At 40.5% G+C, this 72,089-nt stretch overlaps 4 protein-coding genes and 1 long non-coding RNA gene across 5 annotated transcripts; 4 read left to right on the top strand and 1 right to left on the bottom strand.

Annotated features, from left to right (window-relative positions):
• Positions 1-18,615: 18,615 nt before the first annotated feature.
• On the bottom strand, positions 18,616-20,791 carry LOC105054042 (pectinesterase-like). The gene is made up of 2 exons (XM_010935421.4): positions 19,846-20,791; positions 18,616-19,764 (listed from the first exon to the last, which is right to left on the bottom strand). Exons 1-2 carry the CDS (start codon positions 20,723-20,725, stop codon positions 19,076-19,078), a joined length of 1,569 nt encoding a protein of 522 aa, XP_010933723.1. The 5' UTR covers positions 20,726-20,791; the 3' UTR covers positions 18,616-19,075.
• Positions 20,792-30,057: 9,266 nt separating this feature from the next.
• LOC105054043 (hsp70-Hsp90 organizing protein 1) lies at positions 30,058-36,894 on the top strand. The gene is made up of 7 exons (XM_010935422.4): positions 30,058-31,104; positions 33,341-33,629; positions 35,754-35,839; positions 35,955-36,178; positions 36,267-36,333; positions 36,409-36,468; positions 36,641-36,894. Exons 1-7 carry the CDS (start codon positions 30,220-30,222, stop codon positions 36,752-36,754), a joined length of 1,725 nt encoding a protein of 574 aa, XP_010933724.1. The 5' UTR covers positions 30,058-30,219; the 3' UTR covers positions 36,755-36,894.
• A 669-nt stretch (positions 36,895-37,563) lies between these two features.
• On the top strand, positions 37,564-40,447 carry LOC140852344 (uncharacterized). The gene is made up of 2 exons (XR_012135248.1): positions 37,564-38,264; positions 39,446-40,447. It is a non-coding gene; the product is annotated as an uncharacterized lncRNA (long non-coding RNA).
• An 11,847-nt stretch (positions 40,448-52,294) lies between these two features.
• Positions 52,295-56,692, top strand: LOC105054347 (endoglucanase 8-like). Its single transcript, XM_029267420.2, has 7 exons — positions 52,295-52,468; positions 53,962-54,369; positions 54,478-54,576; positions 54,867-55,016; positions 55,486-55,597; positions 55,917-56,080; positions 56,369-56,692. The coding sequence occupies exons 1-7, from the start codon at positions 52,421-52,423 to the stop codon at positions 56,690-56,692; spliced, it is 1,305 nt and encodes a 434-aa protein (XP_029123253.1). The 5' UTR covers positions 52,295-52,420.
• An 8,377-nt stretch (positions 56,693-65,069) lies between these two features.
• On the top strand, positions 65,070-70,520 carry LOC105054348 (endoglucanase 4-like). The gene is made up of 8 exons (XM_010935844.3): positions 65,070-65,273; positions 67,197-67,604; positions 67,716-67,814; positions 68,108-68,257; positions 68,876-68,987; positions 69,426-69,589; positions 70,027-70,346; positions 70,457-70,520. Exons 1-8 carry the CDS (start codon positions 65,070-65,072, stop codon positions 70,518-70,520), a joined length of 1,521 nt encoding a protein of 506 aa, XP_010934146.3.
• The last annotated feature ends 1,569 nt before the right edge of the window (positions 70,521-72,089 follow it).

Genomic DNA, 72,089 nt, shown 5'->3' with positions numbered 1-72,089 from the left:
TTGAGGTTGAAATCAGATATTGATCCAAGATCAAATGCAGATAAGCTTCCGATTAATTGAGCCACAATTTTTTTATGCTCATGAGTCACCAAATAATTCATTTGTAATTGTGATAACCAATACATCAGATGAGTGGTTGTGCTATGATCCTCAGAGTACGTTGGCTGCTGCCCAGAGAAGTCTCAACTTCAGAACGTATAATCTTGTAAAAATATAAATGTTATCAAACATTTCTTGAGCAGTGCCTTTTTTATTTTTTTTTGGATAAAGGGACAAAATATATTAAGCTAAGATGAAATCAAGTACAAATGTGAAATATAACCAAAAGATAACACAGAACATGAAAAGAAAAATAAACAACCAAAGAGAACAAAAGACCGTAGACCAAAAGAGTTCCACTGCAGCTATTGAAATTTATTAACCATCCGGACAGAGAAGCAACCACAATCATGATAAAGAGCATAAAAAGTGAAAATCTAAATGAAGTTGTATATAATGAAAATGGCAATAGCCACAAGATTTTATGGAGATCCGAAGCAAAACAACAAATTACAAGAACCTGTTATATATTTGTGAAATCCTACTGTATATTTCTAAAACTTGAAAAAACTGAATAGGCAACTAAACAGAAATGATGGAACCAAGTGGAAGTGGAAAGCAGATAATAGATAATAGATAATTACTTCTCCCAATGAAATCCCATGATGATGAAAACATATAAAATCATGTAGCCTGAAAATAGTATTAAACTTGATAAAGTAGTAGATGAAGCATGAGTGTAGGAACTGATTTAAATAAGATATCATCATTGACACAGGTACATTGTAAAATAAGCATTGGCTCCCTTTGTGAAGCAGTTGATAGATCATGAATTCCAGTAGAAAAAGCATAGGCCTGTTAAGATGAACTATAGTCAGTAATGTGCTCGATGTATCAGATATACATAAATTTCCATCAGTAATATTATTCATTATAGCATCATTTGGGAACTGATAGGATCAGCAGTATTGAATAAGCAAATAAGTTAATCCATGCCAGATGTGCACCATATATAACTCATGCCCACCATTCCCATTAGTAAGTTTGATCCTTGAGACATCAGTTGGGACCCCATAATACCCACAGCTCAGAGACGTCAAGTAGAGCTGTCAAAATGGGCCAGGACCGATGGGCCAGCCTATTTGTCCCTACAAATGGATCGGGTCAAGCTAAAAAATTATGGTCCATTTATGAAAGTGGATTTTTTGGCTCGACCTCCTGTAGCCCATGGACTGAACAGGGTTAGGGCCGGGTCAGCCCGTGGGCCGATCTCCCTCCCTCTCCCTCTTGGTTCTCAGTGCAAGAATTTTTCTCCCTCTCCCTCTCGGTCCTCAGTGGCCCTCCCTCCTCTCGGCCCGTCCCCCTCCTCCTCCCCAATGTACCGCCGTCCCTCCCTCCTCCTCTCAACGGTCCCTGCATCCCTCCCTGCGCGCCCCCCCAACTCCCCTCCCTCCTCCTCTCGATTGTCTCCACACACCTCCCCATGCCCCCCCAACTTCCCTTCATGCCGTAGCACCTCACGCATGCGAACCTCGATGCCAGCACCAGCGACACCGTCACGTCCCCGATTGCCACGAGCACCGAAACGGATGAAACGAGAAGCAAAGCCACCATCGTCAACATGAAGAAGGCCGTCCTAAGGCCTCTTCAGATCCTCTCGAGATTCCTCTTCCTCCGGTGGCCATGGCCGGAGTTCCCGTTGAAACGCCACCCGAAACCAGACCCCCTCTCTCGAAATCCAATCGATCACTCCCTCTTCATCGAGCTTGCGAGAATCAGCAGCAGCAGTGTAGGAGAGTACAGTGAGCGAGGAGGAGACCAATCTGGCAAAACCCTAGCCAACGATGGGAAGAGATCTGCAATTCCAGCTTTCGGCGATGATCTGATTATTTTCAGGTGGGCTCTACTCTGGTGGCGGAACGATCGGAGGGTTCTCTTAAAGGGGAAGGAAGACAAGAGTCCAATAAGAATCAGCGAAGAAAAAAAATAAAAAAATAAAAAAAATGGACTAGGGTCGGACTAGATTTTTACGGCCTCTTTTAACAAATGGGCCGAACCCGGCCCGGCCCACATAATCACAGCCCATGTGGGCTAGGACCGAGTCGGACCGGCCCATTTTGATAGCTCTAACGTCAAGTAGGAAAATCATGGCAAATGTGCCAGCAATGTAGTGTATGCCCACTAATTAGAATCCAGCAAAGGGATAAAAATAAGATGGCCCATATATTGAGGGTTACAAAAAAAGTATGAACTAAGGGCCAAACCCCATCATCATCCAACAATTGGAAGATATTATTTGGGAGATAGATGAAGTAGCAATAAATATCTCCTGACAAGTGAAGAGAGTTAAATGAGATGTTAAGCCCATCAGTAGAAACATCATCTGGGAGAAAGAAACCATATGTGTTGGGTGGATGTCTGGTCAGGACACCACCTCCCAAGATCCTTTCAGTACCACGCGATGCAGCAGGAAAAAAGAAGAAACAAAACAAAAAAATAATAATAAAAATGCGTGGATCAGCCACAAAAAGACTCGCCTCTACGGGGCATGCAAACTTCACTATGAAAAAGAAATTTTATAAGAGGAGACCTCACCCTCAACCCTTATACACCCAATTCTCTCTCACTAGAAGTTTCCCTCACAAAAGCTCTCTCTCTCTTGAAAGATCCTCTGAACCCCTGAAGTACCTGGCGACCGCTGTCCAGGAGCCCTGCTCCTTCTCTCACAGCAACGTGCGCTTCTTCCTCAGTTCCGTGCGGCGCCCATAGTGCAAAACCAAACCCCACGCCATCTCTGTTGCCTCACAGGGCTTTTAAAGGGCTTAAACATGGTTTAGATTAGGTTTAGGAGTCCTTAATCAACCCAAATCACGTCCCAGACCGTCGGATCAAGACCGGGAGTCACCTGAGCCCTCCGATCATGCTTTGGTCCATGGAATAGTGCCGTGGACCGCGAGAAACGCGTGGGAACCGCCCACGCGGTCTACAGGCCCACCCGTGGACCGCCTGGTCCACGGTGGACCGGAGAACAGGGCCAGGCAGGCCGCCTGGGCCTGGGCCGCGCGCCCAGCTGGGCCACGCGCCCGACTGGGCCGCCCGCCCGCCTGGGTCGCGCGTCCCACGTGCCGCCGCCTGCGGCCACGCCGCTGCTGCCCGCCGCCGGCAGTCCTCCACCACCTCGAATCTCGTGCCGACTTCAAAAGCTCGTATCTCTTCCATCCGAGCTTCGTTTTGGGTGATCTTGGTCTCGTTGGACTCCATTTTTCACCGCGAACTTCGCTGTGGGCTCAATGTGGGCTGAATCTCGAGACATCAAATTCTAACAATATGGATCCTGTACTTCAATAAATGTCAGCATCATTTCCAAGTAGATAAGTTTGAATGTTAAATTAAAACAGAGCTGGCAGCAGACACAGCAATAATTGAGTAAATGAAAGAGATATTCTGAAATAGAGAGGAGGAATTTGAAGCACAGAGAAGTAATGCCATAAAAATAAGCATATAGGCTAAGTGGAATGAGGCAACCCTTCTCCTGCAACAAAGATATGAAGTAAAGATTGCAAGATAATTTCGATTCCCCCAATCATAGCTGTGACAGATTTCAAAAATGAGCAGTGAAAGCCCTCTGAATAGGTGGATTTTTAGAAAATTCCTCCTCCTATTAATATGAGTAATATCTATCTTTAGTGTGACAAAGCTCTGAGTTTGCTCGTAGGCCTATTTCCAAGGTAAAAAGATGAATAACTGATCAAGCATGCACAATATACCATTGCAAGAATAATTGCGAGAAGAGTGACATAATAAATAAAAAAGCCATTTCTAAGAAGCAAGTGTGGTGATATAAGATGTTCAGAAAGAAAGAAGAATATGATGATACAAAACAGTGACATTAGGTTGTTTAACCATGCCTGATATAATTAATTTAGAAAGTATCTGCATTCAAGATTTGAGCCAATTGGAGATGAAAAGTATTCCCAGCACAAAACAAAAAATCTCCAAAGATAGCATGGCCAGCACTCTAATCCGTAGCTTGATTACCTTCACTGCATATGTGGGATATATTAGATATGAATCCAGATTGGATCCATGAATGGAGATCTTTCAACCAAGGGGAAACATGCATTTTATTATTATTAGAATGGGACAGTCAAGAAACAATCACAGAGGAGTCTCCTTGGAGCCAAATTCGAGGATGATTGAAAAAGAATAAGGCAAGTTTAATTTCCAACTATGTTCAAATAAGTTTCACAAACGGCACAAAATAAAAAGAGAGACATTTGCCTCTAATCAAGAGAATGGCATCCACATAATTTCGTAGAACCAAATCAGAAGCTATAGAATTATGTCTCACAGTTCCATCGAAATTTAACAAGAATACTCCAAAAGAAGGGGGCATCCAAGTCATAATTTTAAAAAAGGAAGACAGCTGAGAAATCAGCTGAGAGGTGCACCTAGATCTTTGACTGAGTAGGATGATTAGAGGTAAAGAATGGAATATGATGAGAGCTATCTTGAAAAAAGAGTAAATATTTTCTGAATTAGTCTTGGGGTGATTTATGCTCTTGACGAAAGACTCTAGAGTTACGAGAGTCCCATATTAGAGAGGCCATATAAGCAGTTACAACTCTTGCCTCCATCCTCATCGAGTTATCTATAAGAAAATTCAGCAGATCTAATAAGGATTGAGGTTTAAAGTGGGAGATCCTTGAACAGTATTTTTACAAATACAAGAACTCAAAAAGATAATTTTTAATTAGACGCTAGAAATTCAAGTATGTAATTTATTCTATTATAAGAACTTTTTGAAAAATAGTAATGCTTTTTGGAGTTTGGATTGATGAATATGTTGGGAATAGTGTCCCAAAGTCAATCGTCAGCCTGTTGACGGTTGTGCTCCTTTTGTATTAGTATATGAATTATAAATAAATAAAAATTATTTTGGTATTTTTTTCATCACAAATGTTTCATCTTCTAATGAACTCCTGTGTTGTGGTGAAGTCCTTAGGACTATTTAGACTCGACAAAGGAGGATTTGTCGCTTAGTCCTTAAACATGTTCGCGACCAAATGATACGTTGTTACCAAGGACGGCAACGTTTATCGAGCATAGGTCGTTGTGTGCCATATGGGTTGGTTGTCCTCATAACCAAAGAGTGTGGAGACACTGGTATGGCATACAGGTGAGATGTAATGGTACATCTGCACTGAACGTGACCAACTCCGGAGCTATTTCTGCTGTCAAGATTTGCTCCGATGGGATATGGGTATAAATGTCCCTCCGACCTGAGACCGCCACGGTGACTTGCAAGCAACTCACTGCACTTAGGCACTGGACTACCTGAATTTCTAATTCAGTGACAGAAGGTTGCTGGGTGTAGTCAAGTACTTGACTTGTCGGTGCGTGTGTCAAGATGGGATTGACCACTCCAGTTTAGGAGCTGTGTACAGTCGTGTTTCAATTTAGCAAAACCTTGGCCAGGGTAGTCTTAGTGAGGAGTCACAGGACTAATTGAGTTGAGCACGATTCGAATGATATCATCAGGGTTGACAGTTTAACCCTGAGTCGTCCTAAACACAGAGGTCAAAAGGGATGAATTATACGGTAACCATATTCACGTAGGTTCTGAATGTTGCGATTGCGATTATTCGACCTATCTGGTCGTCGGGTACCATTGCTAGATGGTCACTTCGATTAGTACAGAAATTGGTTCCTGTGCTACCGGCTTAGGTTCGAACCTGCGGGGTCACACACATTAGAGGTTCCTTTCTGATCTGATGGCTGATTATGAGTCTTATCTATTTGAGACTCTATGATTGAAAATTAGGATTCTCTAATCATGAGTTCCACACATTTTGGGTATCGGGGTCAAAATTTTGAATTTCAAATTTTGAATTTGAAATTTGAACTCTTTGATCAGGGTTTCATATCGATGGTCTCTGATGCCTGATTGCCCATCGAATTTAGACTCAATATTTATGAGAGGTTTAATTAGTGATTTAATCACTAATTAACTCAATTTGATTGAGTAATTATTTTTGGATTAAGTCCAATTGAATTGGATTCAGTTTGGATTGACCCGATTAGGTTAAATGTTGACCTAATCGCTAAGGTGGTTTAGTCCCTGATTTGATCAGGAGTTAGGTTTAGTTAATTCCTGATTTGATTAAGATTTTATTGAGCCTAATTAAGCCTAATTATGTTGAGTTTAATCTGGTCTAATTGTGCTTAACCTATTTTAAACTAGGTTGGCTCAATTTGAATCAAACCACCTTGTTTTAAATTCCCTGCGACACCCAACTTCCTTGCACCCATTTGAATTCACGAGAAGAAACTTCTCGTGAAATTTTTCTCACACAAAACCCTTCCCCACGCCCTCATTTGTGCGCCATATGGATGGATAAAATAATTAGTTAGCCATTCAAATTCAAAGCATGTTTGAATTTGAATGGATAACTTATCACTTGCCCTTTCATCCTTATCCATTTTGTGCACCACATTACTTTCACGAGAAAAGGTTTCTCGTGAAATATTTTCCACACACAAAGAACCACGCCCCTTCTCTTCTCACGCCCAAAAGGATAGGGATAAGTTGGTTTTCGTTTGAATTCAAATTTGATTTGAATTCAAATGTGTAACCTCTTGTCTTTATCCTCTCACGCGGATAAGACACGTTCGATGTTGTTTTAAAAAGAGGAGAAAGGTGGGACGTGCATAGAAATTTTTAGGAGAGAAACTTTGGGGCGTGAGGAAGGCTTCTGCGCAAGGTGAAGGTCCAAAACCTTCCGAGAGAAAAAGAAAGAAAAGAGAGAAAATTGGGCACAGGATTTTTGGTGTGTACCCTAGGGTTTCTACCTAGGGTTCGGGAAGTGAGATTGGTGTGCCACGAGTGTCGTGAGTCCACCAAATTTTAGGGAGAGATCCATCAGCCTCTCAAGCAACTGTACAGACGATCCAGAGCATCCGAGAAGTCGGCACACATCGATCGAAGGAGTTCGATCAACATCTGCCATCAAAAGGGTGAAATCACGAACTAGCATTCGTGAGGAGCTGATCAGACGGGAGCTTCGTGTGGACGATCCGCAGAGGTCAGATATTTGTGTGGCTGCGACGTGACGATCAGAGTCCCCTGATGGTGATCAGATTACGGTGATCGACTACCCGCAAAAGGTGATGTGTTCTGAACACAGTACTGTAAAACGTTTACTGATTCAAATTTGAATTTCAAATTTAAATGCATGCTATTGTATCATATTTAGATCCTAGTGTAGGGTTAATTAGTATTAATTAATGAGATTAATTAATAATTTCGCTGTAAAATAGTAATTTTGAAAAAGTTTTAAAATTACCATTTTGCCCCTGCACTAAATTTTTGCTTCAAATGGTATCAGAGCATGGTTCTAGAATATGATATACATATGCATGCGTAGATTAAGGTGTAATCTATAAGTTTAAATTTGAAATTCAAAATTCAAAATTCAAAATTCAAAAAGATTTGAAATTTGAAATTTGAAATTTGAAATTTGTTAGAAGTTTCAAATTTGAAATTTGAAATTTGGTTGAAATCTCAAATTTAAAATTTAAAATTTAAAATTTGAAATTTGAAATTTAAAATTCAAAATTCAAAATTTGAAATTTAAAATTTGGTTGAAATCTCAAATTTGAAATTTGAAATTTGAAATTCGAAATTTGAAATTTGAAATTCAAAATTCAAAATTTAAAATTCAAAGATTGAAAATTCGAAATTTGAAATTTGGTTGAAATCTCAAATTTGAAATTTAAAATTTGAAATTTGAAATTTGAAATTCAAAATTTAAATTTTAAAATTGGTATATTTAGATATACTTGATCCAAGTAGCAAGTAATCTAATTGGGTTGGTTGCCATGGCCGTCCGATCATAGGAGAAAAGTAGGGTTTAAAGGCTCTCTCTTTCCATTCGATGGGGTCTCCTATGGCGGTAGGGATGCCGATGCAATTATATCCCATGCCGATGAAGCAGCGAAAGGACTTAATTAAGAAATTTATCATGAATGTGTTAGATTAGATCTAAAAAAAAATTTATGATTTATTTTGAGTTATTTTCTGTTATGAAATGAGCAATAGAATTGCTGTTTATGAAATGTGCTGACCCGTTTGTGAAATGAGTTAACACATTTGGTGAACAGAAAATAAAATCTTTCAAATTTAAAAATTATTTTCAAAATACCAAACCCTGACCCATCAGCCCAAGTACTTAATTAAAAGAATTAAGTGTTGTCTAGTAGGTCTAGAATTGTGAATTAAGACCTAAGACAATTGCATAAACTTGTGGGTTAATGGGTTAGATGAATTAGGTCCATAATTGGGTTAGACCTAAGGTTAGTTTAAAAAATGGACTAAATGGAGTAATTGGTCAAATCTAATCAAAAATTGAATTAGATTAGGTCAAGGATACTCTAGACTCAACTTCAATAGTTGTAGTTGAATGGGTCCATGTCTTTAACTAGACCAAAATGGACTTAATTCATGGCTACGCGGTGGAGCCCTATTTACTAAGTTGATCAAAATTAAAACTAATGAACCGATTGGTGTCTAAGGTAAGTTCGACAGTTTTGACTAGTGGTTCTTAAGCGGGAGCTACTCGCATTGATTCGATCATTGACGAGTTAATGGCAAATCCCCATCACTGATCTCACTTACCTGGCCAATCTGGTAAGTTAGATTTTGATTAGATCACTTGGTGATTAGAGCTCACCCATGTCATTAGGTAAATCAGTGTGACTGATTTAGGTGCTCCTAATGCCAGCTTTAATTAAATCTTTTTTAATCTGACTTGGTGAAGTCAGTGGAAGGATTGAAATTGACTGGATGATTTCTTCTCTACTATTCTTTAATAAAATCCTCAAAATTATTAGGTCCCTAAAATGATTAAGTTATAATGATAACTAAGTCATAGCCTCCCATTAAGTGAGTGATAATGAGTCCATTAGTTCAATGATCATTGGAGGCCCAAAGGCCTGGTGCTCATTGGCTAATGGAATTATTATTCATAATATGATAATTTGATTGAGTCTTTCTGATGGTGGTTAGGTTGGCCGGTCAAAGTCGGGCCTGATCATTTATTGATCCGATTCACTAAATTAAGTCATGTTAATGGTTGGACCTAACCAGATCTTTTCAGTGAAGGCCAAAGCCTGTTCTGGGGCAAAATCAATTACTAGAAGTTGTTTAGAGAAACAACTGGTTAAGAACCTACCCATAGATGCACATGGGTTGACCAACCAAAGTTGGGCTCGTGTGTAGTCTGTGTGGATTCTAGTACCCATTAAGGAATTAAAGTAATTCCTCGAATTGGAGGATGAGGCTACCAGTTCGTAAAAATATTGAAAAAAACTTTAGACTAAAATCCAAGTCTTTAGTATTAATTTATGTACTAATGAGGTCTCGTTTTTCTTTAAGCAGCTATGGCCACTACCCTGTCGCTCCAGTCATTATTAGATAATGACAAGCTCATGGGACCCAATTTCGATAGCTGGTATCGAAAATTGAAAATCGTCCTTGAGCATGAGCGGATCCTTTATGTAGTAACGGATCCAGCACCTGAGGAGCCAGCTCCGAACGCTAGTAAGGCGATCCGAGATACTTACTTGAAGTGGCTCAATGACCGCACCACCGTTCGATGTATTATGCTGGTAGCAATGAATGACGAGTTTAGCCGAAGGTTTGAGAACGCCCAGCCACAGGAGATGCTTCAAATGTTGAACGACTCCTTTGGCACGCCTGACGACATTGAAAGGCACAAAACTAGTTGTGCTATTTTCAATGCTCGAATGAGGGATGGGGCCTCAGTCACTGATCATGTACTGTACATGATCGAGATGATTGAGTGCCTAAGCAAATTGGGCTTTCCTCTGCACGAGCAGCTCGGTAAGGATGCGATCCTTAATTTCTTGCCCAAGTCCTTCCTCCCATTCCTTACTCATTTTCGAATGACAAAGCCTGCAGTAAACTACCACGGATTGTTGGGATTGCTGCAGAACTTTGAGAAGGATCACCAACTCCATAAGGAGTCGGTGAATGTAGTGGGAGGGTCTTCTTCTCGTCGTCAACCCTTTGGGAAGGGGAAGAAAAACAAGAAGAAGAAAAATAAGAAGGTGCAATCTCATGCTGGGACAGTAGCACGGGGTCAGACCAAGAAGCGCAAGCACGACCAGAGCCAGGCGGAGTGCTTCTTTTGCAAGAAGCATGGGCATTGGAAGAGGAACTGTCCTCAATACATTGCCTCCCTGGACCCGAACAGGCCAAAGAAGAAGCAAGGTAATTATATGATAACTCCTTGCAACTTTTCGATTTGTGATACTACTGCCTGGGTATTAGATACCGGAAGCCCTTATCATATTTGTAATTTGATGCAGGGTCTGCAGGTCAGTAGGAGATTTGATGAAGGCGAGAGGTTCCTGAATGTTGGAGATGGAAGCAAAGTTCCAGTTCTAGCTTTAGGAATCATGAGTCTTGTAATCAATTCTCGTAATGTAATTCTGAGTGAATGTCACTATTGTCCAAATTTTTTATTAAATATTATTTCTGTAGGCCTTTTGGCCATGTACGGTTATGATTTTTTAATAAAAGAAAATATTTACAATATCATTTTGAATGGTGTTATAATATTTGTTGGACAATTAAATAATGGAATTTACTTACTATCACAGCCTGTTAATGTGGTTCAAAAATTCGGTAAACGCTCTAGCATAGATAATGTGTCAGAAGTCTACCTTTGGCACTGTAGGCTAGGTCATATCAATAAGAACAGGATAAACAGGTTGGCTCAAGAAAAAATTCTTGAAGTTAGTGATTGTGAATCACTTCCAACCTGTGAGTCCTGTCTTCTTGGGAAGATGACCAAGTCACCTTTTACTGGAAAAGGTGAGCGAGCCAGTGAACTCTTAGGTCTAGTACATTCTGATGTATGTGGACCCATGAGCTCAAGTGCAAGAGGTGGTTTTTTCTACTTCATAACCTTCACAGACGACCTATCTAAGTATGGGTATGTCTATTTAATGAAGCATAAGTCGGAATCATTTGAAATGTTCAAACTATTCCGAAATGAGGTAGAAAAATAAACTGAAAAGTGTATTAAAACTCTTCGATCTGATCGAGGAGGTGAATACCTTTCCAATGAGTTTATGACGTATCTAGGGGAGAATGAGATTCTCTCTCAGTGGACTCTTCTTGGAACACCACAGCATAATGGTGTGTCTGAAAGGAGGAATCGGACCCTGTTAGACATGGTTCGATCCATGATGGGGTTTGCTGGTCTGCCGATCTCCCTCTGGGGATATACGCTCGAATCGGCTTGTTACTTTCTAAATAGAGTTCCGAGTAAGTCTGTAGCCAAAACGCCATATGAGATATGGATAGGACGTAAGCCAGTACTCTCACACCTTAGGGTTTGGGGGTGTCCGGCTTATGTTAAACGTTTAATTACAGACAAGCTTGGACCTAGGTCTGACAAGTGTAATTTTATAGGGTACCCAAAAGAGACTAAAGTGTATTATTTCTACCTTGCTGATGAGCAAAAGGTGTTTGTCAGCCTTAAGGCAATCTTTTTAGAAAAAGAGTTCCTTAGTGAAGGAACTGTTGCCTCTAAAGCCGAACTTGACGAAGTTCGACAGGTGAAAAAACCGACACATGTTACTGAACCTGAACCGGATTTGATTAGATCAGATCTGGAGCCCATTGATTATGCACCCTTAAGGCGGTCTGATAGAATACCACATCAATCGGACAGATACTATGGTTTTTTGGTCCGGAATGGTGATCCTGTCGAACTTGATGAAAACGATGAGGATCCGATCACCTACATAGATGCAATGCAGAGACCTGACTCTGAGAAATGGCTAGAGGCCATGAAATCCAAAATGGAGTCCATGAAGGTCAACGATGTGTGGACATTGGTTGACCCACCCGAAGGAGTAAAACCCATAGGGTGTAAGTGGGTCTTCAAAAGGAAGAGGGGCGCAGACGGAAAGGTGGAGACCTATAAAGCCCGTCTGGTTGCTAAGGGATATCGTCAACGTTATGGTATGGACTATGACGAGACGTTTTCTCCTGTGGCAATGCTCAAATCCATTCGGATTATGCTTGTGATAGCTGCCCATCTGGACTATGAAATCTGGCAGATGGATGTGAAAACAGCTTTCCTAAATGGAGAGCTGGACGAAGAGGTGTATATGATACAACCTGAAGGGTTCACATCCACAGATGAGTCTAAGGTGTGCAAGCTACAGAGGTCCATTTATGGACTTAAGCAGGCATCTCGGAGTTGGAACATATGTTTTGATAGGACGATCAAAACGTATGGCTTTGTTAAGAATGGAGAAGAGCCCTGCATTTATAAGTGGGCTAATGGTCCAGTAGTAGTATTTCTTGTATTGTATGTGGATGATATTCTCTTAATCGGGAATGATGTCCCTGCATTACAGGGAATAAAGATTTGGCTATCGTCACAGTTCTCCATGAAGGATCTGGGAGAAGCTTCCTACATCCTAGGGATGAGGATCTATAGGGATAGATCCAAAAAGTTGCTTGGCTTATCCCAGTCCACGTACATTGATACTATGCTGAAAAGGTTCAGCATGAAAAATTTCAAGAAAGGCTATCTACCGATAGGCCATAGAATTTCTCTCTCAAAGAGGGATTGTCCGACAACACCTCAAGAGAGAGAGCGTATGGGTAGGATTCCATATGCTTCGACAGTGAGATCTATCATGTACGCCATGACATATACACGACCAGATGTGGCATACTCACTAGGGGTAGTGAGTAGATACCAATCTGATCCAGGAGAGAATCACTGGAAGGTTGTTAAAACCATCCTGAAGTATTTAAGAAATACTAAGGACTAGTGGCTTATATATGGTGAATCGGACTTGAGACTTATAGGGTTTACAGACTCTAGTTTCCAGTCTGATCGCGATGATAGCAAGAGTGTGTCAGGATTTATTTTTACCCTTAATGGTGGGGCTATCTGCTGGAAGAGTTTCAAGCAGCACACTGTGGCTGATTCAGTATGCGAGGCGGAGTATATTGCTGCATCAGATGCTGCCAAAGAAGCGGTGTGGCTGAGAAAATTTATCACCGAGCTCAGAGTAGCACCCTCCCTTGTTGGTCCAGTTCTGCTCTACTGCGACAGCTCTGGAGCCATTGCTCAGGCGAAGGAACCAAAGGCACACCAGCGGACGAAGCATATTCTGCACCGCTACCATCTCATCCGGGAGATCGTGGATCGAGGTGACGTCGACCTTCAGAAGATCGACGGGAAGGAGAACCTGGCCGACCCATTCACTAAAGCCATTGCGGTGAAGGAGTTCAACGACTACAAGTCGAAGATGGGTATTAGATACTACACCAATAGGCTTTAGGCCAAGTGGGAGATTGTTGGGAATAGTGTTCCAAAGCCAATCGTCAGCCTATTGACGGTTGTGCTCCTTTTGTATTAGTACATGAATTATAAATAAATAAAAATTATTTTGATATTTTTTTCATCACAAATGTTTCATCTTCTAATGAACTCCTGTGTTGTGGTGAAGTTCTTAGGACTATTTAGACTCGACAAAGGAGGATTTGTCGCTTAGTCCTTAAACATGTTCGCGACCAAATGATACGTTGTTACCAAGGACAACAATGTTTATCGAGCATAGGTCGTTGTGTGCCATATGGGTTGGTTGTCCTCATAACCAAAGAGTGTGGAGACACTGGTATGGCATACAAGTGAGATGTAATGGTACATCTGCACTGAACGTGACCAACTCCGGAGCTATTTCTGCTGTCAAGATTTGCTCCGATGGGATATGGGTATAAATGTCCCTCCGACCTGAGACCGTCACGGTGACTTGCAAGCAACTCACTGCACTTAGGCACTGGACTACCTGAATTTCTAATTCAGTGACGGAAGGTTGCTGGGTGTAGTCAAGTACTTGACTTGTCGGTGCGTGTGTCAAGATGGGATTGACCACTCCAGTTTAGGAGCTGTGTACAGTCGTGTTTCAATTTAGCAAAATCTTGACTAGGGTAGTCCTAGTAAGGAGTCACAGGACTAATTGAGTTGAGCACGATTCGGATGATATCATCAGGGTTGACAGTTTAACCCTGAGTCGTCCTAAACACAGGGGTCAAAAGGGATGAATTATACGGTAACCATATTCACGTAGGTTCTGAATGTTGCGATTGTGATTATTCGACCTATCCGATCGTCGGGTACCATTGCTAGATGGTCACTTCGATTAGTACAGAAATTGGTTCCTGTGCTACCGGCTTAGGTTCGAACCTGCGGGGTCACACACATTAGAGGTTCCTTTCTGATCTGATGGCTGATTATGAGTCTTATCTATCTGAGACTCTATGATTGAGAATTAGGATTCTCTAATCATGAGTTTCACACATTTTGGGTACCGAGGTCAAAATTTTGAATTTCAAATTTTGAATTTGAAATTTGAACTCTTTGATCAGGGTTTCATATCGATGGTCTCTGATGCCTGATTGCCCATCGGATTTGGACTCAATATTTATGAGAGGTTTAATTAATGATTTAATCACTAATTAACTCAATTTGATTGAGTAATTATTTTTGGATCAAGTCCAATTGAATTGGATTCAGTTTGGATTGACCCGATTAGGTTAAATGTTGACCTAATCGCTAAGGTGGTTTAGTCCCTGATTTGATCAGGGGTTAGGTTTAGTTAATTCTTGATTTGATTAAGATTTTATTGAGCCTAATTAAGCCTAATTATGTTGGGTTTAATCTGGTCTAATTGTGCTTAACCTATTTTAAACTAGGTTGGCTCAATTTGAATCAAACCACCTTGTTTTAAATTCCCTGCGACACCCAACTTCCTTGCACCCATTTGAATTCACGAGAAGAAATTTCTCATGAAATTTTTCTCATGCAAAACCCTTCCCCACGCCCTCATTTGTGCGCCATATGGATGGATAAAATAATTAGTTAGCCATTCAAATTCAAAGCATGTTTGAATTTGAATGGATAACTTATCACTTTCCCTTTCATCCTTATCCATTTTGTGCGCCACATTACTTTCACGAGAAAAGGTTTCTCATGAAACATTTTCCACACACAAAGAGCCACGCCCCTTCTCTTCTCACGCCCAAAAGGATAGGGATAAGTTGATTTTCGTTTGAATTCAAATTTGATTTGAATTCAAATGTGTAACCTCTTATCTTTATCCTCTCACGTGGATAAGACACGTTCGACGTTGTTTTAAAAAGAGGAGAAAGGTGGGACGTGCGTAGAAATTTTTAGGAGAGAAACTTTGGGGCGTGAGGAAGGCTTCTGCGCAAGGTGAAGGTCCAAAACCTTTCGAGAGAAAAAGAAAGAAAAGAGAGAAAATTGGGCGCAGGGTTTTTGGTGTGTACCCTAGGGTTTCTACCTAGGGTTCGGGAAGTGAGATTGGTGTGCCACGAGTGTTGTGAGTCCACCAAATTTTAGAGAGAGATCCATCAGCCTCTCAAGCAACTGTGCAGATGATCCGGAGCGTCCGAGAAGTCGGCACACATCGATCGAAGGAGTTCGATCAACATCTGCCATCAAAAGGGTGAAATCATGAACTAGCATTCGTGAGGAGCTGATCAGACGGGAGCTTCGTGTGGACGATCCGCAGAGGTCAGACATTTGTATGGCTGCGACGTGACGATCAGAGCCCCCCGACGGTGATCAGATTGCGGTGATCGACTACCCGCAAAAGGTGATGTGTTCTGAACACAGTACTGTAAAACGTTTACTGATTCAAATTTGAATTTTAAATTTAAATGCATGCTGTTGTATCATCTTTAGATCCTAGTGTAGGGTTAATTAGTATTAATTAATGAGATTAATTAATAATTTTGTTGTAAAATAATAATTTTGAAAAAGTTTTAAAATTATCATTTTGCCTCTGTACTAAATTTTCGCTTCAGAATATTCTATAGGAGGTGCTCATTCTAAAAAAAAAAGACCATCCTTTCCTGCAGCCAAATAAAAAAGAAGTTACAACAAAAGCATGAAGCATGAATCAAACTTTCACACGTATATGAACCATGTGATGCTTCTCCAAAAGAATAGTGCCCATAGCTTTAGCTAAGTTGGAATCCTTGATAGAGCTGATCTTTTTTTCTTATGGGATTCGGATTAGTCTATTCAAAAAATAGTTTTAAGTATCTATAAATATAGATCTAGTCTAATCTATAATTTAATATTTTTGATGATTGTATTAGTACAATCCATGAATCTCATAGAATTTTGAGTCCAACCATCCAGACATATCTAAATCCAAATAATTCTAAAAAAAAAAGATAATGATTACTATTATAGTGGTGATAGTGGTGGTGACTGTAATGGCACTGGCGATATTAGAAATAATGATAGCAAGAATTATAATGATAATAGAAATGATAGCGATAGTGATGATAGTAATAATGATAGTGGAGGTGATGATGTTGCCGTAATGTAATGGTGCTAGTGATGATGGTAGAGATAACAATGATAGTGATGATAGTAGTAATCATAATAGCAAAGACACTGATGGTAGTGACAATAGTAGCAATAGTGGTAGACGTACTATCGACACTGATGGTAAAAAATATGATTTTTTTTTAAATAATAAAAATAAATTTTTTTACTTGTATCTTTAGTTATTAAAATTATATTTCAAAAAAATAGTATCAAATATATATTTTTTATCTTAATTTTTATAATTTTATTTTTAGAATAAAAAATTAAAAAATCAAAATTATATCAAACATGCTATAAAACACCTGTGTGTTGTGCAAAAGGTGATCCTTCCAATATGCGCATTCAAAATAGGATCTCATAAGTGAGGTTATGGGGCTCAGTTGAGTAAATTTTTTTTTATTTTCATAAGATTTTCTTTAAATAGAAGAGCCTCCCATGTTCCAACAGTCTTGTTTATTAATTGGGTATAGGGATATACACTGTCTGATTTAATCTGATTTGAGAATTTTCTTAAATCAAATCAGTAAATTATGACTTATTAATTTTACAAACCAAATCTGATCATTTTGTCGCTCAAATCAAATCAGACTAGATTGATAAATTATGATTTGGTCTGATTTAATTAACAGTTTGACATATTGCAACATAGATGATAGATAATTTAGAAAAAAAAATATTCTAGCCAAATAAAGACTAAAATTATCAGGATAGCTTTCAGATCAATATATAGCTTCGATTTCTGGAACCATTAAAATGAAGATTATGCCTTTAGATCTCATTGCCATTATATACACACATATCACGATTTACGATTTGATCTAGCCTAATATTTTTACAAAATCAGTTCAGATCATTAAACTATTTAATATAAAAATTATAAATCAAATTAAATTATTTAAAATTTTAAATTAAATCATATTGATGAAAACAATTTCGTGTGATTTGATGTAATGGTTTGAATCATTTATTAGCGAACATCCCTAATGGGAACATATTGTAGGGTATCGTCGCTTGAGCAGTTGGCCTGTCACACGACGCTAGCAACGGTAAGCAAGCCTGCACTAGGTCTAATTATTACTTGGCCAGGACCACCCCAAATCCCACGGTGGATAACACGCCACATTAACCTTTGTATGTCACCAATTCCTGATTGCGCCTTATCCACCGTACATATGCTCCGACATTTGCCCCCACTTAGCCCTGGTCTAGGCGATAATTTCTCCTTTACTAGACCCGGCGGGAGAGGATCCGCCGCGCGACGCGCGCCCAACCCTGGGACCGGAAAGCTTATCACTGGAATCCCTTCAAGCCGTGCTTCACGCCGGGGATCTCCGTGAACTGCGACAGCCGACTTTGACGTCCACAGGTTCTAAAATCCACGCTCAGGACTCGGAGTGCCAAATGGAAAAAAAAAAAAAGCACACTGTTTAAAAAAAGGAAGGAAGAAAGAAAATGACATATACTAGAGGCGAGCGAAGGCGAAAATGATAGCTCGTGACACCTGCCACCTGTGATTGATATAATGATTAGGTATCTAATGAAAAATCGGGAGTATGGTTAAAAGAATTATATATCCTGTAAGGACTCTTTATTTCAATATAAAACTACCTGCTTTTGAGAAGCGAGAATTTGAGTTTTTGTTTTTCAGATAGGTTTAAAATAAAATTCCAACAGTATAGTCATGATGTCAAGATGTTTATGAAATTTTATGTTTATTCTTTTTTATTCATATTTCTTTCTTCATGTGATCATACATCAGTTATATGTTAAAATAATATATTAAAATAATCATTTTAAATTTATCATCTATGTATCAATCTAATAGAATCTCTCAAAAAATTTCCAATAGCTAGCCAGTTAAAAGTAAAAGATCATTTATCATATTTATACCCGTAGAAGGTGATTTAAAGCAAAATAAGCTATCTTTTTCCCCACTCCTAGTATATAAACACTTATCGCGCGCGTAATGAAATGAGGGAGATAGGATGATTAAATACGATGCTAGGTAGCGGCATCTCAGCGCGAGTAGGCGATTTCCGCCTCCATGCACAAGCACGCGAATATTGCCCTTGGTTAATTCATCTAAGGTCGAAATGATGCCATATATACCACTTATTACATGACTAAATGATTCTTTTGTTACAATAAAATAGTAGTTGGGGATGCGTGGCACACCCACCCAAATATATTATGAATGATGATAGGAGAGGAGGACTCCCTTCACTAATCTCCAATTAATTCAACCCTGCCAACCTTCCAAATCATTTCGAGTAGAACTCTGAACGACCAAAGGTGGAGGTCTCCTTTCACTAATTAATCTCCAGTTGAACGCTGCCAACTTTTCTTAGCAAAGAAAAAAAAAAAAAAAAAGGTGACCCTGCAAACTTCCCAAATCAACTGGGTAAAACTATAGATGGAGGAAGTCTCCTTTTACGGAAAAAAAAGGAGGACGTCTCCTTCCACTGTTCTCTAATTCAACGCTGCCAATTTCCCTGACTGTAAACTTTAAGACTAATTAGTAACGAGCAATTTGCCGACGATCGAGCTGAAATGAATCAAAGGACTGCATCAAACGGCACGTCGGTCGACCGGATCCACTTCCGGCCGGCTATGAATCGCCCCACACTGAACTGCCGCACCAGCGACGTCCGCTTGATCACATGGTATCCCGGCCACCTCACCCGCCGCGACGTCCTCGACCCTGGCCCCGTGTTCCCGAACTCGGCGTAGTACAGTGTATTCAACGCGAAATTACCGCGAAACGGCAGCCACCCCGCTGGATCGATGATTTTGTCGATGTAGCTCAGGAGGTACACCGTCCTCGAGTACTGCTTCCATGGCCGGCCGAGGTATGAGCGAACCCTCCTGCGCACCGGCAATAGATCGGCCGCCGGGAGGATGGCGGAGGATTGGATGACGATCCCAGTGTTCTGGTTCGGGTCAGTCCGGCCCTGTGCGGTGATCACGTTCACCTCGCCCCGCCGGGGCCTTCTGGCGAAAATGTTGCAGTTCTGGAGCACCACCGCTGCATTGCCGAAGATGAAGTCGATGGTGCCGTAGATATCGCATTCTCGGTAGAACTGCCTCTGAGTGAAGACACAGAGAGTGTCTTGGTATCCTTCGATGCTGCACCGATAGAATGTGGATCGATCGGATCCTGAGAGCAGTGCCACTGCCTGAGATCCTGGGCCGTAGGTGTTCCGAAATGTGATGCCGCTAGCTATGAATCCATCGCCAAACACGCCTGCATACGTTATGCACGCTTAGCAACGCTAGTGAAGCTACTGCTAAAGCTTAAGTGTAGAGCAAAAGTTTTGATTCTTACTGAAAGTTGGGGAGCTAAATGTGGTGGAGCCTGTGGCCACGCTCCGACGGCCGGTAATTATCGTCTTCCCCTTGCCATCGCCGACCATGGTGAGATCAGTCAGACTGTTTACTACCTCTAAGTGCTCATCGTACACCCCGGCTTTCACTCGAATCACGATCCTTCCTCTCTTTCTCCTGGACCGCAACACCAAAGCGGCATCAAGAGCCGCTTGGATGGTCCGGAAGTTCCCCGAGCCGTGTTTCGCCACGACGAAATTGGGCTGCGCTGAAAGCTGTAACAGCTTCCGGTTGCCGACCGATGTGAAGCTCCGGACGTCGACGGCGGCGGAGCTATTGGTCGTTGCATTGGGATGGTTGATGGCGAGGCAGTTGCTGATGAGGTCGGAGACGTTGTAGTGCATGACGGGGTGGATGATCTCGGGGGAGACGCCAAGGTCGTTGAAGCCCCTGCGGCAGGCCTCAAGGTTGGTGAGGCTGGCGCTGAGCCAGGTCTGGTAGTCGAGGGCGGTGCAGTTGGGCTTGGGGGGGTGGAGGGTGCGGTTGAGCTGGAAGTAGGTGTCGCCATAGAGCTTGCGGCAGTCGAGCCAGGCCTTCCTCTCGGGCGCGGTGCTGCACCGACGGCCGAGTTGGGCGAGGTGGCTCTGGGCGCGGCCGATGAGGTCGTAGGTGACCTGGAGGTGGAGCTTGTAGAACTGGTGCTTGCCCATGGGTTGGTGGGGAGATTTTGGGTGGGTGAGATGGTAGCGGCAGGCCTCTGGGTGGGGGGTTTTATTGCACCACCAGTCCATGTGTTTAGAGTTGGAGGAGGAGGAGAGGGAGAGAACTGGGAGAGAGGAAATGAGAGCGAGGAATAGGAGGAATGATGTGATGAGGTGCATTGTTAGTGATGAGAGGGTGGCCTGGATCGTGCGAGGGGGAGGGGGCAGTGGTTAATTCTGGGATTGGGCTTCATCGAAGTGGACTTTGCTTCGCTTTATATTGCGTGGGAGGGAGGCAGATAGTGCTCTGACTCGCGCAAAGGATTATTTAGAAAGAGGAATTTGATTTCGTTATTGTATTGTGGAAGATGGTAATGTCTATTAGGTAGGTGTGCAATAGGGACTGGTCAAACATGTACCTAAATGAGCGGCAGACCAGAAGAAGAGTCTAATGAGTCAGGTCATGATCCACTATCAGATGATCAGGCAGCAGGGGGGGGGTGTGCAGGGTTGCATTGCTAGTGTTGGAAAGAAAGAAAGAGAGGATTTCCGGCTCAATCAATCAGCAAATTTTCCATGAATGGATGTGAAAGCTAAAAGTCTACAAACTTTTCGTTTTTTCTCGGCCAGGTGAGAGTTGTGATTGAGAGATGCAGTGCTTATGTCGTATTTTCAGATTGATATTACTTTGCATTCATGTTCGATAAATAGTCATTTTCGTTTGTGAGCGTCCACAATTTTACTACATAATTTGTCAAATACAATTCTCAAAGTCATCGATCATATATGCGCACTCTTCTTCTTCTTCATTTCTACTATGTAATATACCCTAGCTGCAGTATCCGAGCTAAGGCACCAAAAGCAGGACCTATATATGTCCATGCATGGGCACTCAAAATAGGACCTAAATTTCATACCACAGATGTAATTAGCGTAGGTGTGAAGCTTCTAAGAGCATCAATGATAGAAATTTAGTCTATACCATTAGATACCCGACCTAACCTGGCTCTAATGATGCAAGTGTTATTCAACCTATTTAGAGTCGATGACGAAAATAGATGTCCATTCTAAAACCCACAGCAGGTCCAGACTAGATGCAAATAATGGCAATACTTGTCCTAAACCCAACATGCTTATATATAAATCTCGATGATTATGATATTCATGAAAAAAAAGTACTGTGATCCATCATAAAAAAGATTACTTATGTGAAAAATATTTTTCAGTTGATTATTTTTTTAGTTTAAAAATTGACTTCCTAAAAAATAATATTTATATTTGTTGTTTTTATTATTATTAAAAATTTTGTTTGTTATATTCTATAATTTCGATACTGATTATTTTGTTTAATGTTATATAAAGTATTGAGATTTATTTTTGTATATAATTTCTTATTTATTTAATGTTTAGTTTTTAAAAAATAATTTTATAATTTTACCTATCCTAACCTATCCCAAGATATCTTGTCAAGCTCACTCTACCCCTCCCTCCTTCCCCATCTCGCCTCCATTGCTATCCTTAAACAGAATAATTGAAACAGGATATTGATGCATGGAGGACTTCAAAAGCTAGCTTACTTCCATATAATTCACGTCAATAAGGAAGCAAATTAATTTGGTAGTTGATGTTTTAGCAAAATAAGCTTTGGAAGAGGATGCTTCTATATATGACTGAGATCCCACTTGGTTCTTCCTATATACAGTATTTATTGAACGCTGATGGGATGGGGGTGGGATTCCGTAGTCATTAAGTTATTGTGCACCTAATGCTAGATGGTGTATATTAGCCATGTGCTGTGCTGTTGTGATTGTAAAGATTGGAACACTTATGGTTGGCTCCCAACCCTTCCAATCTTTACACGCCAATCGCTTATACCGTATTTACGGCGCTCGTTAAAGCTGCACTTCTTATAACGTGAAGACGAATCTTGTGGCGGAGGGAGCCTTGTCCGTGCATGCACGGAGGAAGCGAGACAAGGGGCCCGGTGCCGGTCTCAGCTGGCCATCGAACTGCATCGCTATTCGGAAGTATAACAGAAGAAACAAACCCGCTAATGGCGGCTATGTGACCTGTTGGCAGTTTTTCTTTAAATTTTTTATTGGTACGTCCAGAAAGTTTAGAAGAAACGCGAAAAAAAAGAGTTCATTGTGCCTGAGATAACCCACTCCATAGCCATTAGTCAGCAAAATTCGGGTGAGTGGGATCACCATGCTGCAGCGATTGGTCTCCTTGAAGTGCTCATGAGTTTACCTTGGCAGTATGGTAGCTGAGAGATCATCTGTTGGGGCTTTCGATCCCTAAAATGAAATTTTATACGATTTGGATGGAGATTATTTTTATCAGATGAATCTTGGAGGTGGCTCTGATTATCGTAAAAGGAGATTCTGTCACGATGATGATTTAGCTCTATGATGCTTCGAGATTGGTGAGAGAATGCGATGATCAAGCACATCTTTCATAAGACAAACATTGATTGTATTCATATTGAATTTATTTGAATGAATCATCTTATCCAAAAAATAAAAATGAGTTACTATGGAAGAATGCAATTGGTTCTCTATCAAATCATGCCTTGATATCCTGGATCAAAGCAAGGGCACCATCTCCGTGAACAGGCGGCTTGCTAATCCGCTTAATAACCGTGGTGACCTTTGTGGCAGCTTTATCCAGGCCATCTACCACCAGTTTGTAGGGAAGGAAGGCTAAGCGAAGCATGCACGTTTGAGTTTGGATAACCCACACTTTAAAACCAAACCACGATATTAAAAAATAAATAAATAAGTTGCCTCCGCGCAAAGTACCAAAAGCCCACGTGCTTATTTTATACACAGCCCGACACGGGTAGGGGTTGTTTTGCGTGAAAGAAAGGTTCACCTGCCTTCGGCCGAATCAACCATTTCGATGGCACCATGTGACCATGGGTGTTTCAAGAACGATGTAGATGGATGAACAAAATGTTTGGACTGTTTTGAGATCTGTACAGTATTCAATCAAAACGATTGATGTTGTGAAGGAAGAATAATTATTTTTTTGTATAAAAGATGCAATCTAAATTCCCCCAGTAAAATTAATTAAAATTTATTTAGATAATTATGCTTAAAATTTTATTGAATTCGTAAGTTAAGCCGGTATAATTAAAAAAATCAAATTAAAATTTTTTTCTTACCGCTCCAAATATACTTTCGATATTTATGAATATAAGATAGCAAGGCTTAATTTTATTTATTATATCAATTTAATCTATAAATATTATAATATTTTAGATCTAATTATCCAAACAGATACTTAAGCAACGAAGAAAACTATCTTCATTAGTCCTTTATTTTCCTTTGATAGTTAACATCAACAATTTGATCCATTAATTTGCTATTAAAAAAAAAAAAAGAGAGAGAAGTTCTAAAACAGAACTACGGCTAAAAATAGAAAATAAGTTCCTAGCTTGGACAGTACTTTTGATTTTTTTTGATTGGTTAATGTGCAACGGAAAATTCGTTGGTCCAAGATCGTTTGACCCGGCATGCAACACAGTACATTGCATTTAAGGCTGCAAATGGATCGGATTGATCCATGATTCGATCTGACTCGATCTGATTAGATCCGACCCAGACCCATTTAAAAGACCTATGAAATCGGATTAGATTCAAAAATTTGACCCATTCTCTTTTTCGGATTGGATTGAATTTTTTGAATTTAGACCCGATCTGATCTAACCCGATCCATAGAGATTTTCGGGTTAATTTGGATCTTAAGATACATAATCAATTCGACCTGATCCAAATCCAAATATAAGATCCGAACTCAATTAGAGTGACTCACCCAAATAGGAGTTTGGGCTTGGGTCAAAATTTTTCAAACTCTTCGGTCTTTCCCATCCGATTTCCAAACTAAAAATCTCCAAAACTAAAAATTTTTCAAACTCTTCAATTCTTTTATTCTGAATGTTGTAACATCTATAACAATCCAAAAAGGAAAGATTAGATGGATTCCTGATAGTTTAAATGAAGAACATCTCCATTACTTTTTCTGGCTTCTTGCTGGACTCAGTTTTTTAAACCTTCTGATTTATGTTTATTGTGCCATGAGGTACAAAAGCAAGAGAACTTCTTAAATTTCAATTAGTTTTGTTGACTTTAAGAAATTTTAGAGCATGCTCTAATATGCACAGGTGTTGTGTTATTCACAGTATATGCAATCTCATTTTTATTTATGTACAAGTATTCTTTTTGTATAATGTTTTAGATTGAGACAATAATATCACTATATAATTTTTTTTTTAATTTTTTTCTTTTGTGTGGACTTCTAGAATTTTGATTCTTTTCAAAAACCGCTTGTTTTCCTCTACTATTCAATATAATTAATTATTAAAAATTATAGTTGGTGGATTGGAGAAAAAAAGAAAAGAGATCTTTCTTCGTTGTCATCTAGCATTAATATTTGCTGACGATAGATTTCAAATAAATTAAACTCGTGATTCGATCTGATCCGATTCGATCCGAACCAGATTCGAATCGGAACCACATTTTAAGGATTGGAGTCGGGTTATATATGGATTCAATCTGATCTAAATGATCCAATGGGTCAATAAATTTGACTATAAATCTGATCTGATCCATTTTAATTTTTTATCGAAATGAATATAAATTTAATATTAAAATTTGATCAAAAAATTAAATCGAATCAACGTCACTTCGATTCGATTCGATCTATTTACAGGCCTAATTGCACTGAGGAAGCATGCGCCAGTGACGTCCTCTTTTGTTTGCTTCAGGAAAAAAAAAAAAGACATTACCCTATTGGTTTTCACCAGGCTGAAGGCGACAAATTCATATAAAACTACTACTCCACAGCTATGGGCATGCTGTTAGCGTGATTTTTTTTTTGTTTTTTTAAGAACGGGACAAGAAATCCTAGCCAAAATTATGGTGAGAACGGGACATGCGGATGAGAACTACGTGATGATTTTCAACTTGGTGAGGGACAGGCACATTTAGATATTATATGAATGTTTTTCTTGATAATAATACTAAATTATGATTAAAATTTTGCCTCATGGGTTATGAATTTGAATTTTAAATGTCTATAAGATTGAGATGGAGATTTGATTTGTTGTTTTAAATAAAGCTGGTAAAGTATGACCTGTCTTATCAATCTGAATTTGATCTGTCATAAATAGATTTAAATTTAGGCTAAACGAATTTGGATCATAAACGGATCGATCCGTTTAACCTGTTTAATAATTAGTCGGATATAGTTTTTAGATATTTGATCTATTTAACCCGTTTAATCCATTTAATATTCAGATCGAATTTAGTCAGATAATCCATTTAACCTGTTTAACCTATTTCTGATTCATTTAATCTGATCTGTTTAACATGTTTAATTTATTTAAAATCCGTTTAACCTGTTTAAAATCTGTTTAATTTGTTTTTGACTCATTTAATTCGATCCTTTAATTTATTTAATCCATTTAATCGAATTTGATCTATTTAATAAACAGATTAAATTAATCGGATCGGATCGAATTATCTATTTAATAAATAAATCAGATTCAGATTTAAATTTTTAATTTATTTAATAAATAGAATAAATTTGGATTGATAATTTTATAATCCAATTTATTTATGACTTGATTCGGTTCGATTGCCACCTTTTGTTTTAAAGGATGAGGAACGTGGTTCACTGTAGTGGGTGGATGATACTAATGGAGTCAGATGCATATAAATATTGAGAAATTCTGTGAGGTGTGCTCGACTATATTCTTATGTTTACATTATCACGCTGTGCAATACACGCTCCTCAAGCATTTTAAAATCTCAATTATGGATTTAATGTAATTCCTAATTGATGATTCTGCACTTATCCTTGAATGCAACAAAGTTTCAAAACCTACAATTTTCCACTATTAAGATGGAGTTCTTGTCCAATAGGATAGAAAATATGTTTAAGGAGATATTATTAATTTTAGCTACATTATCTATCAATTTGATCTAAAAAGATTATGAGATTAGGAAATGGGTATATGATCCATATGGGGCACAACATTCACTCCCTTGCGCTGGCATGTAGCCAGTTGGATTAGTTGCACAAACAATTAAACTAGGAGGGATCTGAATTCGTAATATTCAACAATGTTTAGCTAAGCACTTGGTTCCAAAAACCAGAGCGATTAGAAAACGGGTTGCTACATATGTTTTCCTTAAAATGTGGTTTGATTTTAAAATATACGGCTTGGGATTGGAAGTTGAGTCTCGGCTAAGGATTGCAAGATTATGGATATTAGAAGAGTTAGTTTCCAAATTAATTTGCAAGTCTTGAGGTCCTCATATATATTACAATAAAAAAAAAATGTGGTTTGATTTTAAATATATGCAACATAGTATTAGAAACTGAGGCTGGGCTAAGGATTGCAAGACTGTGTATTACGACTGCTTCTTTCCAAATTAATTTGCAATCCTTGGCAAGCATTCTCTCAAACAATGATTTTTTGTTTTAAGAGGAATTGTTTAGGAGGGATTGTTAAAGACATTTAAAGCCATTTCTAGAGGATAAACAATTATTTAACTGACCATGAGTTATTTCATTAATATGCAAATTTATTTATATATATTAATAAGATAGTATTACAAACGACACTTGAATCATCCAACAGCTCAAAAACTATTTTGCTTGTTGCAACTAACAAATGTTCCTCATAAGTTTCATTTGATGAACCTAAAATAGTTCCTACAAATCTTTGACTTAGGCTAATAAGTTCTTTTTCCCTCATCTTTTTCAAATTATGAGTTGGACTACAGATTCTACATTAACTACAAATAAATTAGATATCAATATTCATTTATTTTGTAATTTTTAACCTAATCACTAAGTAGGTGTCAATATGGTTCAATTTAAATCCGTCAATGTTCTGAAATATGTGATCATGATCCATAAAGTAGGTTTTTATTTATTTTATCATATAATGTAGTTCATTATATTAGTATACAATTGCTAATTTTTATTTTTGTACCAACTTGATGGATAGGTTAGAAACCATCAAAATACATAAATCCTAGTTTCGGAACATTTTATGTGGTTTTGAACATGTAGGTAGATTGCAATTGATTTTAAAACTGTTAACTCTTCCTACAACGAAAATGTTAAGCATTAGATTCAACTATAAAGTTATTATATAATGAGTAGACTGTTGCATTAGCGTAGGAGTACTCCACTATTTGTTGCCTTTATTGCCTATTGTCTTAGCTCGGGGCCAAGCCAGACTTGTAGGTGCGAATTTAACCTCATAGGAAGGTGAATTTACATTTGGTTTAGAACATTAAAGTTTCAATTGCAGCCGGAGTAGCTCAGCTGGTTAGAGCGTGTTAACCAAAAGGTCGAACGTTCAAACCCTCCCTCTAACGAATTTGTTTTTTTAATTCCCTTAAATCAATGTTATTTTATTGGTAGATTCTCGGAAAGCCTTTTGACAGACACCACCATTAAAACCATCCATCTTGTCTAATTGCAGTCGCCTACTTCTTCCCTGCTCAACGGCAGCTTCCCAGCGTGAATCAGAAAGGACTTCAAGTGCTCTTTCCATTTTATTCCCCAACAAGAGGTTCCCATTTTGCAGCAAAGCAAGGTAAAGCTTTCCCCGTCTGAAGCACAAACAACATGAATTATCAGTATAATTTGTGAGATGGATGCTACAAGGAAAAATAGTTCCCAGCATAAACAAAAAAAAATGCAGCATGTAACATTATGCCTCACTAATCATTCTATAAATGGATCCAAGCATCTCAAGTAACCATAGCCAATAGAATCGAAGGGCGAAAAGTATCTTCATTGAAATCTTGGTAATGCACCATAAAGCCTAGAGTAACTCTGGTTGTGTCAGTTTATATTGGTCAAGGGCAGAGATTTTCCATGAATGGTTGATTTCACAAGGGAGAATCCTAATTTTCATATGTCGACGTCCAGCATTCTTTTGGGCCGGGCCTCAACCCATCTCAAATGAATCCATTAAGAACCTAACCTCGTAATTAGAGATGGCAATTGAATTAGATCGGAACATAAATGCATCCCATCAAATACAAATCGGGTTAGAAAATCTTAAACCTAATCCTGACCTACTTATTAAACAGGTCAAAATTTGAAACACAAATTTGTTATATTTAAAAAATAGATAATTTGATCTAATTTATTTAATCTATTTAATAAATAAATAAACTATTAATCCAAGCTGGCTTGATATGTTTAACTTATTCAAGAAACAATGTCGGACTTGTTAAACCGGCCTGGCTCAACCTATTATCCTTATAATAGACACAAACTTAGCAAGAAAATAAAAATAAAGAAAGAGTATATAATTCCTCCAAACATCTTCAAAATTAAATAGCAATAGCGAAGAGTAGGAGAACACGTTGATCAAGAACCAATCAAGACCTTAATTATTGAAAAAAATAAAAATCAAAATTAAAATATTCTATTTTGCAGAAGCTTCTTCGCGGAGACTTTAACAAAGTGAGCCTAATTTTTCGGTATAATAATCATTATCAAAAAGATAAAAAATAGTTCAAAATTTTCCCAATCCAAACTACCTACAGCTAGAAGAATCAAAGAAGTAAATAAAAAAAAATAAGATTTCCTCAATCCAAATCAGTTGAGCCAAAAATAAAAAAGAGAGGAGGAGGCATCACAGCTACATCCAAAAATCAAGAACCATAACCAAACTTATCTACTTCTTCTTGATGGGGGTGCCACTATGCTAAGGATCTCGAGCTCAATGAGGTTGATGGAGTGTGAACCCGAACATTATATCCTTGAAGAAAAACATGAGGCATGAAATCCGCATATGGGTATATACTAATACAATGGTTTGAATTAGAAAGAATCCACAAGAGAGCCAATTTACTTTGAATTTGTGACTCGAAAAAAATCAAAAAGTACAAGAGATCACTAGCCCATCGCTCAATCTATGAGGAAAGAGGAAATTCAGTCGGTAGTGCTAGCTAAAAGAGACTAAGAGCAAAAGCCAAGAGGTTTAGAAAGCCTAACTAAGAGGTGCCCTAATCTCTAAACATGAACTGAGCGGCATCATTTGGATTCAAGATTCGGGAGAGATCGAGAAATACAAGATTCAAGAGGTGAGAAAGCTATCCGATCGATCCAAATGCCTAACTCCATGGCAATTAAATGGTACATAGGTAGCTAATTAACTCAATTTAATTTAAATATTAAATAAAATTAAATAGATCAAATGTTTGAAATATGAATTCGATCTGAATATCAGTAGATTAGATAATCGATCTATTCACTGTCTGAACCCATTTAATTTAAATCCAAATTCACTTGTAGCAGACCGAATATGGACCGGGTTGAATCACATTTGGCCAGCCCTGCTCGGCGTAACCAGAGTCCAGAGCTGCATGCCCAATCCATGCGTGTGTCCACACGTACGAAATGTAAACGCATATCCGCCTCCATGTACCGCGATCCCTCCGGCCTCCGCCTCACCAGGGCTCCCGAACTTTCCAGAACCACGCAGCCTAAGAGCTCCTAGAACTCTCCCCAACGACTTGAAAAAGGGCTCTTCCTCGCCCTTTCCCTTCCCCAATTCTGCGTTCTCTGATTCCAGTACCCTCTCTCTTTCTCTCTCTCTCCCCGTCCAAGCGTTCGCTTCCTTTTTTCTCGCTCCCATGGCCGACGAGGCGAAAGCCAAGGGCAACGTGGCCTTCTCCGCCGGCCGCTTCGAGGAAGCCATCCGCCACTTCTCGGAGGCGATCGTTCTAGCCCCCACCAACCACGTCCTCTATTCCAACCGCTCCGCCGCCTACGCTTCCCTCCACCGCTACGCCGAGGCACTCGCCGACGCCCGGAAGACTGTCGAACTCAAGCCCGATTGGTCCAAGGGCTACAGCCGCCTTGGAGCCTCCCACCTCGGCCTCGGCTCCGCCGACGAGGCCGTCGCCGCCTACGAGAAGGGCCTCGAGCTTGACCCATCCAACGAGGCCCTCAAGTCTGGCCTCGCCGACGCCCGGGCCGCCTTCGCCCGCGGCCGCGCCCCGCCGCCGGGGGCCTCGCCCTTCGGGAAGATCTTCCAGGGGCCGGATCTGTGGGCCAAGCTCACAGCGGATCCGACCACGAGGGGGTACCTCCAGCAGCCGGATTTCGTCAAAATGATACAAGACGTGCAGAAAAACCCCAACAATCTCAACTTGTACCTCTCGGATCAGAGGATGATGCAGGTGCTCGGAGTCCTTCTCAATGTGAAGATGAGGGCGCCCACTGATGAGATGGAGAGGGACTTCCCGGAACCAGAGCCGGCGAAGCCCCAGCAGGAGCCAGCGAGGAAGGCGGCGGAGCCAGAACCAGAGCCCGAAACGATGGAAGTGTCGGAGGAGGAGAAAGAACCAAGGGAAAGGAAGGCGGAGGCACAGAGGGAGAAGGAGGCGGGCAATGCGGCCTACAAAAAGAAGGACTTTGAGACGGCAATCCAACATTACACTAAAGCGATGGAGCTTGATGATGGGGATATATCGTTCCTCACCAATAGGGCTGCTGTTTACCTGGAGATGGGAAAGGTACTCACTTTGCCCGCATGTTGTCTTAGTAGGCTAAAGTTCTTATTTTCCCTTGCTTAGGTTACCACATAAAAGAGTGCAATTCCTTTGTTCTATGGCTCTTCCAAAAAGTAAAAGGTCTATATTTCCAGACCAGAAATGATTCGCAGATTATAATTTCGCACAAAACGTCTGACTTGAGAACTGAGATAGCCATTTACTTTATCAGATGGGTACTAATGTTATTCTGTTGTGCAATTTGGAGTAAATTTGTTCTTCCATTTGCATTAGGCTACCAATTATGTGCATTCAGTTCTAGGAATTGCCTAGTGTGAATTCATTGAGAAACTGATAGAACATAATGATGCAATTAAGTTATAAGATTTTCTATTATGAGGTTCACAATAGCGGATGTGAATTTTGTTAAGTACAGCAACGAGTCTTGTTAATATATGACAGGCATCTAGATCAACTTAATATAAAGAAAGGAATTAAGAACAATGTAGCAATAAATTTGATGTGTAATCATCCTGTGCAGGGCCTATTTTAAGATGTATTTGCTAAATGCTAGTAAAGTGATTTTAATTAATGCAAAAAGATCTGCCTGGAATATTTCTGATGGAGTGAGAAAGCTCGGTTTATAGAAGTTACTATGTGCAATTTAAGCGTAATTCTAGTAATATGGTTTGAACATATCAGCTAATAGCAACAAGTGAATGACCAAATTGGTTGGACTAAAGAATTCTCTGACATTTTAAACGTTTCCATTTTGAGTAAACTTGTAGAAGGTAGTCCAATTTGAGTTGGTTGGGAAGGTATTCAAGGTATATGGATAGGACGCCTTATACTCAAGGTATGCATCTGTAAGTTGAAATGTTTTGGCTCTTTTTTTTTTTTTTTTTTTTGATGAAATGCTACATGTTGAATGTTATTCAGATGTTCATTGCATCTCTTGAGAATTTCATTTCATGTTCTTACATTTATGTATTCTTGGTGTTGTCCCTGGTAGATTCATATTCAAATCTCATGTTTAGAGTTCTTGATTTGCTTTCTACCATGTTACCAAGAAGGAACATATTTTTATATTCTTCCATATCTCCCTCATTTATACTTTCTATACGTGTATGAATATTGTCTCTGGTTTAGGACGTCACTCAGAAATCATCCTTGATGATTGATATAATACGATACTAGTTTGGGGCATTTGAGATGCAAGTGACTTATTTAAAATGTTCAAGCATTTGATGGATCGGTTGATCTGATCTAATGACTGTTCGGAGCCGCATTCTCATGATTTTCTTCAAGAGAGGAAGTTGACGAACTGTTGCAATCTCATAAATATGTTCCCATTTTGCTTATGAGTTTCTCTACATTTTCCTTCCTAGACATAGTCACTGGTCAGATACTGAATACAGAGAGGTGTTTTTATGAAAGTGAACAGTCTTCCTCATCCCATGGGGAAACATATTGTCTTGCCTAGGAAAAATAAAGGAGTCTGGTCATAGAAGGGATCTCTGCATTCCCATGTGATGCACATGGCTTATACAAGAGATGGATCCCACGAGTCATGGCTTAGTCAAGAGGAAGATCCTCATCCCATCATTCATGATTCTAATCTTTAGGAAGAGCATGGTCATATCAGGGACTCGTCTAGCTCTCTTGTTCTTTTTTCATCCTATTTCTGATCTACAGTGTTCAATTCTTGTAATGAAATACTACAAGATCCTTTTGGGGTTCCTTGTTATGTTGATCATTTTATACAAGTGATTCATTGAATGAGGAAGGTTCCAAGTTGATCTCTTAACTTTCAGTCAAAATTTTGTCAATGTATTTATTTATTTATTTTGATGTGAAGTAAATCAGTAAACTTTGTGCCCAATGATCTAGTTCCCATCATGCAATTTGTAACTTTTAGAATGCTTATGGATATCTTTGTCGGTATCAGCAACTACTGAAAATGATGCGTTCTGTAAAATCTAGGTGATTTGTGATGCTTTATTTTGCTTCATGTTGCACTGCATTGCCAGCAGTTGCACTGAGCTGTACTTTGAAACTGTTGTGTTTTTTTTTTCCAAACCATGGATGAGCATTGCAAACCAACTAAATGTTTTTTAAGGCACAGACATGCAGTTTTTTATTGATGAGAAACCATCATAAGAGCGGAAATTGATATGAGTCCTAATTTTCCATTATCGGATAGGAATTAGGGCTGTTCTCATCATATTTTCTGACAATGAATTTATTTGTTTGTGTTTAGTATGAAGATTGTATAAAGGATTGTGATGAAGCTGTTGAGAGGGGCAGACAACTTCATTCAGACTTCAAAATGATAGCAAAGGCATTGACTAGGAAAGGAACTGCACTGGTGAAGCTTGCTAAATGCTCAAAGGACTATGAACTTGCTATCGAGACCTTCCAGAAAGCTCTAACTGAACATCGTAATCCTGACACATTAAAGAAGCTTAATGATGCTGAGAGGGCAAAGAAAGAACTAGATCAGCAAGAATACTTCGATCCAAAAATAGCTGATGAAGAACGGGAGAAGGGTATGTTAGTCAACTTGCAATTTGTGATATGTTTATTGCCTTCTAGTTTCTCACTGTGGCTTCATTTTTCTATATTTCTGTTTCTCAAATAATAGTGTGCTTTGGCAACAACTATTTGTGTTGTCTAGAGCTTTCTTGGGTAGTTTTTGTGGTGCACTTATGGTAACTTGATGTCCTTTCAGCGATAAGCTTTAGGCTCGTTACAGGATCTTTTTGTTTTTCACTCACTTAGCTGTATCAATATGTTTTCAATCAGTTCCCATTTTTTCAACTATGTTTTGCATTGCTTGCTAATTTAAAGGGGTTTATTCGTGATGACATATCAAATTTTTGATGATTTATGAGTTTGTTTATGAGTTTTTCTTCACATCTTTCCGAGAGTAATGATTAGTGCTCAAGGGTGACATCTTGCTCCCTCCATTATTCATTATTTTTGCTGTTGATGTGTGATTGTTATCTTTGCTGTTTTTCTTTTTTTTCCTTCCTTTATGCTAGTCCTAGGTATGTCTTTGTATAGCTTGGCTGCTGTTTTTGGTGTCTTACCTTTGTTGTCAATTTTTGGTAATTACATTCATGAATCTCATGTTATCTTATCCCAGGAACTCATGTGAAAATGAATCATAGCATGGGTATTGAAATGATGGAAATTGAATATTTTCAATTCTTACTCATTATTTTTAATCGTCATTCTATAAATTTGCCTTCTTATCTATTTAATATTGAAAGATATCTTCCTGCTTTACAAGATGGCTGCCTTGGCTATGGAGTTGAGCCAACGAGGTGCCCATATAACATTTTCCATCATGTTTGAGTACAAAGGATGAGACCGATTTATAAATTTCTTTGGGTGTTGCCAAGTTGATACTTTCCATTGAGTTGCTACATTCTACTTGATATGTTATGTTTCATATGTTCAATTATGAATAATATTTAGTTTTACTCTTTTATTTATTAGCTTTTTATCGTATGCTTTTTGGGCTGCCTTTACTTCTGGTGCCAGCCTAGTGTCTAGGTGATGAGCTACCTGTTCTCTGCCTATCTGCTGCTTATGGCCTTTTAGAACAACAATTGCTTATTCTATTTTTTAAGTATTACTTCAGAAAAAGGTGGTTTTGTGATTTATGTCATTGGCCACTACAGAATTCAGATTTTTGTGGTTAAGGTTTAATTGCTGGTGTGTTTGCACTATTGGATAAGTGAACGTTGCTCTGTCTTCTTTCTTTCTTTTTCTTTTATTTTATATGAGAATTTCTGAGAAAGCTGATGCACCTTTGAGGGAGTTGCTATGCAAGCTCACCAGAGAAGCCATACTCCCTTTCACCTTATTTGCAGTTTATAAGATTTTTGTTACTAATCTGTGGTTATGCCAGTATGTATATATATATATGCATTTATGTTGTAAATAGTATATTTATTAGGTGAATATTTACCAACACATGCTTTATCTTGTATCCATCTGTTTGTTTTGCAAAAAATCATGGTTTCATTCTTAAGATATATATGTTCAGAGTTTGGCCAAGCACAGTTTTATGACATCATACATGGATAATTCGTAAAGTCTTGCTCAATTATTATTTGTCGGTGTTGTGTCTCTCCTTGCATTATCATTTTCAAAGTCTCAAATAGGCATCATCATCAAGGATGCAAGTCTGCCCTATGGGATATCGAGATGGGGTACAGCATCCTGATTGGGACATCTTGGGACATCCTCTGTCCTAAGTGTCGGAATTAGGCGGGATGGCTGCGTGTCCCTTTCCATGGAGAAACCTTTTCATGGGAAAGTTGGGATAGTTTTATCCCACGGTATTTAAAATCTTGATCATCATCCTATGTGATGATGTCAAGCCTGATTGCCTTTCATCCATTACTTGTGGTTGCTGAGCATTTGACCTATAGCTGTTGTTTATCGAGAATCAGAACGTCTGCCATTTTTTATCATCCTCATTTGCTGCAAATTCTGTTATTCTCTGAACTTTGTCAAATTATTGCCTGTTCAGAATGGATTTTTTTTGTGGATATTTTGGCATGTTGTAAGGGCAAATTTTCAATTTCTTCTATAAGCTACTACTTACTTTTTATGGTCCATGATGGGGTTCACTTATTTGATTTAGTATCGATGTTCAGGCAATGAGCTTTTCAAGCAACAAATATACCCAGAAGCGGTGAAACACTACACTGAAGCTTTAAGAAGAAATCCAAAGGATCCCAGGGTAATGCACATCATCTCTCATAGCTGCTGTTATAATTTTATGTTTGAGTTGATTTTAAGGATACAGTTTGTTAGACCATTATCTAAGAATTTAAAAAAATGTGCTTTGTTTACAGGTATACAGCAACAGAGCTGCATGCTACACAAAGTTAGGTGCTTTGCCTGAGGGTCTCAAAGATGCAGAGAAGTGCATTGAGCTGGATCCCTCATTTTCCAAAGGATACACAAGGAAAGGTGCAATTCAGTTCTTTATGAAAGAATATGACAAGGCATTAGAAACATACCAGGAGGGCTTAAAACATGACCCTAACAATCAGGAACTGATGGATGGTGTGAGGAGGTAATACTGTGATATTGCCATTAGGCTTTTATTAAGCTTGACTTACCTAGTCACTTGATGTTACACGTGCTGTGTTGGCCCTTTACAGGTGCATTGAACAGATTAATAAGACTAATAGGGGTGAGATAAGTCCAGAGGAATTGAAAGAGAGACAGGTCAGTTAATCTCTTCCTTCTCTGATTAGTTGCTATGAGCATTTGCTTGAGTGTTTTAAATTTGTCGTCTTGCAGGCAAAGGCTATGCAGGATCCAGAAATACAGAATATCTTGTCTGATCCCATTATGCGACAAGTAAGTGGTCGTACTGAAATATTTGGAAAAAAATAATTATTAGAGAAAATTGATCATTCTATTATGAAATGTATTATAACGTGCTGTTGTGGTTGTCCTTGAGTTCTCACACTAGGTCTCAATTTGCCTGAGACTAACTAGTTGCGTGATGATTTGATTTGAATGAGGGCAGGTATTGATCGACTTCCAGGAGAATCCTAAGGCTGCCCAAGAACATCTTAAGAATCCTCACGTCATGCACAAGATACAGAAGCTTGTTAGTGCTGGAATAGTCCAAATGAGATAGAGGTGAAGTCCAACTGGATGTGTTTAACATATCCTTCCATGTATTGGATACCTCTCAACTGATACTTCTTGATCTGAGGTTTTTATTTGTCTCGCGTGGACTTAATATTTTGTTAACACAGGATTTTTCTGTTTCTGCAATTGTTGTTTGTTAGTTTTGTTATTTTTCAAATTGAGGACCAAAAGAAAATATTTTCTGCAAAAGCTTGTTGGCTTCTTCTATAAGATGACCCTCGGTATCAAAGGAAAATGAGCTGACGTAAGACAATGCGCGGATTCTGTGGGGTTTCAGAGGTGGTGGGTTGCAGGATCTGTGATGTCGCGATCTTCTCGTAATGGTTGGTAGTCGACAAGTGCTGCGCTCTGTTTAGTAGTTTGGATGTTGCTTTTTCTCGATGGGCGGCAGGTATCTGCTTGGTTTCTGGCCTGCGAGGTTTTCTCCAGGATTATTGGTGTTTGCTATTGTAGGTTGGTTGCAGATTGAATCTAATATCAAATGGATGTTTTGAACAGGAGTGGTAAAATATAATCTGATCTATCTTCGATCTGTCATAAATAAATTTAAGTTTAATTTAAATAAATCATTTTATTTAATTTATTTATTAAATAGATTAAATTAATTTATTTAATTTATTTAAAATTTTTATTTAAAATTATTTAGATAAAATTTAAACAGTTTGTCTAAATTTTGGTTCATTCTTGTGGTGATCTATATATATATATATATATATATATATATATATATATATATATATATATATATATATATATATATATATATATATATATATATATATATATATATATATCTCCTGCCTTTCATCTCTTTGTGATGCTTTTCGTCTGATCTTCTCCGTCTGCATCTCTGTCTCATCTGATGGCATCGCTGTCTCTTCCATCGCATCGTCCAATCTGTCGTGGTAGTGCACGGCCTTGAAGCTCTTGGTTGCCTCCATTGCCCCAATGGAGAAGGTCATTAGGCAAGCGACGTCAAGGACCCGAGCAAAGCCGATGAGGATCTAACGACGGTACTTGTGAGGACAAAGACGATGTCCAATGGGTCAGGAATCAATCATGGGATCCTGGAAAATATCCATGCGGCACCATCGAAGAGGGCCAGACACTGATGAGTGTGATGACGGTGATCGTGATGATCGAAGAGAAGACGATTTTCAGGATGATCCAGGGTCAAAAGATCTGTAGCTTCCATGGCCGTCTGGGTGCTACTCTCTTTCCTTAGTCATGCCCTCGCGAGCCATGGCAGATGCTCTCCAACACCGTCGGAACGAGCTCGTGGCTACGGTCGAGACGGAAATTTGAAGTTCTCATCCTCTTCGATCTCTTTGCTGTCCTCTTCGATCATCGTTATTTTTTTTTTTAAACAAATAGATAGAGGGCAGAGCAGAGGGGGGTTGGGCGGAGGGGCAAACGTGCGGCGACGCCGGCGAGAGCGGAGGGGTGGGCGGCGGTCAGACCGAGAGCATGGCGAGCCGCAAAAATCAAAGATAGAGGTGAGAAGCAGATTTTTATTTTTTTATTATTTCAAACGGACCACAAATGGATTTTAAACTGGATTATAAATATAAATAGATTAAACAGTAATCTGTTTATTAAATGGATTAGATTTAGGTTCAATATCTGATTTATTTAATAAATAGATCAGATTCAGATTTGAATATTTTTGATCTGACTCGCATTTGATACGATCATTAATAATCCAAACCGATTTTCACCCTTAGTCTCAAGTTAAATAATAAAAAAAAATATTTTTGTTAAAAATTAGATATTTTAAGCTTCTGATGTGATTCAATTGTCACCCTTAAGCTCAAGTTAAAATAATAAAAAAAATATTTTTGTTAAAAATTAGATATTTTAAGCTTCTAGCTTTCTATGAATTACCAAAACATTATAATTAGTTCTGCTGATTCGAGGTATCCTGCACAATTCACATCTTTGTTGTTGATTGTTTTTGTTCCCTTGTAACCTTTTCCACTAAAGCTGTAACGGGTTTATTTAGTTGGAAGTAATTCGGTATGAAAAAAATTAATTTAAACTATCCTATTTGGCCTGAAAAGTAAATTAAAGGGATGGTAAAATAGATGATCGTTATATATCTATTTTTTTTGGAAGATTATTTTCAATATTTATCTGAAAATATTATTTCTTGATGGAAATATATTCATTTATATTATATTAATTATATTGACATTATTAAGATTTATTGTATTAAATATATTAATTTATAATATTTATAAATAATAATATATTTGATATATTAATATATTTAATAATAAATAACTAATATATTTTTATTAACCATCAATAAATACAGTATAGGATTTATTGATATTTATTTATTTATGTACGAAAACATACCAAATTTATTTATAATAAAAATATATATTTAAATATATGTATAATTAAATTTTTAAAAAAATTATTAACTCGTGTAAATATGTTTAATATTCGAAATAATTAATATTGATAGTAATCATATAAATGGGCTATAAATGGCTAATAAATGAATTGATAAAATAGATGTCACTATCTTAATTATTTATTTAACAGTATTATTAAAAATTTGATAATATTTTCATACAAAATTATTTTTATTAAATATAATGATATTTTTTTAATATTATTTTTTAAAATAAATTTTTATTAATTAAAAATAATAAATTTTATCCGTCAGACGACCTCAAGACAACCCCAACTCCTGAGGGTTGGGAACGATCCTCTACAGTGCCAACTATTGACTCTCAATGTATCTATCGCATCGCCTGTTCCTTCTGGAGAAATATTTTAACTACAGCTCCAACCATGAAATCTACCTCACCGATGACTGGAAATGGCAAAAATATATCTTTTTGGTACGGTACTTGGACGGACCACTCTTCTTTCAGCTCCTTATATCTGTTGGCTAAAAAGAAGAACATTAGTATAGCAGATTTCATGGCCAATTCAGGTTGGACAAACAACTTCAGATGCCCCCACTTCCCTCATCAGGCATCACAGAATATCATCAACTTCAAACCAAGCTCTACGACAGCCATCTTACAGAACATGAAGATCACAGACGTTGGATTTGGAGCTTATCCAACAGGTATTCTGTTTCCAAATGTTATGAGTTTCTAATTCATGGGGGGGTCATCTTCTATTTTGGCAAAGTCATTTGGAAGCTCCCGCTGCCAGAGAAATGCAAAATCTTCAGCTGGCTCTGCTACAACAAGCGGATTCTAATCTGGAATATTCTGAACAAAAATGGAATGCAAGGTCCTAATCAATGTCCGCTCTGTTGTGGTCATAGCGAAATCTCAAACCATCTTTTTACCTCATGTCACTTCACAAAGGAAATTTGGTCCCAATTGTCACAGAATTCTGGCTTCCATAGAGAAAACGACATGCTGATAAATAACTTTAGAGACATTTTGATACAATGGTTGCTATTACTTTATGGTGCATTTGGAAGGAGAGGAATCAGAATTTTTCATTGTAAAGCTCTCAATCAATTCGCCATGATGAAAAAGATCTTATCTCTTCTTGAGGATTGGATAAGAAGTTTAAAGGATAATCTATTGGCCAGTTCCCATACAAGCTCCTCTCACCCATAGGAAATACCCCACTCTTTACTTGATCTTTTGTACATACTCATAACCTTGGAAATAAATTCCAAACTCCACTTTCTTGCTTTCTATTTTTGCTATGGTTGGTTACTTAAAACTAACTATAACAACCATCTTGCTTTCTGCTTTTGTAAACATCCCCCTCCTTTTACCTTCTTCCTGATGTAAACATCGTCCTTTTGTTATTTTGAATTATATATACATGAGGGAAGGATCTCACTTACCTCATTTTATCTGGAAAAAAAAAAGGTAGTTGTTGAGGTCACGCACACCGAATTGGATTGATCTAGGCTTTTGATCTAAAATCTAATCTTTTTGAGATAATTCACCAAATACATTGCAGACATAAATAAACAATGACAAAAAAACCAAGATTTACGTGGTTCGGCACAAGAGGCCTATATCCACGGGGAGGAGGAGCAATCCACTATAAATCCGTCCCGAAAAAATAGGTACAATATGAGGTATAAGATACCTTTAACCGAAACCAACAAGAAGGCAGCAGAGTATCGAATAGAAGGCAACCAAGATCCAATCGGATCTACCAATCTCAGCCTCGGCAATAGATCAAGGTAAGATAATACCTGAGGTGAAGATACCTTTCTCAATCCTCGGTAAAAAATCAAGATGAATACCTCTTTACCAACCGAAGAAACGTTCGATCATCAGCACAGGGTATCCGTGAAACCGAAAAGGAAGAAGACAGGTAGAACACCAACAGAACACCAGCGGGAGAAAGCCAGGGAGCAAACCCACACAAGAGCACCAGCGGGAGAAAGCCAGGGAGCAAACCCGCACAAGAGCACCAGCGGGAGAAAGCCAGGAAGCAAACCCGCACGAGAGCCCCTGGAACCTCCTCTGAGCACTTGCACCCTTTTCCCAAAGAAGGATGCCGCGGCCTTCTTTTAAAGGAAAAACAAACTCCTCGAAATAGAGATTCACCATAATAAGAATTCTAAACTGTCACGGGAGATAAACAAGAAAAGAGTAATTTTGGAGCAATATAACAATCCTCCTTGCGATAAATATTGTACCTTTTATATCAGATGTGGATTTAAAAAAAAAAAATTTATAACCACCTCCTCACCACAAGCCCCGCAGGGCATTACCAAATGCTTATACCAATCAAGTTTAGGAAATTCTTGAACTTAATTGCAGGGATTGGTTTATTGAACATGTCAGCCGGATTATGGGCAGTGTATATTTTCTGAAGCTTGACATCACCTTTCTCTACCAAATCTCTGATGAAGTGATACCTAACATTTACATATTTTGTTCGTTCGTGATACATCTGATCTCTGACAAGGTGCAAAGCACTCTGACTGTCACAATGAATGTCTAAACAATCCTGTTCGAGATCCAAATCCTGTACCAACCCTTTTAGCCAAATAGCTTCCTTTGCTGTCTCTGTCAATGCCATATATTCTGCTTCAGTGGTAGATAAAGCAACTGTAGACTGCAAAGTAGCCTTCCAACTGACTGCACATCCAGAAAGAGTAAACACATATCCGATCAAAGATCTTCTCTTGTCCAAGTCACAAGCATAATCTGAATCACAAAATCCTGTAACTATGCAATTACTCTGTGCAGTGAATATCAATCCCAATTTAGAAGTGCCTTTTAGATATCTAAGTATCCATTTCACAGCTGACCAGTGAGCCTTTCCAGACTTATCCATGTATCTGCTTACAACGCTTACTGCCTGTGAAATATCATGTCGAGTGCAGACCATTGCGTACATGATGCTGCCAACTGCGCTCGCATATGGCACTTTAGACATATATCTCTCCTTATCTTCAGTCTGAGGAGAGTCTCTGACAGAAAGTCTAAAATGACTGGCAAAGGGGGTAGTGACAGGCTTAACTGTAGACATACCAAATTTGTCCAAGACTTTTTCAATATAACTATGCTGAGTAAGAAAAAATCTACCTGACTGCCTGTCACGAATAATCTCCATCCCAAGTATCTTCTTTGCCGGTCCAAGGTCCTTCATATCAAATGCAGTACTAAGCTCGACTTTCAGTTTCTAGATGATTGACATGTCCTTGACTGTAATTAATATATCATCCACATATAATAACAAAAGGATCCATCTGAAAGCTGCTGGTGATACACACAACTGTCATATGGAGATCTACTGTATCCATGGTCGATCATAAATCTGTCAAATTTGCGGTACCACTGTCTTGGAGACTGCTTGAGGCCATATAATGATCTCTTGAGTAAGCATACATGATCTTCTTTGTTTGGAACCTCAAAACCAGATGGTTGTTGCATATAGATCTGTTCCTCTAAATCACCATGAAGAAAAGCTGTCTTAACATTTAGTTGTTCCAGCTCCAAATTTTGAGAAACAACAAAAGCAAGTAACACACGGATAGAAGAATGTTTGACTATAGGAGAAAATACCTCCTTGTAATCAATACCCTCCCGTTGACTGTATCCCTTTGCTACTAACCTGGTCTTATATCTAAAATCTTGAGGAGTGGCTCCTTCTTTCCTTTTGAAGATCCATTTGCAGCCAATTGCCTTCTTACCTTTTGGTAATTTGACTAACTCCCAAGTCTAATTCTTTTCTAGAGACTGAAGTTCTTCAACCATAGCCATGGTCCATTTATCAGCCCGTGAACTACTAATAGCCTCCTGATATGTGGTCGGCTCATCACTAATGATATCTGCAACACTCAGAGCTTAATAGACTAACTCAGCACAAACAGAATCCTCAAAAACATATCTTTGAGGTACTCTGATCTGACGCCTAGGTCTTCGAGTGGCAATACTATCAATCTGATCCTAATCTTGTAATGTCACATCCTCCTGAGTCTGAATCTGTGCATCTGTCTGTTGTTGTTGTTCATTGTAAGTATCTTCACTTGACTGCTACTGTTGTGATTTAACAGTCTGATCAACATCTACAACAGTCCTATCCTGCTGACCCCGATCCTGATCACTTTGAGAAGAATTAGGCTGTAGCTGCCTTGAAGCAGTGGCTGTCTCATGAAATGTCACATCCCTGCTGACTAGAAATCCTTGAGATCCGAGCTCTATGCACCATAATCTATAGCCCTTTACCCCATATGCATATCCAATAAATATGCACTTTTTAGCTCGGGGTTCCAACTTTTCATCTCTTACATGTGCATAAGCTAGACACCTAAAGATTTTGAGTATTGAATAGTCTGCAGGTCTTCCTGTCCACATCTCTTCCGGAGTCTTCATGCTTAATGCTGATGTTGGAGATCGATTTATAATATAGCAGGCTGTGTGAGTGGCCTCTGCCCAAAAATCTCTACTTAATCCAAAACTAGATAGCATAGATCTGACTCTATCTAATAGTGTGCGGTTCATGCATTCTGCCACACCATTCTGTTGAGGTGTACCCACTGTTGTTCTATGTCTAATAATGCCTTCTGACTTGCAAAAGTTATCAAATTATGTAGAACAAAATTTTAAACCATTATCAGTCCGAAAAGTTTTCACCTTCTTTTTAGTTTGCCTCTTGACCATAGACTTCCACCATTTGAATATTTCAAATACATCACTCTTATTTTTAATGGTGTATATCCAAACTTTTCGGGAGTAATCATCAATGAAAGTAAATATATATCTTGATCCACCCTTGGATGTAATTGGGGCAGGTCCCCATAGGTCAGAATGAATATAGTCTAATATACCAGTTGTCCTATGCACGCCTGTAGTGAAGCTGACTCTGTGTTGTTTTTCAAATATGCAGTGCTCACAGAATCCAAGTACACCAATCTTCTGACCACTCAGCAGACCACGTCTGCTCAGCTCCTGTAGACCTCTGTCTGAAATATGTCATAGTCTCTGGTGTCATAAATGTGTCAACTGCTCAAGAGAATATTGTACTGCTGATGCCTGACCAACAACTGTACTGCCATCCAGGTAGTAAAGGGTGCCACTTAATTTACCTCTCAATAAAGTTAATACCCCTTTATTGATAGTTATAGATCCTCTACCCCATCTGCCCTCATATCCTGCTCTGTCAAAGACATGTATTGAGAGAAGGTTCTTTTTTAATTTAGGAACATATCTGACATCATCCAATATCACCATGATATTTGAATTAGATTTAATTTGTATTGTTCCAATACTTTCTATATTACAGATACCATTATCTCCAAGAAGAACAGTACCACCTTCACAAGATCTAAAGGAAGAGAACCATTCCTTGTGAGGTGTCATGTGGAAGGATGCTCCAGAATCCACGATCCAAGTATCAGCATGACTAACACTGCAGGCAGCTGTAAACACTGCATCATCTGGTATACTGCTATGACTTCATGAAGAAACTGTAATTGATGCTGTATCAGAGATTGTTCCTTTATCTTTTTGTTCCTTTTCCCTTTTAGATTGTAGAAGTCTACATTCAGATTTTCAGTGGCCTGGTTTTTTACAATAGTGACAAATACCTGGTCTTTTGGGCCTAGACTTTGATCTATTTTTGGACTTACTTCTACCTTGTCCCTCCTTTTTCTGTTCTTCTCTGCCTCTAACAGTAAGACCTTGAACTGGAGTCTGAGCCTGATGCTGAAGCTGTACTTTTAATCTAAGTTCATTGGATAATAAAGTAGCTTCTACTTCTTCAAGACTTATTGTTTCTCTTTCATAAAGCATGGTAGTGGTAATATGCTCAAAGGACTTAGGCAAAGAGTAAATTAGAATCAAAGCCTTATCTTCTTCATCTACATCGACACCAACATTTACTAGATCAAGCAGGAGCTTATTATACTCATCCAAGTGATCCTTAAGTGAAGTTCCTTCTGTCATACGAAATGTGTGTAATTTTTTCCTCAAATATAATCTATTAGTCAGAGATTTTGCCATATATAAACTGTTTAGTTTTTTCCAAACACTTTTGGCTGTATCTAGTTTCACAACATTGCATAGAACTTTATCACTTAAACCTGAAAATAAAGTTCTTAGGGCTCTCTCGTTAATTTCTTCTTTAGCAGCTTCATTATTTCCCAGGATTGAATCCATACCCTTAAGGGCTTTTGCAACACCTTCTTTAACCAACAAATATTTCATCCTTACCTTCTATAGTGAAAAATCTCCCGTGCCATCAAAGACGGTCACTTCATGCCTGATGGTGGTGGAGTGAGAGACAGACGCCGTATCATTAGCCATTGAAAAACTTTGTTTCTTGTCACCAGCCATCCAAGAGCTCTGATACCAATTGTTGAGGTCATGCGCACTGGATTGGATCGACCTAAGCTTTTGATCTAAAATCTAATCTCTTTAAGACAATTCACCAAACACATTGCAGGCATAAATAAACCATGACAAAGAAACCAAGATTTACGTTGTTCGGCACAAAAGGCCTACATCCACGGAGAGGAGGAGCAATCCACTATAAATCCATCCCGAAAAAATAGGTACAATATGAGGTATAAGATACCTTTAACCGAAACCAACAAGAAGGCAACAGAGTATCGAATAGAAGGCAACCAAGATCCAATCGGATCTACCAATCTCAGCCTCAGCAATAGATCAAGGTAAGATAATACCTGAGGTGAAGATACCTTTCTCAATCCTCGGCAAAAAATCAAGATGAATACCTCCTTACCAACTGAAGAAGCGTTCGGTCATCAACACAGGGCATCCGTGAAATCGAGAAGGAAGAAGACAGGTAGAACACCAACAGAACACCAGCGGGAGAAAGCCAGGGAGCAAACCCGCACAAGAGCACCAGCGGGAGAAAACCAGGAAGCAAACCCTCACAAGAGCACCAGTGGGAGAAAGCCAGGGAGCAAACCCGCACAAGAGCACCAGTAGGAGAAAGCCAGGAAGCAAACCCGCACAAGAGCCCCTGGAACCTCCTCCGAGCACTCGCACCCTTTTCCCAAAGAAGGATGCCGCGGCCTTCTTTTAAAGGGAAAACAAACTCCTCGAAATAGAGATTCACCATAATAAGAATTCTAAACTGTCATGGGAGATAAACAAGGAAAGAGTAATTTTGGAGCAATATAACAGTAGTAAATTTTATTTTCTTCTGTAATCATTTTTTTCAGATAAATGATTCTTAGAGATCATCGAATTATCCCATAATGTGATATTTCTCAACTAAACGAATCATTATTTTTTGTATGTTGCTGAATTTCTCCTTCCATACTTCTTGTTAATACTTTCAAATGAAAGCAATGTAGTTTTAAGTAAAAGTTAACATTTACACTGATGCCGTTTGGTATCTATTTTATTTCCCACTTGCAAAATTTTTTTTAAAAAAAAGAATTAGACCGACCATGTATGATGGAACTTTCTTATTTTATGAAAGTTTGTATATTTTTTACAACAAAGGGAAGTTTGTGTAATTTTATGATATATAGATCTATCCAACTTTAGATAAGCATGTGACAGCTACATTGGAACAAACAGGAAGGTTCAAGAAATTAAATGTGAATATGGGTTGCATCTTGACCAATTCAGAAGCTATTAATTAACATTTTCAATTTTACCCAAAAAAAATATTTTCAATAGTTGATTCTTGCAGTTTTTGTGATTGTCTCCTCAAAGATACCATGTTCGTTTTGAGAAACCAGTATAATGAACACACCTTGCATGGTGAGCATCTAATTTGATATTATTTGCAGTATCTTTCTGAAAGAGCATGCATAGAAATAATGCAAACATTAATCCATACACAATCATTTTAATTAAAAATATCCTGAAAAAATTGATATCAGTGTTGGTATTACAATTTGGTCATCGCTGAATATGAACCTAACCAACTTGAGTTCTTGCCGAGTTGGCCTTGCTTACTAAGGCAGGGACACGAGACTTAAAGGCTTCAACCCAATCTATCATACAAGACTTAAAGGCTTCAATCCAATCTATCATACGAGACTAAACCCATGTTTGTTTTGAGAAACTAGTATGATGAACATACCATGCATGTTTAGTATCTAATTTGATATTATTTGCAGTATCTTTCTAAAAGAGAATCTGTAGAAATAACACAAACATTAATCCATACACAATCATTTTAATAAAGAATATCCTGAAAAAATTGAGATCAGTGGTGGTATTACAACTTGGACACGGTTGAATATGAACCTAACCAACCTGAGTTCTTGTCGAGTTGGCCTTGCTTACAAAGGCAGGGACAGGATATCCGAGCTTCAAACCTAATCTATCGCACAAGACTAAACATGATTAGATCGTCAGGTTCACATGGCCTAATTTTACTGTTGACATGGAGTTAACAGATGTTGGTTGATCTGGAGCTAGATTTGCATTTCTTAGCAAATTTAAAAATCCAAAAAATTATGTTGCAGCATAAATTTTTGCAGTCGGATTAAACAAAAGAAAATGGATCTTTTTGTTGGATCTATATTTGATGGCATGTTTTATCATTGTGTTGGATTGATAGTTCATCTAATAAATTGAAATAGCTTAGTATAGTCACACATTTTGAGCAAAGTGAACAGCTTCGATAATCTAATGAAAACACTTGTGTTTCTTACACAATAAAGAACGAATGTCTAGCTTTTTCAGGAGAGCAATATTCACAAAACGCCATGGGAAAGAATCCCTGAAGCATCCTTCGTCTAAACCAACTATATATAGACGCTAAATTGATTCTAATATTCGCAATGCATGGTTAGAAGGTATCAATTTGAGTAGGTGCTTAATTAATATATTCACGAACATAGACACCGTTTGGGCACTTTTTCTGAGACATTATGGTTGTAATTGTCTAAAATATTGCATTGAAGTAATTGGTTTAGAGTGACATTCATAATTATTCTTAGAAAAAAGGGAAAGTTCTATATCATCATCAACGTAATTTTTTAAAAATAAATCAATATAACTTTTCTTGACAAACCGTGAGGCGTGAGTTGACTAAAATAAATAGATAGTATTTAAAAAGGCTCCATCATCAAACTTTGACTCAAACACCAGAGTGATTAAAAAAATATAAGTTCATACTAGGAATTAATCAAAGCTGGATTACATCCTCGAGAGCTGCTATATACTTTGGAAAAAAAGTAAGAAGGAATTAATGGCATCAAATTCCACTTTAACCAATATGACCACATTTGAATTTTAGGAATAAAAATGTATACTAATTAAAAAATGAATAAAAATGAGATAATGGCCCAATGAAAGTAGATTTCTTTTCGATATGATGGAGTAATGGCATGGCAAAAGTGGGTTAAGAAATATTAGAAGACAGATGCGCAAAGATTTATTTAGGGGCAAGGAACAAGGGAAAAAAATATTTTTTTTTTAAAAAAAGAATATGATCAGATTAACAATAGCCACAAATAAGAGTTGGCATTGACTCGCAGAGAGTCTACGAGCTTAGCATGAGAGGCTTCATTCTGCTGCGATCCAAACTGAACTATTTTACTTGGATCTGACTCATGCAGAGGGACTGAAATAAACTACTCAGCCGGCTCCTTGCATTGCCTCCTTCGTCCATCACAAGTGTCGAGGCTTTTGATCGACAAGATTTCTCTAGGCTTCTTTACTTTAAGAGAAGTGACATAGCAATGCCTGACCAGAGTCTGATCATCTCAGAGTTCTCCTACACTTTGGGCGGTAGGAAATTTGACCAACAAATGATAGGTCGAAATGATAGCTCGGAGGGCACTTAGGCCGGGCTTTCTGAGGATTGCATTATAGGCCGAGGCAACTTTTACAACCAGAAAGTCAAGTATGATCATGGCCTGCCTCGGAGTCTGCCCTATACTTACGGACAGAGCCACAATACCTTCGACAAAGATGGAAACCCCTTGAAAAACCAACTAAGAGAGAATTAATCTTTCTAAATCAATTCATGTATGGATTCATCTTATAAAAAGTATCATAAAATAAGATGTCTGTAGAGCTTTCATCATCCACTAGAATTTTTTTTACATCATAATTTATAATTGTCATGAAACAACTACAGCATCATCATGAGGGGTTTGGATGCTTTCAGTATCGACGTTCGAAAAGGAGATGATGTCGTTTGACTTCTACCTCTTTGATACAGGAGTCCTAGCTTAGGCCAAAAGGCATAGATCTTTCTTGCAGATGAGCTCTCGTCGCCAGCTGCAGGTCTACCTGCAATGGTATGGATGATTCTGGCAATGGGTCTGCCGTTGACCAGAGGTTTGGGCATGGGCTGAGGTTCGCAGCTCGAGGCCTCGGCATCTTTCGGATGGTTGATAAAGTTCTACAAGTAGCCTCGTTGGATGAGGGTTTCTATCTCCCTCTTGTACTGATAGCAATTTTTCATGTCATGACCATAATCTTTATGGAAGTGGCAACACTTCGACCAATCACGTTGGGACTATATCTGCTGGCTTATTTTTTCAGATCATCAGAGGATGTCCTGATTCTTTATTTCAATCAAAATCTACCTCCGGGATGTATTCAAAGACGTAAAATCCTCGAATCACCAAGGGTTTTGAGGACAAAGGGATACTTCCCATCGGGCTTCTACTTGTTCGGCTGGGGAGTTATGGGATCCTCCCTAGCTCTCTTCTGGTTCATTTTCTCCCTTCGCTTCTCTGCCATTATTTTTTCACTGATAATGTACTTATCGGCCCAGGCGAAGAGCTCGGAGAAGTCATGAGGGAGCTTCTTCAAGAGGGATAAATAGAAACTATTTGCCTTCAGCCCTTTCTTGAGGGTCGATATTGTGACTGAATGATATAAATCACGAACTTTCAATATGACTGCTTTAAAGTAACTCATGTAGCTTTGGAGAGATTCTCCATCTTCTTGCTTGATGGACAAGAGGGCATCGATGCCCTTTCTTGACTTCCGACTGCTCTGAAATTAAGTAGCAAATTGGCAGCCAAAGTCTTCGAAGGAATGTATGCAGTTCTGTTAGAGCATGGTGTACCAGACTCAAGCAGCACTTTGAAGAATGGTGGGGAAAGACTTGCACATCAATGCATCCGAGGCCTCTTGTAGCATCATAAGGGCTTTGAAGTTCTCTAGATAGTCGTAAGATTCAATAGTGCCATTGTAGACTCCTATAGATGGTACCTTAAAGTGACAAGAGATTGGCTCCCTCATGATCTACTCTATAAATTAAAGGAGGATAAGTAGTGAATAAAGGCTCTCCACTAGGAGCCAGCTGGTGCCAATGGAGGACTCAAGATAGCGGTCCACCTCTAAGACCTACTGATCCAACTCATCATACCAGCCAATCCTCCTCCTGGGTTAGTGGCTTGCAGATCCGCTCGCAGACGATTCCTGTAAGCAAGAAGAAAGTGAGAGAAAGGGAGGAGTGGGCTCACACTCCTTATCCCGCTTGTCGTCTAAAGGGCGAGGTCGATGATGGAGTGAAACTCACTCAGGACTCTAATGGATAGATCAAATAACTTGAGGCACTCCTTCTGAGCTAGCAAGATAAGACTGGCTGCTTCATTACAGACTCCTCGAGGGAGAAGGGAGCTCTTGGCGCACCGGCATTAGGTGATCGCTTGACATGGGGACAGGTTGATGAGTTGACTACTGCAGTTCTTGTGCCATGATAATGAGCACTTGGACATGTAGCAAGAGCTGCTGAAACCATTTAAAGATGGCAGTTAGGTAGTCGACACCTCCAAGATGCTGAGATCTTGATGACTATGATCGAGATCAGTAGATTCCACTGATACCTTCGGGAGAGAGGCGAAAGATGTCATCATAGTTTTCTTGCTCCTCATACTCGACTAATGGGAAGAAGAAAGCTCAAAACCTCAAATGCGGATCAAGCCTTCCTCCAGCACCAATCTATTGCTGCCTGTGAGTTGATCTAGCTTAGGCTGCCAAGCTAAAGTCAAGAAAAGAGAACACGACAATTGCTGGATGGCTGGATGAGATCTCTAGAAGGCATGCTGGCATTTGATCCTCGATCGATCCCACGAGCTTGGATTCTATAGAATACTAAAGACAAGCAAATCTTCATGTTAGGGGATTCCTTGATGGTAGGCCCTCCAATGCCTAATTTAATTTTCTGCAGAAGTAAACAAAAGATGTCTGAGCTTTCAAAAAGAATCTAGTAGTAATATGGAGTCAAGTATGAGGTGAGACATAGTTGGGATAGAGAGATAGTGTGTGGAGATCTGACAAGTGCCATATAGAGCATGGTGTGTTCCAATAGAGTCAAAACTGCTCAGAGCTTAGTGAAAGAGACGGATCCAGTTTGTATAAAATTAGTGTCTGAAAGAAGGCATGCGAAGTAAATCTTCACTTATCTGGAAGGTCCCAGAGAATTTTAATTTTATAAGCGAAGATGAATACCTGTCGCTTGAGAGGGCATGCATCATGCACCTTCAAGGGTCACGAAAGCGTGTTCGAGTTGTTAGAAAATAAAGACTTATACATTTTAGAGTTTTTTTGAGATTCTAAATTTTACTAAATGAAAAAATAGAGTGATGGTGGCCGATCATTTGCGTCTGACGAGTAGAAGACTTTAAAACACCTTCAATACAGTCGCAGAAGTCCAAATGGCAGTGACTCATTGATTGCCCTGATACTCTTCTATAGAGACACATGAAGAATTATTATCGGATCGACAATACCATGATGGGTGGGATATTTTGGATATATCACTAATTATTAGCCATATCCGAATAATAGCCTCGTGATTGAATGAACGCACGGATCATGCACGCTTGCACTACAATGCGTGCACCGCCGAACGCAAATCTTTTCCGGCTATAATTAAAGGGATTCATTTCCATGAAAAGCTATAATTAAAGGATTGCATTCTTTATATCATTATACAATCCAGGCAAGTATAGCAAACCGCCACTCAGGCCCCCCTCTCCCCCTCGTCACATCTATTTAAAACCCAAGAGAAGTGAGTGAGAATACCAGAATTTTTTTTTTTTCATTTTAAGGAAAAGAATACCAGAAAACTGATCCGGAGAGTGATGATGAAAAGTCTCCATCACCGTTTCTCCTTGGTGGTGGTTCTACTGGTTTCGCTTGTCGTTGGAGGGTGCTGCGCCAGCGACTATGGGGCCGCACTTGAGAAGTGCTTGTTATTTTTTGAGGGGCAAAGGTCTGGAAAGTTGCCAGCATCTCAAAGAATGACCTGGCGGAAGGATTCTGCCCTACAAGACGGCCGATACCTTGGTGTACGCTTTATTTCTGTTTTAATCTCTTTCATTTTTTTTTTTCATCCTTTTCTTTAACTTCTCGTTTTGTTCTAGCTGGCTGCTTTTGTCTTCTCACGTGAAGTTATTGTATCATCTCACCTTTGTTCAGGTTGGCATCCAATGTTGGAAGGCTAAAACTGACCCTCCATTCCAGAGTGGATCTCCAAGTATATCTGGTTAGGTCTAGCATGGCCTAGAGTGGCTGTCTAGAGAGGACAATAGAAGACCCACACCAGTAATCCGGGGTGCTACATATGATCTATTACCTCTAATTTCTCTCACGTATTAAAAAAAAAAAAATCATATGATTTGGATGTCTCTAATATATTCATCAAGTGTCAGAAAAAAAATGATGACGATTTAAATAGCATGAAAATATTTATGTTTTTTTTAGCTCATTAATGAGCAGGCTGAAGAACTCAATATCACATGATTTTGGAATATTAACAGTTCATAGATATTAATTATATCACATTCAATATTTTAGATCATCGATACAGGATCATTCAATCTAGACCTAGCTGGATATACGATAGAGATCCACCCATATATAGTCAAGTCTATCTTGAAAAATAAATATACCCGTCAAATATTAAATATATATAGATTGATATATAGATGCTCATATGTAGGCCAGTTTTAAATTAGGTCAATTTTAACCCTGAGCTAGTTGGATGGAGTTTTGAATTATGATGGCAAAATTAAAATTTGACTTGATCGAATAGGCAAAAAGTATGATTGTTGCATTGGATACAATTTTCAAACAGTTTGACATAATGATCTGGCCTGAATAGTCTAAATCTAGGGCCATGGGCTCACCGATCTCATCGATTTGCATCCCTAGGACCTTAACCCAATTGTGGCTATATCTGTCAAGTCTTAAATGATTTAATCATAAGATTGGCAAGTCAAACTAGCTTGACCTATAATCGAACCATGATAATGGGATGATTAGGAAGATCGAAAGCAAATCGGGCCGGTCTGGTTTAATTTGCAGCAAGTGATCTAATCTATCAATGAAATAGGCAGTTCGTACCACACATGTGGAACAAAATGGATTAAACTAGAGGGTACAAGGAGATCGGCTTGGATCTAATCATAATTTGCCAAGTTGGGGTTGTACTTTCCATGCAAAAGAAGGATACATCTTCCTTTGTGTGAATCCACTATTGGATCATCCATCAGTCGCTCTGAGAACTGCATAGGCAGATGAATGATGGAGTTAGCTGCAAGTGCTTTGAGATTTGTGCAATGGATGACCCAACAGCGCATTCATGTGAAGGAAGGTTAATATTTCTTGGGCACAGAAGATACAACCTTGATCCTAATTTGCTTGAGGGAACCTGAACTTCCACATGCATTATTTTCATTATCTTTTTGTTTTTTCGAGAGCAAAAAAAAAAAAAAAAAAAATCATTCAATCTTTTTTTCATATTTTGAAACAATAATTCCATATTATTTCTTTCTCATAGGTTGATTTGGCTGGAGGCTACTATGATGCTGGAGACAATGTCAAATTTGGTTTCCCCATGGCTTTCACAACGACGGTATTGGCATGGAACATCATTACGTTTGGCAACGAGATCGGTGTACAGTTGGATAATGCTAAGGACGCACTGAGTTGGGCCGCCGACTACTTGCTCAAAGCGACGGCCGAACCCAACAAGATCTACGTCCAAGTCGGAGATCCTTTCGCGGATCATAACTGCTGGGAGAGGCCAGAGGACATGGACACTCTTCGGACAGCTTATGCAGTCGATACTGAGAAGCATGGTTCTGAAGTTGCTGCTGAGATGGCTGCTGCACTTGCAGCCACCTCGATTGTCTTCAGATCATCCAATTCCTCCTACTCTAAAATACTTTTAGAAAGATCCTACCAGGTAATACATGACTAATACTGCACTATCATTGCCTTTGGTTTCTCAATTCAAGGTACTTAACAAGTTGCACGAACACCTTCAATTGACCGATTGCGCGGCTTGTTCTAGGTTTTCGATTTTGCAAATAAATACCGGGGTTCATACAGTGACAACAGCAGCCTTGGCAACTGGGTGTGCCCCTTTTATTGTGATTGGAGCGGCTACATGGTAAATTATCTCCTAATTCCGTCCATCTATGAGTTGTTAAATCCACTATCTGCGATCTTTCAGAAGTGTAATGCTAATTAATGACTGCCTCTTTGCTCACATGAAGAGTTTCTCTTACCGCATGGCATTGAATAATTGGTGTGGAAATTGAATGATGATGAATTGTCGTGGTAGCATGACATAGGATTGAGAAACTTTTTCAGGCAGATCAGAGGCCTCAAAGCATTTTTCTATGTTGGAGTTTGGATTCTGTGTCACTCAAGGTTCTGAGTTCTGTGATTCGTTTTCAGGACGAGCTAGTTTGGGGTGCAGCATGGATATACAAAGCTTCTAACAACCCTTGGTACTGGAATTATGTGACCGAGAACATTGGTCAGTTAGAAAACCAGGAATTTGGATGGGATAATAAGATAGCAGGAATCCGTGTGCTAATCTATGAGGTATGCCTAACACATCAATTTTCCTTTGGTAATACTGCACTAATGAGTTTCTTGCGTATAAGCTAGGGATGTAGCTTCAACTAGTTTAACTTGAATCCCAAAGTGATTCAATTGGTAGTTTAGATCAACTTGTGCAAATATGTATCTTAAATTGGGCTTAACTTAAACCTTGCTCAAATTAATCCAACCTTGCTAGAGATAACCTACTTTTATCCAAGCTAAATTGTATTCCGAGTAAAAACTTTTGGTTCTCTATCTCTGTCTCTTTATGCATCATCGGTCTATCTGTCCATTGGCTAAGTTGAGTTGCTATCAATTCCCGGCAAACCCACTGAAAGTTGCACCTTAGTTTGTTTTTGGCTCTCTAATAAATTAATTATATGATTGATGTACAAGCAACTCATATTATTAGTTCAGCTGATAAAATAAAATTTTTGATCGTTCCCTTTCTACAAAAATGTTATTGCAGGATCTAATCGCACGTAATGATCCGAAATTAAATTACTTGATCGCAAAGGCGGAGGATTTTGCATGTGCGGTGCTGCCAGAATCACCTAGGAAGAACGTAAAATACAGTCCAGGTTTATATTCTATCTCTTCTTCCTTAACTCTTAACTAGATGTGATTTGTGAGCATAGTGGGTGTTTTCTTGTCAAATTTTATTGTTACATTTTGGTTGGTGATAATTATGGGACCAAGAATCAAAAAATTATGCCACTTACAATGATCATGGAAGTTAATACGTGCTTGCCATTTGTAATTTTTCTAATGAACTCAGATAACGGGCAACATATTGGCATTTAAATACCAGCAAGACATATTGGCATTTAAATGCTCGAGTTGTAACGTATTTGATCTTTTTATTTAATTGAATAGAATACTGAGTAAACAATGATGCAGGCGGCCTTCTCGTCAAGTCAGACGGGGGCAACATGCAGAACGTAGCGGCACTATCTTTTCTCCTCCTCGTGTTAGGCCTCGATCTTAGCTCTCAAAATAAAGCCGTCAACTGTGATGGTGTACAGGCTTCTCCCAGCAGGCTCATAGAAGTGGTCAAAAGCCAGGTAAAAACCCTATATCCATTCATGATCAACTTATGGTCAAATCAAATGAATCGATGCTCCAATATATTTTAGTCCACATAGGCTATCGATCGGATCCATTCGGATATTGTATTAGAACAACATTCAAAAAAAATATTCAAAAAATATAGTTAGTATGAGATTAAATATATATCTGTATAGATTCTCATGATGCCTACACAAAAATACCGAATATGTTTGGAACGTCGTAACATCGTAATGGTTAGGCCATTAAATCTTGATTTAAATTGGATTGGTTGGTTGGTGCAGGCGGACTACATCCTCGGCAGCAACCCATTGAGTATGTCTTACATGGTGGGGTATGGCAACAAGTTCCCTCAGAGGATCCACCACCGTGGCTCATCTTTGCCGTCCATCAGTCAGCATCCCGGCCACATCGGCTGCAAAGATGGGACGCCGTACTTCCAGAGTGAAGCGCCCAATCCCAACTTGTTGGTAGGGGCCATAGTTGGAGGGCCCAATATCACAGATGCCTACGCTGACTCCAGACCTTATTCCGTGGAATCAGAGCCCATCACTTACATCAATGCTCCTATGGTGGGCATATTCGCCTATTTTAAGGCCCATCCGTGATTCAATGAAAAGTTTAGATACATGTGGCATCTAATATACAGGTCTAATCTCATGCACTCCATAATTTCGGATCAACACCATGAGTGATGAGGCTACGTATCTTGCAGCAATGAAAAATTACTAAAATGAAATATGAGCTACAAGTCTAGTAAATATTCCCGGGACATAGATATCAGTAAACTAATAATTTATAATAACTGCTAAAAATAATAAACATCACTATTAAATAAATTTTATGCCATCAAGTTAGTAATGAAATTGTTGGGTATAAAATACCCACAGCCGAAATCCTCGACGGAATCGACTCCTACGGGAGTCGGGCTCCTCCATCGACAGCAGAACGGCTCCACCCGGACTCCTACGGGAGCCGGGCTCCGCCATCGACAGCAACACAGCTCCGTCCGGACTCCTACGGGAGCCGGGCTCCTCCATCGACAGCAGAACGGCTCCGCCCGGACTCCTACGGGAGCCGGGCTCTGCCATCGACAGCAGAACGGCTCCGCCCGGACTCCTACGGGAGCCGGGCTCCGCCATTGATAGCAACACAGCTCCGCCCGTAGGAGTCCGGGCTCCTCCATCGACAGCAGAACGGCTCCGCCCAGACTCCTACGGGAGCCGGGCTCCGCCATCGACAGCAGAACGGCTCCGTCCGGACTCCTACGGGAGCCGGGCTCCGCCATCGACAGCAGAACGGCTCCGCCCGGACTCCTACGGGAGCCGGGCTCCGCCATCGATAGCAGCACAGCTCCGCCCGGACTCCTACGGGAGCCGGGCTCCTCCATCGACAGCAGAACGGCTCCGCCCGGACTCCTACGGGAGCCGGGCTTCGCCATCGACAGCAACACAGCTCCGCCCGGACTCCTACGGGAGCCGGGCTCCTCCATCGACAGCAGAACGGCTCCGCCCGGACTCCTACGGGAGTCGGACTCCGCCATCGACAGCAGAACGGCTCCGCCCGGACTCCTACGGGAGCCGGGCTCCGCCATCGACAGCAGAACGGCTCCGCTCGGACTCCTACGGGAGCCAGGCTCCGCCATCGACAGCAGTACAGCTCCGCCCGGACTCCTACGGGAGCCAGGCTCCGACCTTAGTATCAGCTGCTGGAGCCGGACTCCACCCACGACCTCAACCGAAAAGAGGACCCCTCCCGGACTCCTACAAAGGCCGAACTCCGACCACTGCCGAGCCTCGATCAACAGATCCGCGCCCCCTGGCAGATCACAATAACAACCATGATCCTGTTCCACTTCCTGTAGCGGATTCCGCGCAGCTCCATCACCCCCTGCGGCGGATCCATTACTCTCTGACAGGCTGTGTCAACGGCCACGATTCTGCTCCGCTCCCTGCGGCAGGTGCTGCACGATCCCACTACTCGCTGACAACTAGCGGCGACGGACGCCGCTCCACTACCTGCAGCAGGCCCTACGTGGCGGGCTATGACGATAGCCACGGGTCTACCCCACTATCTTTCGCAATCAATTCCCTTGACCATGGGCGGCCCACTACCAGACGGTTACAAACGTCGCCATCAATCCGTTGCCTCCTCCGCCTATAAAAGGGGGACCCAGATACGTTATTCTTTAAGCTCATTTCCTTATCTCAAAACTCTGCTAAATTCTCCGTTCGAGCACTCCATTCTTGTTGAGGCAGAGAACTGACTTGAGCGTCGGAGGGTCTTGCCGGAGCAACCCCACCTCCGGTTTAGACTTTCCTTGCAGATCCCGGCGGCGATCGCGGCTTCTCCAACTCCAGCTTCTCCGGCGCAAGCAGATTTTTGCACCAACAGGATTGACGCTAGAGGAAGGGCTGTGTCTTCGCAGCACCCTTGTTCTTGAAGGAGCGCTCAACGGACCCGCTTCCGGCCATCTTTTCCGGCACCCAATCCTCTTTTCCCCATCCAATGCCCTCTCGCGAGGTTTCTGCACAACTACCTCCGGCTATGGTCACCGATAAAGGGTGGCCGGGTGACCAGTCTCCGCCGGGTCCCGTCAACGTCATCTTAGGGGAATCCCGGCAGGGGGCAATCAGCACATCAGCTGCATCCCTCAAGCGGCAAAAAGTTGAAGAACCCATAGCCTTCACTGAAGAAGACGCCCAGGGAGTCCAATTCCCTCATAACGACGCGGTCGTAGTTTCCTTGAACATAGCAAATTATGACGTCCGTCGCATTCTCGTCGACAACGGAAGTTCGGCCGACATCTTGTTCTACAATGCCTTTTCAAGGATGGCCACTCTTGGCGGTCATTTAAGGCCGATTTGCTCCCCCTTAATAGGGTTTACTGGTGACGCCGTTCCGACGGAAGGAATGATAGCTCCGAGGGAGCTTGCGGAAGCCATTTGGGTGCCAGGTCTCTATCCCACAAGCTACTCCGCCAAGGGTATTACTGGCCAACAATGCATCATGATTCGATCGAATATGTCAAAAAGTGTGATCGATGCCAGAGATACGCCAACGTCCAGAGACAACCTGCTACCGAGCTCACACCCTTGAGTGCCCCATGGCCTTTTGCACAATGGGGGATGGATATTCTTGGCCCCTTTCCCATGGCGTCCGGTCAAAGGAAATTTTTCCTTGTAGCAATCGATTACTTCACCAAATGGGTCGAGGCCGAGCCACTAGCAAAAATCACAGAAGCGAAAGTGCAGGATTTCGTCTGGAAATCGATCGTGTGCAGGTTCGGTTTGCCTAGAACCCTAATCACTGATAATGGACGGCAATTCGCGGGAGCCAGATTTGCTGAATTCTGTGAAGATCTAAACATCTCCCACAACTTCACATCAGTGGCCCATCCTCAGGCGAACGGCGAAGCTGAGGTAACTAACAGAACCCTTTTGCAGAGGATTAAGACAAGGCTCGAAAAAGCGAAAGGAACTTGGACGGACGAACTTTATCATGTGCTATGGGCGTATCGAACCACCCAGAGGTTGCCTACAGGGGAGACTCCCTTTGCTTTAGCCTTTGGTACGGAAGCCGTCATCCCGATCGAGCTTAAACTCCCGTCGGCACGAGTCGTGGTATTCGACGAACCCCAAAACGCACAAAGTCTCAGAGCCAACCTCGACCTGCTGGAAGAAAGGTGGGAGATTGCTCAGGTTCGAATGGCAACCTACAGACAGAAAGTTGCCCGATATTACAACGCCCGAGTCAAGAACAAGGCATTTAAAGCAGGAGATCTAGTGCTCCGACGAGCTGCTGTCTCGCAACCACAGGGCCAGGGGAAGCTTGCCCCAAATTGGGAGGGACCTTACGAGGTCAAAGAGGTAGTCTGGCCTGGAACTTATTATCTTAAGGAGCTCGGAGGAGCCGACCTCCCGCGACCATGGAGCTCAGAAAACTTACGGATGTACTACCAGTAATTTCGTCCTAATCAAAAAATGCGTGCCCATTTGTCTTGGGACAATTCAAGCAAACTGTATCAAAAACAAGAGGGCAACCTTATAAAAGTCGAAGGTCCGGTTCTTTTAGACCGGATGGGGGGAGAGGCCTCGCAACGCCCATATGTGCCCCCACAGCCCTGTTAGGGACAGGAGGAGAACCTCGCCATAACTTGAGCAAAGTCGAAGGCCCGGTTCTTTTAGACCGGATGGGGGGAGAGGCCTCGCAACGCCCATATGTGCCCCCACAGCCCTGTTAGGGACAGGAGGAGAACCTCGCCCTAACTTGAGCAAAGTCGAAGGCCCGGTTCTTTTAGACCGGATGGGGGGAGAGGCCTCGCAACGCCCATATGTGTCCCCACAGCCCTGTTAGGGACAGGAGGAGAACCTCGCCCTAACTTGAGCAAAGTCGAAGGCCCGGTTCTTTTAGACCGGATGGGGGGAGAGGCCTCGCAACGCCCATATGTGCCCCCACAGCCCTGTTAGGGACAGGAGGAGAACCTCGCCCTAACTTGAGCAAAGTCAAAAATCCGGTTCTTTTAGACCGGATAGGGGGAGAGGCCTTACAACGCCCCAATGTACCCCCACAGCCGTGTCGGGAACACGAGGAGAACCTCACGCCGGCTCGAGCAAAATGAAAGGCCCGGACTCCTACGGGAGCCGGGTTCTAACGGCAAAGCAGACTTTACCCGGACTCCTACGGGAGCCGGGTTCCAACAACAAAAAAGACTTCACCCGGACTCCTACGGGAGCCGGGCTCCATCGCCGACATCAGCTATAGGACAACCCCGCCCGGACTTCTACGGAAGCCGGACTTTGCCTATGACTTTGATTGCAGGAAAACTTTGCCCTGACTCTTACGAGAGCTGGGCTACTCCAACTTCAGGAGGGCTTCTCCGTTCGGACTATCAAGGGAGCCGAACTTAGCCCCGACCTCAGCGGAGAAAAATCCAAGCAAAAAAGAAAAGCAAATAGTGCCCGAAGGCAACGAGAGCTCGAATCCCCGGGTTCAAGCCCTAGGAGGAATCTTGGGCCCGTAGGGCCCCAAGCAAACCTGACAAGTGGGTATCTTCGAACGGCATAAAAGCCGAAAAGGAGCTCGGCGAATGACGACCCCACATGAACTGAAGAGGTCGCCGACGACCTTGGGACGACGTAACACAGACGAAGAGAAGGAAAGGAAAATGAAGAAATTTGACAGACAACTATTTAACGCGAGATGCAGACGAGGTACCAAAATCTCTTTTTCATTTAACAAAAGTATACGTTACAGGACCCGGTGGGTCAGAAAAAAAAAAAAAAAAAAAGAAGAAGAAAAAGAAGATACACGTCATCGCAAGTCTCGCAAGCACGGTTCGGGCAGGACGAATCGGAGGCCGCTCCGAGCTACGAACTCCTCTCTCCGTCTCTATCCTTCTCAGTCGCGTTCTCCAGTGCGTGTAACAGCTCTCGCCCCATCTCGCCTCATTCTGTTTCCGAAGTCCCAACCTTAGCGGGAGAGGGGTGGGATAGATCTCCGGAGGCGGTAAGGGCAACGGCGGCAGTAGCGATGACCTGTTTCAAGAAGAACCGTAGCCACTTCAGGAGCGGTAGCGACACCAGAGATGTGCCTCATCTCCGAATGCACCACGACGGCCGCCACCCAAGATGCTCCGGCAAGGTCGGCATGCGTTACTTCCACCGTCCCCGCAACAAGTTCTACTGCCCCACCGTCGACGCCGACCGCCTCTGGTCTCTCGGCCCCGACGGCGTCAAGGATCCCGTCATAGCTTATGACGACTGCTCTGCCCTCTTGACCGGTATCACCCCGCCTTGCTACTCCGAAATTCGCGGGCAGAATAACTTCACCGACAGCCCCCGTTATTAAGCCCCTGTTGTTGAAGGAATTCTTCCTTGGGCCCCCTTTAAAACGACGGAGATTCTCACCGGCCGCCATTCTCCTCCTCACCTTCCTCCAAGCCCTAAAAATTCCCTCAAGAACAGCCTCCCGAGTGGAGGACATGGTGCGAGGGAAGGAGACAAGGATTGGTGCGAAAGAAGCAAGACTCTCAGACGAAAGAAAAGCGCCAAGATGAAGCCACGAAGGGACTGAGGGGTTTAAATAGCCGACGGATCCTGGCGCAGTTATGGCGGCGGGTATTCCTGGGCCAGCTGGTGTGTGCCACGTGTCGCGCTTATCCCCTTCATCGCCATCGAGGGTTGACCGCTCACAAATTTCCGCGGCACGACGCTTGGGATCGTGTTTCAATGGGGGTTCCGAAAAGACTTTTCAGGTCACCTTCGCCGAAAAGCGGACTCTGACGTGCGCGCATTAAATGTCAAAATATCTGGGGGCGGCAATGCGCAGGATTCGAAGGGGCGATTCCGGCTGTGCACATCTCTCTCTATGTGTACTTCCTTCGCTTGAAATTCAAACTCGGAAGTAGGGGGACTGATGTTGGGTATAAAATACCCACAGTCGAAATCCTCGACGGAATCGACTCCTACGGGAGCCGGGCTCCTCCATCGACAGCAGAACGGCTCCGCCCGGACTCCTACGGGAGCCGGGCTCCGCCATCGACAGCAACACAGCTCCGCCCAGACTCCTACGGGAGCCGGGCTCCTCCATCGACAGCAGAACGGCTCCGTCCGGACTCCTACGGGAGCCGGGCTCCGCCATCGACAGCAGAACGGCTCCGCCCGGACTCCTACGGGAGCCAGGCTCCGCCATCGATAGCAACACAGCTCCGCCCGGACTCCTACGGAGCCGGGCTCCTCCATCGACAGCAGAACGGCTCCGCCCGGACTCCTACGGGAGCCGGGCTCCGCCATCGACAGCAGAACGGCTCCGCCCGGACTCCTACGGGAGCCGGGCTCCGCCATCGACAGCAGAACGGCTCCGCCCGGACTCCTACGGGAGCCGGGCTCCGCCATCGACAGCAGAACGGCTCCGCCCGGACTCCTACGGGAGCCAGGCTCCGCCATCGATAGCAGCACAGCTCCGCCCGGACTCCTACGGGAGCCGGGCTCCTCCATCGACAGCAGAACGGCTCCGCCCGGACTCCTACGGGAGTCGGGCTCCGTCATCGACAGCAACACAGCTCCGCCCGGACTCCTACGGGAGCCGGGCTCCTCCATCGACAGCACAACGGCTCCGCCCGGACTCCTATGGGAGCCGAGCTCCGCCATCGACAGCAGAACGGCTCCGCCCGGACTCCTACGGGAGCCGGGCTCCGCCATCGACAGCAGAACGGCTCAGCACAGCTCCGTCCGGACTCCTACGGGAGCCGGACTCCGCCATCGACAGCAGTACAGCTCCGTTCGGACTCCTACGGGAGCCAGGCTCCGACCTCAGTATCAGCTGCTGGAGCCGGACTCCACCCACGACCTCAACCGAAAAGAGGACCCCTCCCGGACTCCTACAAAGGCCGAACTCCGACCACTGTCAAGCCTCGATCAACAGATTCGCGCCCCCTGGCAGATCACAATAACAACCATGATCCTGTTCCACTTCCTGTAGCGGATTCCGCGCAGCTCCATCACCCCCTGCGGCGGATCCATTACTCTCTGACAGGCTATGTCAACGGCCACGATTCTGCTCCGCTCCCTGCGGCAGGTGCTGCACGATCCCACTACTCGCTGACAACTAGCGGCGACGGACGCCGCTCCACTACCTGCAGCAGGCCCTACGTGGCGGGCTATGACGATAGCCACGGGTCTACCCCACTATCTTTCGCAATCAATTCCCTTGACCATGGGCGGCCCACTACCAGACGGTTACAAACGTCGCCATCAATCCGTTGCCTCCTCCGCCTATAAAAGGGGGACCCAGATACGTTATTCTTTAAGCTCATTTCCTTATCTCAAAACTCTGCTAAATTCTCCGTTCGAGCACTCCATTCTTGTTGAGGCAGAGAACTGACTTGAGCGTCGGAGGGTCTTGCCGGAGCAACCCCACCTCCGGTTTAGACTTCCCTTGCAGATCTCGGCGGCGATCGCGGCTTCCCCAACTCCAGCTTCTCCGGCGCAAGCAAATTTTTGCACCAACAGAAATAATTGTCAAACAAATCTAGCATATAGCAATCTCAGCATGACTAAGTAATTATGGAGCAAATATCATTATATGTATCATCGGGCATCATCTCTAGCAACAGAAACATTTATATATATTTGGTCATCATAAATCGGATCCAAAACTGTTTAACATCCAAGCATTTGGATTATTCACAATCACAATTTTATCAGTGACTCACCATCACAAACCATGCTTCCGTATGTGAGCAGCAACATTATAGTACCATACGTTAGCCCGAAACTGATACATCAAGTTTCCGCCGCTGATCAACTAGCTTTAATATCAGGTTTCCTAACATTGAACTAGTGAAGACAGTGTCTCTGTCCGTAATTAGCCACTACATACCATTAGTTCGTTCGTGATCAATGACACCCATAACATTACATCCCAGTCCGAAGCTGATAAAGTATACACGTCAGGTTCTATATGGGCATTTTAGACAAATAACATGACGACGACCAAAATCTAAGAATATATTCTAATTATTTTTTTGGATAATAAAGATATTCTAATTATTTTTTTTGAGGTATCAAAAATATTCTAATTATTAACCGTATTCCTAATAATAGCCTTGTGATTCAATGAATGCACCGACCAGCACGTGACCAAACCAGAGATTTCACTAGCCTTTGAAATCCAAATAGCAACCACGATGCGTGCATCAATGTATCGATAACTTTTTTAACTATAATTGAAGGGATTCAATTAAAAAATTATTATTGAAGGGATTCATTTCCATCAAAAAAAGACCTACAATAAAAGGATTCCATTCTTCCTATCATTATCCAATCTAAGCAAATATAGCAAACCATCACCTAGGCCCTCCTCTCCCCCTTGTCACATCTATTTAAAACACAGGAGAAGCGAGTGAGAATACCAGAACCTTTTTTTTTTTTTTTTTTTTTTGTTAAGGAAAAGAATACCAGAAAATTGATCCATAAAGAGATGATGAAAAGCCTCCATTACCGTTTCCCCTTGGTGGTGGTCCTACTGGTTTCGCTTGTCGTTGGAGGATGCTGCGCCCATGACTATGGGGACGCACTTGACAAGTGCTTGTTATTTTTTGAGGGGCAAAGATCTGGAAAGTTGCCAGCATCTCAAAGAATGACATGGCGGAAGGATTCTGCCCTACAAGACGGTCGATACCTCGGTGTACGCTTTATCTCTTTCATTTTTTTCTTTTTTCATCCTTTTATTTTACTTCCTGTTTTGTTCTAGCTGGCTGTTTTTGTCTTCTCGCGTGAATTTATAGCGTCACTTCACCTTTGTTCCCGTTGGCATTCCACGTTGGAAGGATAAAACTGACTCTATTTTTGAGTGGATCTCCAATTATATCTGATTAGGCCTAGCATGGTCTGGAGTGGTGGTCTGGAGGGGATGATAGATGGTTCACATGAATAATCCAAGATGCTAGATATAATCTATTACCTCTAAATTATTTTTGCATAAAAAAATAATCATATAATTTGGATATCTCTAATTTATGCATCGAGTGTCAAAAAATAAATGAACGGTTTAAATAGCATAAAACCCTGAATGTTTTTTCTTAACTCTTTAATGCATAGGCTTGAAAGCTCAAAAACACATAATTTTTGGTGCTTCCATAGTTTGGATATACTATATTCTATTTAGTGATTTAGATCATCGATGTGTCATACGGTTTAGACTCGACTGAATATAAGATAGAAATCACTCATATACAGCCAAGTCTACATCAAAAAATAAATATGCCAATCGAATATTAAATAGATATAGAAGAGTGGCAATTTATGACCCGTCCCATCAATCTGACTTGTGAACAAGACACTTTAAGTAGATTTGAATTTAACATAAATGAGTTTAAATCATAAATGGATCAACTCGTCTAAATATATTTATTAAATTGGTTGGATTCAGATTTAGATCTTTGACCTGTTTAATAATAACATCGATAATAATCTAACACATTTAATTAGTTTAATTTACTTAAAACTTGTTTAACTTATTTCTTACCGATTTAACCCGATATATCTAATCTATGTAATCTATTTAATCTGACTTGATCTATTTAATAAATATATTTTATAAATCAGATCAAATAACGTATTTAATAAATAGGTCAGGCACAGTTTTGAATTTTTGATTTTTTTAATAAATAGATTAAATTTGAATTAATAAATTTTTTATCTGATCCATATTGGATTTGACGGGCTCAGATTGTCACCCATTGACATATAGATACTCATATATAAGCCAGTGTCAGTTAGGTCAATTTTAACCCTGAGGCGGTTGGATCGGGTTTTGAATCATGATAGCAAAATTGAAGTTTGACTTGATCAAATAGGCAAAAGTATGATTGTTGCATTGGATACAATTTTCAAACCAATTTGAGCTGATGATCTGGCTTGAATAGTACAAATCTAGGCCCAGGAGCTGGTCCGTTTGCATCCCCATGATCTTAACTGAATTGAGGCTGTATCTATCAAGTTCTAAAAGGTTTGATAGTAAGATTGGCAGGTCAAGCTAGACTGACCTACAACCTAATTACAATGATAATGGGATGAGTTAGGAACATCAAAAGCAAAGTGGGCCAGGTTGGGTTAATCTGCAGCAAGTGATCTAATCTATCAATGAGATAGGCGTTTTGTACCGAACCCATGGAACAAAGCAGGGCAAACTAGCAGGTCTAAGGAGATCAGGGTGGATCTAGTCATGATTTGTCCGTTGGAGGTTGTTTCTTCCATTTGAACGAAGGACTCACCTTCCTTCTCGCCCTACTATTGGATCATCCACTGGTCACTCTAGGAGCTGTGTGGGCAGATGAATGGAGTTAGGAGTCCGGAGTGCTTTGAGATTTGTGTAGTTGAGGATCGAATGGCACATTCATGCAGAGCAAGGTGAATCCTTCTTTGTGGCAAAAGATACAACCTCGATCCTAATTTGCTTGGCCTTGTGCTCACCTGTAAGATCTTGTAGAGAGGAAAGAACCTGAAATTCCACATGCATTATTCCATTATTTTTCTTGAAAAAAAAAAATCATTCAATCTCTCCCTCGTATTTGGAAAAAAAAAAATCCATATTATTTCTTTCTTATAGGTTGATTTGGTTGGAGGCTACTATGATACTGGAGACAATGTCAAATTTGGTTTCCCCATGGCTTTCACAACAACAGTATTAGCATGGAGCATCATTGAGTTTGGCAAAGAGATCGGTGAACAGTTGGATCATGCGAAGGAGGCACTGAGATGGGCCACCGACTACTTGCTCAAAGCGACATCCGAAACCAACAAGATCTACATCCAAGTTGGTGATCCATATGCTGATCATAACTGCTGGGAGAGGCCAGAGGACATGGATACTCTCCGGACGGTCTATGCAGTCGATACTAATAAACATGGCTCTGAGGTTGCGGCTGAGATGGCTGCTGCGCTTGCAGCTGCCTCGATTGTCTTCAAATCATCTGATCCCTCCTACTCCAACATGCTTTTGGAAAGATCCTACCAGGTGATACATGACTAATACTGGACTACCATTGTCTTTTATTTCTCAATCCAATGAACCTGACAAGTTGCACAAATGCCTTCAGTTGGTTGCTGATTTGCTTGGTTGTTCTAGGTTTTCGATTTTGCGGATAAATACCGGGGTTCATACAGCGACAACAGCAGCCTTGGCGTATGGGTGTGCCCCTTTTATTGTGATGGGAATGGCTATGAGGTAGACTATCTTGACAACATCTCTAAATCCACTCTCTGCGATCTTTCAGAAGGGTAATGCCAAGGACCGCCTCTTTGCTCACATGAAGAGTTTCTCTTGCCACATGGCATGGGATAATTGGTATGGGAATTGATGTGATGCATGGGGTGTTGAATGATGATGAGTTGTCTTGGTAGCGTCACATAGGATTGAAAAACTTTTTCAGGCAGATCAGGGCCTCAAAAAGCATTTTCCTATGTTGCAGTTTGGATTGTGTGTTATTTAAGGTTCTGGGTTTTGTGATATGCTCTCAGGACGAGCTAGTTTGGGGTGCAGCATGGATATACAAAGCCTCCAACAACACTTGGTACTGGAACTACGTGATGGAGAACATTGGTCAGTTAGAAAGCCAGGAGTTTGGGTGGGATAATAAGGAAGCAGGCATCCGTGTGCTAATCTATAAGGTATGCCAAACACCTCGATTTTCCTTTGGTAATATTGCACTAATGCGTTTTGTTGTATAAGGTAGGGATGTAACTTCAACTAGTTTAACTTGAATCGAAAAGTGATTCAATTGGTAATTTAAATCAACTTGTGCAAATGTGTATCTTAAATGAGGCTTGGGCTTTGAAAATCGTCAGCTCCATTTTGGGTTAGACTATGTTCAGGTTGAAGGGCTAGATAATTTGAATCTTACACACAATGGACCGATATCAAGTGCTGCGAACTAAAGCTTATTCATACTATTGCTGTAAGCTTCCATCCAACTTATGCCCTGCTCAAATCAATCTAGCCTAACTAGAGATAACCTATCTATATCCAAGCCAAATTGTATTTGGATTTAAAACTTTAGGTTCTCTTTATCTATCTATTTATCTATCCAAGGATTGGCCTAATATTTTGTTGGCTGGTTGTGCTGCTATCAATTCCTAAACTGTGCGAACTCCTTCAAAGTAGCACCCTAGTTTGTTTTTTGCTCTCTAATAAATTCTATGATTGATGTACAAACACCTTATATTATTAGTTCAGCGGACAATATAAAATTCTTGCTTGTTCCCCCTCTACAAAAATGTTATATTCAGGATCTAATCGCAAGTAATGACTCGAATTCAAATGACTTGATCGCAAAGGCTGAGGATTTTGCATGCGCGGTGCTGCCAGAATCACCTTGGAAGAATGTAAACTACAGTGCAGGTATAAATTATACCTATTGTTCCTTAAATCTTTACTGGATGTTATTTGTGAGCATAGTGGTTGTTTTCTTGTCAAATTTTATTGTTACGTTTTGGTTGGGTGTATTTATGAGGGCAAGAATCAAAAAAAAGTTAATATTTTTTTTTTAGGTAAAATGGAGGAAGCAGTTAGCTTCCCCCAGTTATATTAAAAAGGTTAAAAATATACAAAGAAGAGATAAAGTAAAGATTATAAAGTAGATGAGCAAGCTTCAACATAACAAAACTCTAGATTGCAAGTCAAATAAACTCAGGCAATGGGCTACGTACCTCTGCAAATATGTCTGAGTTCTCCCATCTCGCATTGCCAGCAAGAGAAATTGGTGTTTAAATTTTGGAGTTGTAAGGTACTTGATCATCCTATTTAATTGAATAGAATACTGAGTAAACGATGGTGAAGGTGGCCTTCTCGTCAAGCCGGGAGGGAGCAACATGCAGAACGTAGCGGCACTGTCTTTTCTCCTTCTCGTATTAGCCCGCGATCTTAGCTCTCAAAACAACTTCGTTAGGTGTGATAGCGCAGTGGCTTATCCCAACAGGCTTGTAGAGGTAGCCAAAAGTCAGGTATCTTCGTTTTGCCATCCTCTCTCTCGCTAATTCTTTCTCTCTCTCACTCTGATATGGTTTTATTGATTGGGCAATTGTAGCATTAAATTCACTATCAGAATATTATAAGACCAATCATAAACACCACCATAAATTTACGATCAAATCAAATAGATTCATACTATAATATTTTTTAATCTATATGAATTAGATTCATTCTGATATTATTTGTTATAATCTAAAATTTTATTCAAAAAAAATTAAATAATATTATTTAAATTTTTTAATATCATATAAATATTTAAAATTTATTTGGTACATCGCTGATATAGAATGTCCGCATAAATTTTAATATATATAATGTCTACAATGCAAAATATGTTAGTAATGTCATAACATTTTGATGCATGATTGATGGTTAGGCTTGCAATAATTGGATTGGATGGTTGATGCAGACGGACTACATGCTCGGCAGCAACCCATTACAGATGTCCTACATGGTGGGGTATGGCCAAAAGTTCCCTCAGAGGATCCATCATCGTGGCTCATCCCTGCCATCGATCGATCAGCATCCCGGCCGCATTGGTTGCCAAGATGGGAAGCCGTACTTTGAGAGCGAAGGGGCCAATCCCAACTTGTTGGTAGGGGCCATAGTCGGAGGGCCCAATATCACTGATGCCTACGCTGACTCCAGATCTGAGTTCGTGGAATCAGAGCCCACCACTTACATCAATGCTCCCATGGTGGGCGTTTTCGCTTATTTTAAGGCCAATGGGTGACCCATCCGTGCTGGAATTTCTATTTTTTATATCATGATAATAACAATTATCGTGTTTATTTGCGCTTCGTGCTGATTGGTTTTTCCATTGTTTTCAACTTCTATAGTCTTGTTCCGCACCAGAATACATGGGCGGTCATCCAGTTTGGAAATCCACACCGTTCTTCATGATGTATTTAAATTTGAACTTTTTTTTCTCATGGAGTTGAGGTCTAATACAGGCCACAAGGAATCTTCTTTGATTCTCTTGGCTGAAAGAATATTGTGGTAATGGTCAATGAGGCATGTATCAACCTGCTTGATTGAAGCCATGAATAGCAGTGGCTAAATCACTGTGTCCAATGACTATTAAGACTCCCAAATTCCTCATGTCATAAGGAAAGCAAACTTGCCGCATGCCGCACACCCACCACTTGGATATGGGATATAACACGGCCGCACACCTCTAAGGGCATAACCCCAAAGGACATGCAACATTTGATAATGTGAACCAAAACATTTCTAACGGGAGATAGAAAATTAAAATAATAAATTATTTCATTGATAAATAAGTTTTCATAAAATAAGCATATAGATATATATTTTATATAGTCCTCTGCATAGGTGCTAGTTTTCAAAATTTTGATTTCTATAAAATATATATTTTATATAGTCCTCCAAAAATTTGTTGAAGTCAGTTGGACACAATTCATGACTATCTACTGTTACGGATTACGAAAATTTTCTAAGTCAGGAAACTAGTACCTATATAAAGGGCTATATGAAATATATATTTTCTTGAAATCAAAATTGATTGTAATTGATCCTTGAATATTAATGAGTCATAAAATAATTTTTAATAAATTTTGAGATCCTTTAACCTCTTCGTTCTGAAGAAGAAAAATTTTAAAAGTTTCGGATTTAAAAAAAATTTAAACTAAAACTCAAATTTTAACTTTTTATTTTTAAAGATTTTAATTTTTTTGATAGTTTTATTGATTTCAAATAGGAGAGTATTTGCTTATTTATATTTATGTTTTAAAGTTAATAAAGAGTAAAATAAAAAGGATATTAACTTAAAATGAAGAGAACATTAACTTAAAATAAATGAGGACATTAATTTAAAATAAAGAGAACATTAACTTAAAATAAATATTTTAAGATAAATGAAGATATTAATTTAAAATAAAAAAATATAAATAAGACACAGAAAGATACAAAAAGAACAACTCATTTTCCGTCCATCTGACCCCTAGCTGGCAGTCAAGTTGGTGAGTTAGCAAAGAAAGTCACCCTTTGAAAAAGCGACTTTTTTCTGAGCAGTATTTTTATAAATAGTTTGAACTCAAAATTATTTTAATAATTTTTGTTGGTGCAAAAATCCGCTTGCGTCGGAGAAGCTGGAGTCGAGAGAGTCGCGGTCGCTGCCGGGACCTGCAAAAGAAGTCTAAACCGGAGGTGGGGTTGCTCCGGTAAGACCCTCCGATGCTCAAGTCAGTTCTCTGCCTCAACAAGAATGGAGTGCTCGAACAAAAATTTTAGCAAAGTTTTCAGGTAAAAATGAGAGCTTATGGAATACCGTATCTGGGGTTCCCCTTTTATAGACGGAGGGGGCAACAAATTGATGGCGACGTCTGAAATCGTCTGGTCGTGGGTCGCCCAGAGTCAGGAGAAATTTATTGCGGAGGGTGGAGGAGCGGGATCGTGGCTATCGCCGTGGCTCGTCACGTGGAATCAGTTACGGGGAGTGGAGCGGCATCC

This window comes from Elaeis guineensis, chromosome 11, assembly GCF_000442705.2.
Source record: "Elaeis guineensis isolate ETL-2024a chromosome 11, EG11, whole genome shotgun sequence".
Taxonomy (NCBI): Eukaryota; Viridiplantae; Streptophyta; class Magnoliopsida; order Arecales; family Arecaceae; genus Elaeis; species Elaeis guineensis.
The sequence above is the reverse complement of the archived record's forward strand: the minus strand, read 5'-3'. Positions and strand labels throughout refer to the sequence as shown.

Excerpts from the sequence above, each read along its gene's own strand:
- LOC105054348 (XM_010935844.3), top strand. The coding sequence starts at position 65,070 with ATGAAAAGCCTCCATTACCGTTTCCCCTTGGTGGTGGTCCTACTGGTT. Across the intron at positions 67,815-68,107 it reads GTGATGGGAATGGCTATGAG|GACGAGCTAGTTTGGGGTGC; the intron begins GTAGACTATCTT and ends ATATGCTCTCAG. Across the intron at positions 70,347-70,456 it reads GCTTATTTTAAGGCCAATGG|TCTTGTTCCGCACCAGAATA; the intron begins GTGACCCATCCG and ends CAACTTCTATAG.
- LOC105054043 (XM_010935422.4), top strand. The coding sequence starts at position 30,220 with ATGGCCGACGAGGCGAAAGCCAAGGGCAACGTGGCCTTCTCCGCCGGC. Across the intron at positions 35,840-35,954 it reads GAAATCCAAAGGATCCCAGG|GTATACAGCAACAGAGCTGC; the intron begins GTAATGCACATC and ends CTTTGTTTACAG. Across the intron at positions 36,469-36,640 it reads CTGATCCCATTATGCGACAA|GTATTGATCGACTTCCAGGA; the intron begins GTAAGTGGTCGT and ends GAATGAGGGCAG.
- LOC105054347 (XM_029267420.2), top strand. The coding sequence starts at position 52,421 with ATGACCTGGCGGAAGGATTCTGCCCTACAAGACGGCCGATACCTTGGT. Across the intron at positions 54,577-54,866 it reads GTGATTGGAGCGGCTACATG|GACGAGCTAGTTTGGGGTGC; the intron begins GTAAATTATCTC and ends ATTCGTTTTCAG. Across the intron at positions 55,598-55,916 it reads GAACGTAAAATACAGTCCAG|GCGGCCTTCTCGTCAAGTCA; the intron begins GTTTATATTCTA and ends ACAATGATGCAG.
- LOC105054042 (XM_010935421.4), bottom strand. The coding sequence starts at position 20,725 with ATGCACCTCATCACATCATTCCTCCTATTCCTCGCTCTCATTTCCTCT. Across the intron at positions 19,765-19,845 it reads ATTTAGCTCCCCAACTTTCA|GCGTGTTTGGCGATGGATTC; the intron begins GTAAGAATCAAA and ends TAACGTATGCAG.